This window comes from Pipistrellus hanaki, assembly GCF_964339955.1.
Source record: "Pipistrellus hanaki genome assembly, chromosome: 2".
Taxonomy (NCBI): Eukaryota; Metazoa; Chordata; class Mammalia; order Chiroptera; family Vespertilionidae; genus Pipistrellus; species Pipistrellus hanaki.
In genome coordinates, this window is record NC_140504.1 from 21,931 (window position 1) to 93,774 (window position 71,844).

General features: G+C 53.2%; 1 protein-coding gene, 1 long non-coding RNA gene and 2 pseudogenes across 5 annotated transcripts in view; 2 read left to right on the top strand and 2 right to left on the bottom strand.

Annotated features, from left to right (window-relative positions):
- The first annotated feature begins 6,189 nt into the window (after window positions 1-6,189).
- LOC311616447 lies at window positions 6,190-34,169 on the top strand. Of its 2 annotated transcripts, none has more exons than XR_014793897.1 (3): window positions 6,190-6,463; window positions 32,837-32,911; window positions 33,634-34,169. It is a non-coding gene; the product is annotated as an uncharacterized lncRNA (long non-coding RNA). The 2 variants fall into 2 exon arrangements; XR_014793898.1 differs by lacking the exon at window positions 6,190-6,463 and adding an exon at window positions 30,559-30,794 and having other exon boundaries at window positions 32,774-32,911.
- A 569-nt stretch (window positions 34,170-34,738) lies between these two features.
- On the top strand, window positions 34,739-40,683 carry LOC311617490 (tumor necrosis factor alpha-induced protein 2-like; annotated as a pseudogene). The gene is made up of 9 exons (XR_014797108.1): window positions 34,739-34,987; window positions 35,132-35,254; window positions 35,401-35,501; window positions 36,460-36,558; window positions 37,051-37,159; window positions 37,971-38,093; window positions 38,318-38,462; window positions 38,632-38,753; window positions 40,632-40,683. The product of XR_014797108.1 is annotated as a tumor necrosis factor alpha-induced protein 2-like (transcript).
- Window positions 35,771-36,382, bottom strand: LOC311616819 (large ribosomal subunit protein eL22-like; annotated as a pseudogene). The gene has a single exon. The product of its transcript is annotated as a large ribosomal subunit protein eL22-like (transcript).
- A 28,548-nt stretch (window positions 40,684-69,231) lies between the features above and the next one.
- LOC311616517 (uncharacterized protein) overlaps window positions 69,232-71,844 on the bottom strand; it is a gene marked incomplete at its 3' end in the record, with an annotated part of 7,728 nt that continues 5,115 nt past the window's right edge. Inside the window, exons 6-7 of the mRNA XM_084871935.1 lie at window positions 69,604-69,790; window positions 69,232-69,252 (exon numbers count right to left, since the gene is read on the bottom strand). Coding sequence (XP_084728061.1) covers window positions 69,232-69,252; window positions 69,604-69,790 — 208 coding nt within the window. The remainder of the gene's footprint in view (window positions 69,253-69,603; window positions 69,791-71,844) is intronic.

Genomic DNA, 71,844 nt, shown 5'->3' on the forward strand with positions numbered 1-71,844 from the left:
CACTGGGATTCCCAATGCAGGTAAAGGTGCCTCTGAGCTTACACATATGTGGACAAAAAAACAAAGACATTTGACGGGCTAAGCAACAATCCTTAAGGGAACAAACCCGGCTCCCGGTCTGAGGCCACCGCAACAGCTACCTAAAAGCAGCCAACTCACACGGTAGTGGTTGGAAGTAGGGAAGGCTGTCACAATCTGATGCTCAACATCTAACTCCAGATTCTGAAATAAACGGACTGTGCATAATCCATTTCCAAAAACATCCCCATGAAGGAAAGCAAGATATTAGTCAGACACCTTGGGATTCCAACACTAAGCACAACACCATCAAGAAAAGTAAGCTGAACTTAATCAACTACACCACAAAGACAAAAAATACTAAGACACTTGCACATACCTGAACGACTCACACAACCATGGGACTTCAAACATATGTTGTTTACATAATGGGGAGAGGGATTGGATCATGAGAATGGGGATAATGGCGAATCATTGAAATCACATGAAATTTAACATGACAAGCTGTGAAATGACCCTTTGTGGACCTGACCTTGCTCACACTGCAGGGAATGTCAGCACACTTCAGGACTCCACAATATCTGTTAGTCACCTCTCAGGTTGGGAGGAAACAACTACTAAGACCACACATATCACTGCAAATAACACTTCAAATCTTAAGATTTTTGGACAACTATACTCTGCGTAGGACTCTATCGAGAGCCACCCATTAAATAAAACATGTAAGAATACATACGGTATGTACAAGCAGTCAAAATAGGCCACTCAAAAAACAGGGACAGCAATAACAATTGAGGACTGACTAAACAGAGAGTGAGGGGGAAGTGTCTAGCACATCTATGAAGACAGATTGCTTAAGTATTCCAATTTCCCTACAGCTACACATAATGCAGCAGCACCTGTCAGAACTATGCCAGTGCCTGAGAGACTGACTCAAGTACATTGAAAGGGATAGGATGAAGGCTCATTGAAAAACAGGTGATTGGAAGCTGGGATAAAATGCTTCATAGAACATTTGATACACAGAAAATTTACACATCACTATTCAAGAATACTACACCCTTGCTTAGTGAAGATGGAGAAAGAATCTTCACCATCACATAAACACACACACACACACACACACACACACACACACACGATAGCTTCACATACTCTGTGACAGTTTTATGGTATAAATTTCCTACATTGTGTCACACCAATGAACAAACACAAACTGCAAATGCATTTCTTTCTGACACACTACAAACCAGATACACAGAGGAACACTAACACTGCTGTTTCAGTGAAATACTGTCCAAGAGGAAATGGACAGGGAAAAATCACAACCACCAAACAGAGAGGAACATGTGTGCAGTGGAACAATGACCCTGGGAGGTGCAACTCTAAAACAGCTAAAAATGGGACTTATGTGAACACACAGGCAGACAGGTAGGCATGCACGCATGCGCACACACACAGAGAGAGACAAGAATGGAGGCAAACACACAGTCACAAACACCAGAATGCACACAAACACACACACACATGTGCGCACACGCACACAAGGAGGGATGACTATCCAATCTATTGTAAATGTTGTAAATTGAAACCACAATAAAATGGAACTAACAATGACACATTGACAACAGATAGAGCACATGCAGTGTCATATCACTGTATTAATTAACTATTAACAAAAATGAATGACTAACACACTTATTAAAAATATATAACCAAACCATGACATTCCCACACCATGGACTTATAAAATAGACACAGTAAGTACAAACAGGAAAAGCACACAGGATGTATATGCACCATACACAGAAATCACACAGCAAGATCTCATACAATCACACACAAAAAAAAACGCTGACAGACGAATGATGTGAGCAGGTGATTCCAAGGATGCAGGATGGCGGTATCCAACGATGACTTTCTATCCTTCCTTCACAGACACCGACAAGCATGTTCACGTACCAAATGACCCCTTGTAACATCATGTGAGTGAACATTAATTACATTTCAAACCACGCCATTCACTCAAAAAACACATGGACTGTGCTCCGTTGGGCGGTTCAAACACCCAATCACACAGGCACCATCACCGAGACTCTGTGTGTCCAAAACACAGATGCACACCTGCCACAGACACGGCCCTTTGGGGGAAGCGTCATGGTGACGCGTGTCTGTGGCGCAAAACACAGATTCAAGACTTAGTCCGACACTGGCGAGGTCGCTACAAAGACACCGCTGAGGAGGGACTTCTTCCAGGCAAAAGGCACCATCCACGGTGAGGACGTAGAAGACGGAAACAAGCACCTGAAAAAGAAGAAAATAGGTTACTGCTGTGCATAAACAAGATAACAGGACCTTAAACACTATATACACGGGAATAAAGCAGACACGTGCCAACCGTGCAAACCACACACCCGTTCCTCAAAACACCAGACACATAGACGAAGTATAGAATGCTATAAAGTCAGATAACTATTGCACTAAAGGACTGAGCCAACTCTAAAATACTAACAGAACAGACAGGACACACAAGAAACATTCCCTGCAAGTAAACACCATTTTTGGACTACAGTGGTGCCTCGCATAAAGAACGCCTCGCACAGCGAACGCTGCACACAACGAACTTCATTTCATGATTCATACAACGAACTTCGTTTCACACAACGAAGTCGCCCGAGCTTCCACGACCGCTTTGCCCGAGCTTCCACGACTGCTTCCTCCGAGCTTCCACGATCGCTGCCGATGGTGAAGGACATCATCACAGTGGCCCAAAGGTTGGAATTAGAGGTAGAGGAAGAGGATGTAGAGGAGCTTATTGAGGAACACGAAGAAGAGCTGACAACTGAAGAGCTCCAAGCACTTCTGGTCCAGCAACAGGACAATGCTCAAAGGGAAGCGTCATCTGATAACGAGGAGCAACAATCAAACAATCAACCAATCCCAACTGCTGACATCAAGAACATCCTGGTCAAATGGAAAGCAGTTCAGGAGTTTACCAATGCCCACTATCCGGATTCAGCTGAAGCAAACAGGATCAACGATCTTTACTCAGATACTCTTGTCCGTTATTTCCGGCAGATGTTGGAGAAAAGAGAAAAACAAACGACTTTGGACAGGTTTTTCATGAAACCATCGGCCAAAAAGCAGAAAATGGATGAAGATGTGCAAGATTCGGTAGACTCTACTTAGTCTGTCTTAAAATTAAAAAAATGTGTGTTTTTTAAAAAAAAAAATATATATGTTTTTAGATGTATCTAAATAAAAATAATAACAAAAAAATTATCTTTTTTTATGTCATCTTAGCATATTTTATGCTACAGAACGAATTATTTTTTTTAACATGTTATGGGAAAACGCGTTTCACATAACGAACTTTTCGCATAACAAGCTTGCTCCTGGAACGAATTGAGTTCGTTGTGTGAGGCACCACTGTACTTCAGGATGATTGCAGAAATGACAACACAACATCATCCATTTGACCATGAATGCAGCTAACAGAATTTCATTAAACAACTCACAACTAAGCTGCCCTCCATACAAGCACAGAAGCCAGGGCCACAACAAGACACACAGCCCAGATCACGTGAAGAAGTATTGCACGCCCTGGAAATCCCAAGATAAGAGCGTAACAATAAATCACATGGCCAGACACATAAATACAAGAGTCAACAATCACAGATGACACACAATGGACCCAGAACAAACACACCATAAAAACTCCAAATCACCATATACCCAACCATATACCAAAGGCCAACACGAGAAATAAAGGAAAATCTGGGACAGGAGTCCTAGGCGCTACATCACAAAGCATACCTTCGCCGAGGACATGATGCCATACCTTCATGGAGAACCCGGACAGAAAAAAAGCAAAGAAACAAAAAATAACCAAACAAACAGACTAAAAGCAATCTAAACACATAAAACCGGGACAACACGCACACGTTGCAACCGAAACTCACATCTGCATCTGGGAACTGAGATAAATGAGCAGGCACTGGACAACAAACACCAGTCACCACATGGCAGACACAGGGGTGGAAACACGGGCCGTCACACTGACAACAGGGCACCGCCGACGAATCCCAGACAGCATACATAACCCTTGCCCTAACCTCACTCCCACCCTTAAAATAAAACATTGAATGCAAAGAAAAAAAATTTAAAAAAATAATAATAATTATACAGCATCATCAAACATAAGACAGACACAAAATGAAGGAGGATACTATCCCTAAAGCCCAGAACAGAACCATACAACAAGACTCTCATAAATCCAAGGAACGCATGCAAGATGACAACAACAGTTATGACAAGGAAAAGAGATAGTCAAAACACAAGGACCTCCCACCTGTCATTTTCAAACTGTGGCCTTTCAGCACATGCCAATCAATCAAACGCAAGAAACGGGACAACCAGAAAGGCACATACATCGGCACACAACTGGCAGACAAAAAAAGAAGCACAACAGCCAAAGCAGAAAAAACTGTACCAAAACGTAACAATCCCATCTCTTCAGGCGCTGCACAAACAAAGCTTGGCAGGCACAGGCGGAGCACGAATCCTTACTCCTCATATACACGCACAAAGGGATGGGATTGTCAAGTTCGCATGCCTGTCATCAACACAAGGACCTGCCCTATAACTACCACATGCAAATCTCAGGACCGGCCTAACAGATTGCCTTCTGTCAACACAGTTCACTGTGTTCAAATTTTCTACAAAAAGTGGCCACTTCCCTCCGTCACCAAAGTTCATTGAATTCGGAGACCTTCAACAAGGGGTAAATTCCCACTCTCAACAAACTACATTCAATTCAGATATATCACACAAGTGGTGACCTCCCTCTTTCACAAACTCTGAAGACAGAAAAATGTGCAGAACAAAAGGCGCAGGTAGCAGAAAACGGTTTGGTTCAGTGGTAGAGCGTTGGTCTACGGACTGAAAGGTCACAAGTTCAATTCCGGACAAGGGGAGTGTACATTGGTTGAGGGCACATATCTGGTAGGGGATTTGCAAGAGGCAGCTGGTCCATGTTTCTCTCTATAGCTCTCTGTCTCTCTCCCTTCCTCTCTGTAAAATATATATTTAAAAAGATTTTTAAAAAAATAAATAAATAAATAATAAAAGGAGGGGCGCAGGTGGAATCTTTCTTTGTTACGCCTATTAAGCCTAGATCAGGTGGGAAAAAATCACTCAGCACCCCGCCCAGCAACAGAAAAAAATACCCAGCAGTCACTGGGCCCTGCACCCAATGGCTGCCCTTCCCTACCAGAAACTCTGCACAAGCCCACGAATGCGGCAGCCAATGAACAGGCCCCTTCAACAGGAGGTATAAGAGAGGGGCGCGAAGTCTCCGCCCCCTTTCCCGTGCCGCGTTTATCCTCCTGAGGATTGCCTGCTGATGTGGAAACGCAACCTTGGAGAAACTCAGGAAACTGTACAAGGACCTGAAAGCACGCCCCGCTCACCTCCCTGCAGTTGAGGGAAGACTCCGAGCCGGCTCACCCGGCAGCACCGTGCGGACTGGGACTCGGTGCCAGGATCCACCATGGAGCCCACTGCGCTCCGCCCCTTGAGGCGAACCTGGGTGAGTTGCCTACTGGAGGCACTGCATTCCTTTTTCCTGTGCAATGCCAAAATTCACTGTCGAAAGCTTCAGAGTTAGATAATCGGGCAGAAAGCAAGGAATGGGGAAAAGCAGCCAGACAAATGTGTGCAGGCATGTGAGACAGCAGGATAGTCAGGCACGCAGGAATAAGACCTGAACTAGGCCTGCTCCCAGAAGGAACTTCCACATGCTCCCTCCTGGGGGACTCCTGGGTGCCATTAAGGGACCCGGAAGGTCTGGGAGAGCAGGGAGGGCATCCCCGAGCAACAGCATGCTCCCCCCATGGGGAAACTTCTCACGCGGCATAAGTGACGCTCTCGCTCGGAGCGCCCGTAAGGCCTCCGAGCGGGCCGGCTCTGCCAGAAGAGGCTGTTTCACACGGATGGGCGAGAAACCACGGCACGTAACGGGATTAAATCCCTCCCTCTGGGAGCTCGACCCTGAAGCGGCACGCCGGGGAAAGCATGCCACAAGATCCCTACAAAGTACATGCAGACTACAGTTACACCAACCTTAAAAAAAAGCAACAGTAATCTGAATACTGACAATGATGACATTATTAATATTGACAATGACATATAAAATACAGTGAAAATTAACTAATCCGTTATACTTAAAGGACAGGAAACATAGTGAACCCAAAGGACAGCAGCAAATGTGAACATGAGGCAGGGCTTGCTTGAGGAACACAAACTCGCGCCTTGGACACACCTGAAATGAGGAAGACAATCAAGTAATAAAGCGGAAAGGTAACGTGCACGTGAAACAAATGGAGACCCAGCATATGCAAACAACTTCCACTACAGCGTCAATGAAGGAGGGCTCCACAAACGGGTAAACTAAAAAGGCTCCATTACCAACCCTCTGCCTTCTGCTACACATCTGCACTATGCACTGTAGCCATGAAATCCATTCCGTGTTCACTTAACCCACCTGACTGCATGCTCCCTCTGCTAACATCACCTACGGGTGTGACGGGACATAGGGAGAAAGAAAAAAAATGTGACAAGTGTTACACGTGCCTTTTACTGGGCAAAATAAGGAAACAGCGCTTCTCACGGAGAGGGTATAAAGCACTGCCACATGTTCCCAACTTGGAAAATTAAATACAGTGCCAAACATACTTTGGAAAAAACTGCTTTCAATTTAAAACCTGCTAAATGCAATTTTCCTAGGCCTGGGACCGTACCCTTTGGAGATTAACCACTCAGTTCTGCTTCTGCAGGATAGACCCACATTCCAGTGTCCAGCAGGATGTCACTGGGAACGACCCTGCGGGATGACCACAGTTTTTGGAATATAATCCTTACGATTTGCAATTTACAACAACGGAAAATTCCTGTACTTTGAACTGTTGCAGTTCCCGAGCGGTAGGACGGTGCAGGGGGACGATTTGGAGACGCTTGCTTGATTAATCGCGTGATGGCTTTAGGGAGGATGAGTTCAAGTTCTGGGAAGGATTACAGGCAGAACTTTTTTTTTTTTAAGCCAGCCCTATGCACACTTAATAGTTATCTCTATGCTGGCCTCCAGAAAAAACAATGCTGTTCTACACAATTGAGAAGGTGCACCTGGCATGGTTTTGACATTGTGGGCATATCTGCTCTCTGCCATACAAGGTCAGACAGACAGCTAAGTTTATCTTATCGCTCCTCAAACGGGCTAAAGCAAACTAAAAAACAAAAGTTTATCTAGGAAGAGCAGTAGAAAAATTCCAAACAGTTTGTTGCAGAATAGGGGTTTTCCTTTTCACAAAATTTAAAAATAATTACCTGCCCCTAAAGCGGCGTAGTCGCCCTGGAGACCGCCTGCGTGTGGTGCTCTCGCATCTATCCTGGCCACATATTTCAATGCATTCTGGGGTTCGACCACACGACATAAACGTGAGTGCAGATAGCCAGCAAGTCATCACGGAGCTGTTAGCAGGTATGACCAAAAAATACTTCACACCACATAGCCACTAATGATGATGCATTTCTTTCCGAAAGGCATATATCTGAGAAGAAAAAGACATATCCAGGACTTATGGTGAATGACTTCCCTGGAGATGCACCCTACAGAGGAAGATGAAGCACGACGCGCCGCATGCTCGGAAAACAACACCTGCTGCCTGCACTGACAGGTGAGTGCCTGTGCCAGAACACAAAACACAACATGTGCCTACCTGCCACTGCACATGGGGGAGGTTACTCAACACTAAGGACAGCTAAAGCATGGCCTCCAGGCAGCAGACATAGAAAGACCTCTGAGATTGGGGAGAGGGCCATGATGCAGCATTGTACATGCAGTGATTTCATTAGGTGGAGTGATGGGATGGGGTTGGGACCCTAAGAGGGGAAAGGACAGGTGGACCAGAATGCATTCCACCCATACAGCAGAGAAAACACCCTTTCTCCCTGGACTCAAAGCAAACGACTGCACAGAGAAAGGCAAGGAATAAGGGTCAGGAGAAGGTGAACCATTCAGAGGAAACCTAAGTGCCAATAATGGGGAGTAATGACAAAATTGCAATACTTACTCACATAAAGACTATGGTGAGGGAGGGGGAGGAGGAGGAGGGCGAAGAAGAAAACCTCCCTGGAAAATTTCCTGGGCACAATGACTAGCGTGAAAGACGCCTGTAAATTGGTGGCTTGGCTGGTGGGGGATTGGACTGAAAATACAGAAGGGATTAAGGTCTCAGCATAAGACATAGCATTGGGAAACTATAGGTAAAGATGGTGCAATGAACTTCTCTCAAGCTTCCAACACATGCATTTCAAAGCTTGAGCACTGTGAGAAACATGCCGGGCACTCCAAGGAAGGCAAACCTCATTAACGCAACCCCTCAACAAAACACAGGAAAAACTAGTGCCGGAGACTATGTGTCACTGCTGCCACCGCCAGTCCTACTGCTGCAGGGGACTACTGAGAACTGCTGAGGACTGCTGTGGAGTACTGTGCACTGCTGGGTACTGTTGAGGACCTCTACGGACTGCTGCAGACTACTGCCGACTGCTGGAGACTAATGTGGACTGCTGGGGACTACTGAGGACTACTGTGGACTGCTGGGGACTACTTAGGACTACTGTGGACTACTGAGAACTGCTGGTGACTGCTGGGGACTCCTGTGGACTTCTGGGGACTACTTAGGACTACTGTGAACTACTGTGGACTGATGGGGACTGTTGGGGACTGCTGGGGACTGCTGGGGACTACTTAGGACTAATGTGGACTGCTGAGGACTACTGTGGACTGATGGGGACTACTGGGGACTGCTGGGGACTACTGAGGACTAATGTGGACTACTGTGGACTGATGGGGACTGTTGGGGACCGCTGAGGACTGCTGGGGACTACTGATTACTACTGTGGACTGCTGGGGACTACTTAGGACTAATGTGGACTGCTGAGGACTACTGTGGACTGATGAGGACTACTGTGGACTACTGGGGACTGATGGGGACTACTGTGGACTGATGGGGACTACTGTGGACTGCTGAGGACTGCTGGGGACTGCGGTGGACTGCTGGGGACTACTGTGGACTTCTGTGGACTGCTGGGGACTGATGGGGACTACTGTGGACTGATGGGGACTACTGTGGACTGCTGGGGACTGCTGAGGACTGCTGGGGACTACTGTGGACTGCTGGGGACTACTTAGGACTAATGTGGACTGCTGGGGACTGCTGAGGACTACTGTGGACTGATGGGGACTACTTAGGACTAATGTGGACTGCTGGGAACTACTGTGGACTGATGGGGACTGCTGAGGACTACTGTGGACTGCTGGGGACTGCTGCGGACTACTGCGGACTGCTGGGGACTGCTGAGGACTACTCTGGACTGCTGGGGACTACTTAGGACTACTGGGGACTGCTGGGGACTACTTAGGACTACTGTGTACTACTGAGGACTACTGTGGACTGCTGGGGGCTACTGGGGACTGCTGGGGACTACTTAGGACTACTGTGTACTACTGAGGACTACTGTGGACTGATGGGGACTACTTAGGACTAAAGTGGACTGCTGGGGACTGTTGGGGACTGCTAGGGACTGTTGGGGACTGCTAGGGACTCTTGGGGACTGCTGAGGACTACTGTGGACTACTGAGGACTACTTAGGACTACTGTGTACTACTGAGGACTACTGTGGACTAATGTGGACTACTGAGGACTACTGTGGACTACTGTGGCCTGATGGGGACTGCTGAGGACTGCTAGGGACTACTGATGACTACTGTGGACTGCTGGGGACTACTTAGGACTAATGTGGACTGCTGAGGACTACTGAGGACTGATGGGGACTGATGGATGACTGGAGAAAATTCCAAGTACTTGCGCCAAGTACTTGCGCCTTGCTCAGACCACACAGCAATCACTGCTGAACACACTAGCTGGTGGGTGCCATGTACAGGGAGGAAAGGACAGTACCATACTGCTTTGTAATGCCCATTCCCCAGGAGCTCAGGAAATGAGCCATACACCAAAAAAAACAGACCCCCTGCACGGCCCCTCAAAGGCTGACCTCCCCCCTACCCCCTTACCCTACATGGACCTCCCGTGACCCCATCGCATTTTGCGCCACAGCTACCCTTCTATCCCCATGCCCCCGACCCCCACCGCCCTGTCAGTGTCCATGATTTCTTCGTACGTGAGCGACTCCGAACGTGACACATGGGAGGGAACCACCGTGCATGGCAGGGTGGCCGCTGGAAGGGAAACGACAGAAAAACATATTGAATTTCAGACATTGGGGGCCGAGGGAGGTTGCAAAGGTGGGTGAGTGGGTGGGGTGGGGTAGGATGGGTGGGTGCGTGCCTGCCTGCCTGGCTGGCTGAATGACTAGGTATGGGTGGGTGGATACAGCCAACATATAATGAGCCGGCAAAGGTGCCAGACAGAAGCAGGCCTATTCAATGAGCTGGCAAAGGTGCCAGACAGTAGCAGAAATAATGAGCTGGCAAAGGTGCCAGACACTAGCAGTTCCACACAATGAGCTGGCATGCATGCCAGACGGTAGCAGTTCTACACAATGAGCTGGCATGCATGCCAGACGGTAGCAGGCAGAATCAATGAGCTGGCAAAGGTGCCAGACACTAGCAGGCAGAATCAATGAGCTGGCAAAGGTGCCAGACACTAGCAGGCAGAATCAATGAGCTGGCAAAGGTGCCAGACACTAGCAGGCAGAATCAATGAGCTGGCAAAGGTGCCAGACACTAGCAGGCAGAATCAATGAGCTGGCAAAGGTGCCAGACAGTAAGAGTTCCACACAATGAGCTGGCATGCGTGCCAGACAGTAGCAGGCCTAATCAATGAGCTGGCAAAGGTGCCAGACAGTAGCAGTTCCACACAATGAGCTGGCATGCGTGCCAGACGGTAGCAGTTCTACACAATGAGCTGGCATGCGTGCCAGACGGTAGCAGGCAGAATCAATGAGCTGGCAAAGGTGCCAGGCACTAGCAGGCAGAATCAATGAGCTGGCAAAGGTGCCAGACAGTAAGAGTTCCACACAATGAGCTGGCATGCGTGCCAGACAGTAGCAGGCCTAATCAATGAGCTGGCAAAGGTGCCAGACAGTAGCAGTTCCACACAATGAGCTGGCATGCATGCCAGACAGTAGCAGTTCTACACAATGAGCTGGCATGCGTGCCAGACGGTAGCAGTTCTACACAATGAGCTGGCATGCGTGCCAGACAGTAGCAGGCCTAATCAATGAGCTGGCAAAGGTGCCAGACAGTAGCAGTTCCACACAATGAGCTGGCATGCATGCCAGACGGTAGCAGTTCTACACAATGAGCTGGCATGCATGCCAGACAGTAGCAGGCCTAATCAATTAGCTGGCAAAGGTGCCAGACGGTAGCAGGCAGAATCAATGAGCTGGCAAAGGTGCCAGACGGAAGCAGACCTAATAAATGAGCTGGCAAAGGTGCCAGACGGTAGCAGGCAGAATCAATGAGCTGGCAAAGGTGCCAGACGGTAGCAGGCAAAATCAATGAGCTGGCATACATGCCAGACGGAAGCAGACCTAATCAATGAGCTGGCAAAGGTGCCAGACGGAAGCAGGTCTCATCTATGAGCTGGCATGCATGCCAGACGGAAGCAGGTCTACACAATGAGCTGGCATGCATGCCAGACAAAAGGAATATCTCGGACAACTGAGCTAAAAGGCATGGGGGTCCTCATATAAACAGGTGGGGTTGTGTATCTGCTGGACACACAAAACACTCATTAAAACAGAGCAAGCGGGAACACTATAATGAGAAAATACACAAGCACTGATGACACTCATATGTACCTGTCTCCATCCATGGGGTGGGAAGACTAAGGCATCCATGGGAAACACCATGATTGCAAACCAAGGGAAACATGATAAGAGTGGAACAAGGCTGACAGCGATAACAAAAACAATGGTGGGGAGGGCACCAGGGAACACAAACCAGGAACACTGGAAAGCGTACCTCTTAGCTACACAAACCTTCAGGACGACTGTGGGACAATGAGGGAAAACACAAAACTGGACGACAAAATCTAAATCCACACACCTTGTCCAACATTTAGTCCAGGCAAGGGTGCTCTTAAAATTGGGAAACAGGCATGTGGCCACACACACTGATGTGACATAAAAGTCCATAAGGTGGGTGCAGGCGGCAAGTGCACTAAGGGGAGGAGTGATGGCAGAAGCCTGAGGGGGACACTTTAGTGGAAAACATTGTCCCGGGGATGGGGACGATGAACCAAGGTGGGCACCCTGAACTTTGGCATTGCGACTCATGCCTTCAAATGACAAGAGTGCAAGTGTTATTTAAAGGGAGCACTGATTTTGAAAAGGACTACATGGGCAGGAATGCTGGGGTTGGGGGTGTATGTGATACCAATGCTGGACGTGAATGAGGAATCAAACAATAAAACCAGGATTCTGCAAGTGCTCAGACATGGTGGCCTTTCTGTGAGGGCAAAAACACAAGGGGTGGAAAGGGGCACTACTTTTGGAAAATTAACCTCTGACAGATTGGAACGGACGCAGACTCGTACATTGCTGGTCAAACAACATGCACTGTTCAACACACACTGATAGGCTGAAGTGAAAATGAAAAGTCATGCCATGATTCAAATACTGGATAGCTACAACAGCTATCGATCATGCCTAAGGAGGCACAGGACTTTGGTTCCCGCAATAGGTACCATGGCCAGGTCACAAAATACACTGACCCAAGGCCTGGCAGCTTCATGGCCTTGTGCACCTCCCCCCATGTGGATACAGGTCAGCCACCACCAGCTGTGCAACCCAAGCTGATGCGGGGGGTGGGGGTTGGGGGGAGTCTACTAAACTTGTGGAGTATACATTGTGGGGGGGGGGGGGGAAATAAGCATGACTAACTGCATACAATAAACAGCGTGACTACACAGCATACATACAATAAGCGAATAGGATGGAGGGGCTCCTGGGGTTACTGATGACAACCATGTTATCCCATTACAAATGATAATGAGCATCCACATTATACAGATATTTAACCCTATGAAATGCCATCCACAAGGGCACACACCATCTCTGATGTGATGAGTACACACTGCTCCCAAGAAAAATACCAAATAACTGGTACCTGATGGAGTCAATTAGGGAAAGGGGCAGTACAAATGCACGGATGGGGGGCTAACAGGACATCCACAGGTTTGAAGTATCAAATGAGCCCTTCTGCAAATACTCCACAGCACCACAAGAGCTTAAACACATGTGACCAAGGAATAGGGGGGGATTTGGCCATACATATTACAGAGATTGACTTCCCCCATGAGGATACAGATCAGCCACTGCCAGGCTCTGCTACCCACCCAGGATGATGCAGAAAGGGGGTGGGGTGGGGCCGCGAATACAATTCTGTAGATGCGCATTATGGGTAGAAGGTACCATGACTACATAGAATAAACAGGCTGCACGACCTTCTGGGGTTACTACAACATGGCCATGGTGGGAATATAACAATGGTAAATGCAGACACCTACAAGGGCACATACCGTCTTTCAGACAGTAAGTACTGACTGCTCCACAGCAAAACAAATAACCTGTTAGTGAGCAGGACAGACTTCCATGGACTCAATTAGGAAAAGGGGCACTAGATATGCAAGGGGTGCCTACCACCACATCCACTTGGCCCTCTCTCAACTAATCCACACCACATTTCAGCACCCCAAGAGGTCAGAGCAATATGACCAAAGAACAGGGAGTGATATGGGCACGCATGGCACAGGGATTCAATGGTTCGTCAGCTCATGCACATATACAAAAATATCTCAGACAAGTTTTGGCAGGCAAAGCAACAGCCCTTTAGGGACCTGGATTTGGCCAACAAGGGTACTGCTACCAGTAAACTCACACATGGTGACACAAGGTCATCTAAGTCCAAGTACTGGGATACATGGCCCATACGTAGTGCACGTCCCCATGAGAAAAAGTAAGACGGGACACCTCAGGATCAAATAATTGACAGCATAGACTGACAAGAGTGGTCTGCACTTACTTGGCTGCACCAACCAAAGGACTTACAATACCATAACAGCTGCATGGTTTCTAGGCTTGAAAATTCAGACATTGAAGGTGAAAGCCTCCATGAGTGAGTCACTATATTTAACACATCATGGGATTGGGTGGTAGGGAAGGATGGGTTCGTGACAGCAACAGGAATAATGCACCAATCACAGTAACCTATGTGTTCCACATGGGAAGGTTTACACAACCTGGACGCTCAATGTCAAATCCTTTCTCCTAAAATGCACTGAATGCATGATTACTGTCCCTTTAGCAGTTTCACAACGGGACATTTTGACAGGCACGCTAGAGCAGTAACCATGCATGAGTCAGCACACAACGGAAACGATTCTAGGATGGCTTTCACATGTGGGCCTTGCTATGAGGGCAGCACCACAAGAAGGTGAACAAAGGAGCGCTACTTTTTGGAAAAACAGGCCCTGGCAAATTGCGAGCAGGACAACGCACCTTTGTAAAAGTACACATATGGATGCTTGACCACACACTGATAGGCTGCACTGAAAACAATGGTAACGGGGATGGCATCATTCAGTTACTGGACAGAGACATCGGCTACCGGTCAGGGAGATGGAGGGCTTTGGTTACCAAGCTACACAGCACACCCACACAACCAAATACACATCCCAGGGCCGTTTTTGAGCATGCTCACTTGTCCAGGAAGATGAATGGCCATCCTTTATTGGGAGAAAGTGGCACTTCTGAGGGAGAAAACATAGGTGACATGAAATAATAACAACGAAGACATCAACAATATCACCATGCTTTCCTTCGATCATGGATGTACTACGCACATACACACAAACAGGGAAAACACACGGCTAGGGTTCACACTCCACACACAAACCTGGCACCTCATCCGCCGCTGGAGCCGTCACAGGGAAAAAATACTACATGGCTACCGATTCATACACCACACAAATGCTATAGGCATGCAACACTCTCAGCATGAATGTCTAAAAAAATAACAGGTGCTCTGCAAAAAATACACATTCACTTTCACAAAAGAGTTCAAAAAAATGGCCCAAAAACTTAATAAATCCATGACAAACTCAACTAATCACAAACTATGCAGACACCAGGGAAACCGCCAGGAACACTCATGATGCGATACACACTCAATACTTCTAAAAACATTGCATAGCAGCTAACAAGAGAAAAAATACATTGCCAACACGGGCAAAAAACATGGCCTAAAATACATTTCTGAAACGGGCAAGGAACATGTCCTGAAATCCAAACTATGGATCATGTGCACACAGGATAAAACAATCAACAGGTGGCCCTCACTTTATCACACGCATCTGCTCAAAAGGTTACATCTTCACACTTCCAGAACACAACACCCAGGACACACAAACACACTCCATGACAAAAAACTAATCAAATCCAAACACCTTATTTTCATACACCCGTGGACATCGCTCACTACTTCAACAGAAAAAAGCCATTCCACATCCTCCACAGTGCACGGTGACTATGTGCACACACACCACAATATCCACTTCCCCCTATCGCACTCCTAACACAAAGAAACCATACCAAAACCACTTGGAAGACTGCAACAAACAAGGAAAAGGACATTCTGCTTGGTTCCCTTTCCTAGATTAAAATAAATAAAAAAAATGCAATGAAATAACAGTCACCGACACACAACATTTCAGACTGACATGTTGCTAAAAAATAATGCTAACGACTACACCAATAGCTGCTAAACTATTACTCCGTTTATCCCATGCAGTTCATCCATGGGAAAAACTCTTTAAAAAAAACATGCCATTTCTCAAGAAATAAAACACTCAATAAGGAACGTCTGGCAGATTTCAGGTCGAAAACAACAAAATCAATTTTTATTTAAATGACAAACAAAACACGTTTTCTATAACTAACATTGACACTTATTGACACTGTGAATAAAGGACTACAAATAACACCTATGGCTACAATAAGTAAACAAGAAAGCAGCACACAGACACATTTCAAGCACACTCCACGACCATACAAGACGTCAATGAGACACTAGGGTACTGCACGACACACAATTCAAAATATACAAAAAAAGGAAGTTAACCATCCAGGGAACAGGGAACCACACGGGCAATGAACTATGACATAATCCCCCAGGCAAATGGGGGGCAGCAGTTAGGACGTGACTGCCATTTAGGACATAACTGGCATCGCCCACACACATCCCAAATACATTCAACCATCAATCAGCATATGCTGAATTGCCCTGGAACACGCCCACCACTTACTGTTCAACCCTAGGTCCAACCCTTTCCTCTATCTCCCCTCAAAGACACTCCCCACACCCGTCACGTGTCCATTCTCTCCATGTCCATTTGGGGAGATAGCCTGGTTGGCTACTTTCTCCTCTCCACAATCCTTCAATTCCAATTTCTCTACCTACTTAATGACCACGGGTCATCAATGGAGAATACACTTTACTTCAACATATCTTGGTGGTCACTCTCCTGTGCCTCACTACTAACGAAAAATCTATCAAAGCAAAACGAAATGGCATCTTATTTTAAAATTCGAACCATCTTGCCCATCTCATACAACAACAGGGGCACCACATAACAACCTTCAAACACTTGCAAAAATAACGTCTTTCACAATTAAGAAAACAACAAATGCAATGTCACTAAGGATGCATTCTTCTGCCTAGGCTACAAGATGTCTTAAAAAAATTATGGGGCAAATACCTAGTGGGGGAATAATCTACACGCTCTCTGAACCGTGACACACGCATTCCACCTCATGCCAAAAAATGACGCACACAATGCCAACGAAATAAACATGCTCTATACAAAAGACTGGCCAAACCTCTTCCTCTCCGCCGTACAAAATCGACACGGTCCTTCTTCATTCTTCTCACAGACACCAAAGCACGGAAGGACACAACTTGGCGATTATTCCTTGCAAACATACACATCCACAAAAACCAAAATTGGCATTGAACTCAACAAAAACGTTCAATACAACACCCTTTTGCTCAACAGAATCTAAACACATAAGCATGGCATCACCTTCCACTGTTTGACAGCATTCGGTGCCATTCTGGCTGGCTCAAACATTGGCACACTACACACTTCTCTCGACAGGACAATGCCAACTGAGCAAGGACGCATCAACTCCAATCATTACATGACTTTAACGCCGTCAGTAACACTATCTAACCATCAAGCTTGCTTACATGTGGAAAACAGGACAAAATGGGCACGGACTCACAATGGGTCCGCACGTGGGGAAGCCACAAACAAGGACACGCTCACATTACCTGACAGTAAATTCACTTACAAGTACCTCACTAGGATGCAAATACCAAACCACAATACCTAACAGACGACACTTCACCACACATGGCACAAACATTCAACACACAGCGCACAAAAGACACAAACAGACCCTCCCTCACCTACCTGCACAAAATAAACACCACGGGGCTGGACCCCCCTGCCCGCAACCACCTCCATTCACACACTGAAAAAGAAAAAAAAAACCTCAACAGCTCCTTCAAACACATGCACATAGCCCATTTCAATGAATAAGATGATGAGGAGGAGAATCTAATGTGGCAAAACTAGGAATGCACAGGGCCAAAGACTTCAAGGCTTAAGCATGGATTCCCCCAGCCACACACCGCACAGCTCAGCCTGGGTGACTCCGGCACCAAAAGACGGGAGTCAATGGCTTCATAAAGAACATTTGGCGGGAACTTTAGGGTGGAGACTGCTTCATCCATTTCCAGAAGGGGCGGAGACAAGGCAATGGACTCACCGCAGAGGACAACAACTCTTGATCAAAGGGACTAGTCACTATGAAATCACTGAAAAGGCCACTCTCTAGCCACACAATCAGCCAAACCGTTTGCACAATTTCTTATACTTTGGAGGAGTCCATAGGAAAAATCATAAATAGAGGAAAATGCACACACACTCTGATATTCAGGTGTTAATGAAAAAAAAAAAAAAAAACATTGAAACCTGTAAAGAATTTTTTAAAGAGTTTATTTGAGCCTTACTGTCGACAATTGCCGGGAAGAAGAATCTCAACGGATTGAGATAATGCTCCGAAGAATGGTGGGTTACATTTCTCAATTTATACATTGAAATCAAAGGAGGGACATAGGTGGGTTACATGAAATTCATTGATGATGGAGTAAGGAGGTGGGAGAAAGCAAAGTGGTGGGAAATTCCTGGGATTGGATAAAAAGTAAAATGATGGACATGTACTCAGGTGAGTGCAGGAACAATTAACATTATAAAGAAGGAATTTGAGGCATCAGTCCTGGTGCCCACCACATTTGGTTGTTCCCCAGGGGCTCCGGAAAAAGGGAAGTTACAAGTTACCCAGACATCTCACAGATATGTTACCTTAGAGGCAAAAAGGCAAATGGGCTCAGTAGAAAGATCAAAGTTGATCTTTGGGAAAATATCTGGGACATGACTACCTACTATAACCTGTTAGATATTTAATTTTCAAGCCATCTTTTGTGGTTATCTTAGGTCTCTGGGTTTGCAAGACTGCCATGCAGGCCTTCCCTGAGCTTGTCAGGTCAGCATGTGGCTTTTTTCTTTCACATGGGGATGTAGCCGTGCATCGGTGGTAAAATGACATACATATACACAGTTCAGTGCACACTGGCATTCTGCAAACAAAGCAATGGGGAGTTGTGCCATAAGTCAGCTGCTGGACAGCGAAAGCAGCTTTCAGTACCGCCTGCCTAGGAAGACAAGGCTTTTGTTGGGGAGGAGGGGGAGGGGGGGCTGGCAGGCACATGACAAAATACACTTACCCAAAACCTGGCAGCTTCACAGCCTTTGTGCTCCTCCCACATGTGTATACAGATCAGCCAACAACCAACATTGCAACCTATAGTGTGGGGGCCGGGGGGGGGGGGGGGGGGCATAACTAAACTCATGTGAATGTACATTGTGGGTGGGTGGGAGGCAGCATGAGTAAATGCATAGTACAAACAGGCTGAGAGCAACTCCTGGGGTTGCTGACACACAGAAATTATGTCCATGGAAATGATAAGGATACACAGAATGGGGGGCTGTGATCACAATATACAATGAAGGGCACACACTATGTCTGAGGTGATGAGTACTCAATGCTCCCTAGCAAAATAGCAAATAACCAGTTATTTAAAAATGAAGGACACACTGCAGTCAATTGTGACAGTGGAAATGGGAGAGAGGGGGGGCTAGGAGGAAATACACAGGACTCAGTGAAGTATGACAGTTAGCCCTTTCTCACAACACACTGTAGCACCCCAAGACATCAAAGGTATGTGAGTAATACGGTAATACTTTCCACAGAAATTCCCAGGGCAAATGAAGGTTCCTCACAACATGCAGACACATGGAGAAAATAACTGGCAAGGAAGTCTTGAAGCAACAGCCCTTTAGTGAGCAATCCACAACCAAAAAAGCTGATGCCAGCCAAATCAAATCGATTGCCATCCAAAGCACTATTGGGAGGCATCTATAAGTGCAGGTTTAAATCCAAGCTGTGTAATCAATGACATGCATATTACAGTTCCAGTAGGTGCCCATGAGTACAAGTGCAGAACATGGTGAGATCCTTCTGATCCCAACATTCAGCATTAGACTGCCTAGAATAGCCTACACAATTACTTGGCTGAAACATCCACTGAATCTTCCAATAGCATAATAGCTATTAAGTGTTCTACAGCTTAAAATTCAGATGATAAAGGTGCAACCATCCAGGCACACCTCACTATATATATCACATGGGATTTAACAGTATGGAAGGATTGAATCATCACAGAAATAATTAACCAATCACAGTGACCTATGTCTTCAACATGAGAAGATTTATACTACCTGGGAACTAGATATCAAGCCCATTTCTTCAAATACCCTCAGTGGATGATTTGGATCCCTTTGGCAGTATCACAATAGCACCCATTTGAAAAGGGACACTATAGCAATTAGCACTAACATCCAGAGGGAGGGTGGGTGCAGGTGGAGAACACAATCTGCAGGATTTCCCCAACACTAGTGCAGGACAAAGACATGCATTATCCAGTACACAAAAGAAATAATTCGATTATGTCTTTCACATGTGTGCCTTTGTATAGTAGCAGAACCACAAGGGGATAACTAAGGGAGCAATGCTTTTGGAAACACAGGACCTGGAAGATTGGGAAATAGATAGCAGACATTACTGTGAAAAGTACACATATGGACACTTGACCGCACACTGGCCAGCCTAACGGTGATTGCATATTTCAGTTGCTGGACAGGGACACCAGCTACCAGTCAGGCCCGGAGAGATGGAAGACTTTTCTTCCCGAGGTACACATCACGGGAGATGGGGGGGGGGGGGGGAATTTACACATCCAATAGCTTCTATACATGTTCAATGACCCCTCCCCATGACGATACAGGTCACTCATCATCAGGCTACAATGACCAGTATGATGCGGTCAGGGGAAGGGGGGCGTGGAGGACAGAACTCCTGTGAGTGCACATGCTGTGGGGGCAGTTAGCAAAAATAACTGCATGGCAAAAACCAGTTTTGCTCAATGAATAGAGAACCAGCTTGGGGACCGGAAGTGGGGGGTGCTCCCAGAATCAATTCCAGTCAAGGAGGGCATGTACCTTGGTTGTGGATACAACACCAGTACGGGGTGTACAAGAGGAAGCTGATCAATGACACTCTCTCATTCAGGTTTCTGACTACCTCTCTCCCTCTCTGTACAGAATGAAAACCATCTCTTTAAAAAAAAAAAATTTTTTTTAAACTGCATGGAATGAACATGACCTGGAGGGGCACCCAAGGTTGCTACTGCCACACAAACATACTAAAAATAAATGTGCATACAGGGAATGCAAATATAACACTAGGAAATGCCACCATATGAAGGACTTGCTTCTGCCCAACAACAACCAAACCGGAGAGGGTAATGACATAATTCAGCTGCTGCCCAGGAAGGTGGACGACTTTGGCGCCAATGCTAGGCGGCAGGTTGTGTGGCCCACAATGATGCACCAGAAAGGGGGGGTGGGCTGATAAAGTGCACATGTAACATGCATACAGCAAAACATAAGCACATTAAACAGTGAGGAGTGGCTCATGTGGTTGATGCTGCCAAACTACCATGAAGTCCACATTTACATAAAAACAGCATCCTTGGAATACACATATAAAACTGGGGAGTAAAAACATCTGCAAGGACACACCACCTTTGAGATGGTGATGGCTTAAAATGCAGACATTGCAAGACACCATCAGGAACAGTAAGCTGAACTTACTCAACTACAACACAGCGAGGACAAAAAATACTCAGACGCTTGCACATACCTGAACAACTCACACATTGAAAATACAACCATGGCACTTCAAGCATATGTTGTTTACATAATGGGGAGAGGGACTGGATCATGAGAACGGGGATAATGGCGAGTGATGGAAATCACATAAAATTTAACATGACATGCTGTGAAATGAACCTTTGTGGACCTGACCTTACTCACACTACAAGGAATGTCGGCGCAGTTCAGGACTCCCCAATATCTGGTAGTCCCCTCTCAGGTTGGGAGGAAACAGCTACTGCTACCACACATATCACTGCAAATAACACTTCAAATCTTAATCGAGATTTTTGGACAACTCTTCTCAGCGTAGGACTCTATCGGGAGCCACCCATTAAATAACAAAACCCGGAAGAATACATACGGTATGTAAAAGCAGTCAAAATAGGCCACTCACTAAACAGGGACAGCAATAACAACTGAGGACTGACTAAACAGAATGAGGGGGAAGTGTCTAGCACATCTATGAAGACAGACTGCTTAAGTATTCCAATTTCCCTACAGTTACACAAATGCAGCAGCACCTGTCGGAACTATGCCAGTGCCTGAGAGACTGACTCAAGTACATTGAAAGGAAAGATTGAAAAAATCCTTTCACTTTTGAGTACCAACAGAAAAATGTATCACATTGACTTGAATGGTGAAGCAACTGAACCGAGCAGGTGCTAAAACCTTGGACTTGTAAGAAGCTGCCCTGAATGCAGCGGTCCTACTTGAAAGAATGCAGGCGTCCATCGGCATGATACACAGGTCTCCAAGTACCATTTGTATTAGACTAAGTGGGAAACTACTGCCTTTTTTATTAATGCTGATACTTGCTTAACTGCAGAAATATTGCCTTATTCCATAGGTTAAACAATAGCCAACTGTTCTTTAACCTATGGAATGATAACAACATAGCATGGTTTCTGCAACTAAACTAAAACGTGGTAAGGTTAACAAACAGGGTGGGCTTTCAAACCCATTTTGCTTGCAATGCTTGCCTGAAGGAAACACTTCCTATTACAGAACTGTATAACAAGCCTTTGAGAAATAAACTCGGTGCTACATAACTCGTTCTTTGTCCTCCCAAGGACAACTGCTCTCGTCTGTCTTTTTTCTCATCAAAACCCCCTCGTTCGTATACTATTCCTTGCTAACAGGAACCGGAAGTAATTAAAAAACAAATAACCAGCATAACACATAACAATATGTTCACATTTCATAATCGGGGAGGGGGGATACAAACAAATCAGGACTACACACTGAGTGCGGCATCATGTTTAAAATCTGTAACGACCACATTTTACAATTATCTTGTCATTTGGCTAAGCCGTAACTACACATCACATTCAAAACACAGGGATTGCTGATGATTTTTCACTGACCATAACTTTAATCTATTTGAAAACTAACATGCTACAGGTTAAACAACAACAGATAAGAGACCTATCAATCACAACATAAACCGGTTATGGTGGGGGGTAAGAAGCTGGGAACTGCCTCAATGGCAACCTATACATTCTTGGTATGCAACGTGTGCTCATTCTGATGCCAATACACAGCAACTACACCTCCCCACGTGAGCAAGCATGGACAGTGAAGGGGATAACTAAGTTTAGAGGAACAATTTGAAAAAAAAAAGTTCAAAGACTTCTAATATAGTGACAGTAGCTCTTTAACATTAAAATACCAGCTATCCATACACATTCCCAGATAACACGACCTACCTGCATTATTCAAAATCAACAGCAACTACCCAGCAACACAGACCATTACCATGTAGCTCCTATGAATACACAGCCATCCAAACAGCAGTAGAAGAAATCCTAATTAGTGCTCGCTTCGGCAGCACGAAGAAAAATGTAGACAAATTGTGCGCTATGCTACACTACTGGTAGAATACACATGGACTCTGGCATAATTCTGACATGCATACAATAGTACCGATTCAAGATTAAAGACTGAAGATAGGTATGCATGACTAATGAAAAGCAATACAAATAAGAGGGTTCCTAGAATCAAAAGACAATCAATCGGTGATGGGAGCTTATGGCTGGGAAAAGGAGACAAGATGGGATGGGGACAGCACATGACCTTGACTCCAGCTACAAGAAACACAAGCTACAAACACAACCGGCTGCACTTCTTAATGACAGAAACTTCTTCTCGACCTAAACTGCGATACACAGCTGCTGGAGATGCAGCCCCTGTGGTGGGTAGGAAAGCACACAGGAGGCGTGAACATTGTCCGCTCATCTAAAATGCAAGAGAAAACTCAGGCAAAAAGGGGTGGAGCGCATGGGAAGGGGAGATATAAAACAATGACAAGATGCGGTATCAAACAAACAGCTACAGGGGAACACGGCAACTACGCTATTCCTATGCTGACACGAGGCTGCCTGATTACTTACATAATTGCTGCCACGCTCCGTCTTCACGATTATTCAGTTGGGCTAAAGGAAACCGTGAGCAGGGAATGAGAGTACAACAAAACCTGAGAACATACCAAGTGACAACTCCTATAGGACATGGCTGCAAAACCATAAAGATCCTTGCGGCATCAAAAAAGGAAGATTATACACAGGGAGATACACACTACAGAGAACTTATAGTGCCAGGATACTGTGAGACTGACATTGCCCGTGCTTTTACTCGCAATGCTCCAGATGTTCCGCAACAAACAAGTGTAAACATGACCTATGCCACACGAAAGAATCCATAGGAGTGGCAAAACACAACTCTGCCGGCCAACCGCCACGGTGGGGAATTGGGGAGTTGCAGGAAGGAAAGAAGCTACGGGTAACCAAAGGACTACAACACAACTGACGTGTCCAGCACATCCTCCCAATACCTAGGAGCGGGCGACACGAACAAGGAAAGACAACAAGAACGAAGAATACAAAGGCCATGGCAGCACTGATTATATTGGTGATGGTGAGTAAAGAAGACTAAACAGGCGACCATGCTTTTTGAACATCCCATATGCCCCACAGTTATTTAACCATATTAACGGGTGCACATTAACAGGAACACCATGGGGATGCAGACCCTTAAATGAGGAGGGAGGGGAGGGGAGGGGAGGGGAGGGGAGACAACTTGATCGCTTCAGGTGAGGACCAAAGACAAGGATGGGAATACTCGAGAACTATATGCAACTAAACTCTGCTAGAATACACTACCATAGAGAAATTAAAATACAACTGCATACATTTTTCAAACCTGACAGGCACAATGTCTTCATTAGGGTCTTCTTACAATAAACAGGAATACTGTGGTTTTCTTTTACAAAGCGGGATATAAGGAACAAAACAAGGACAATACATAACACCACTTGAAAAAAAAAAAAAACTATTACACACAAAAGGCTGCACTGAGAGCAAAAAAAAACTGTAGAAAACAGAGGGGAAAGTTGAGCAGACGGCACTCAGTGACTATGCAGTCGTGTGTATGACAGATTATATATATGCACATGGTGAACTATGAACTAAGAGTCTTTAAAAATAACTATATGCCTACTCAATGCAACGATGAAATCAACTCACCATGGGCCAATAGACCTCACTAAAACTAAAATGTCTTCATGGAATCTTTGCAGATATACCTGCTTCCCCTATTCCATGGACAACCAATAAATTACCATCTCCCTTCTCCATTAGGAGCGGCAATCACAATGAAAGATGGAAATGTAAATCTACACCCTACTTCTCACAAGTCATTTCTCACGAGCATCATGGGGGGGCGGTGGGGGCGGGGGGGACATGAACATGAGACTTCAGAAAGTGGAAAACAAAAAGTTTTACTAACAAACGCCTCAGCCAACCCTCACTAACACCAGTGGGGGGGAAAAGGTCAGTGAGTGACACTGTATATTTGCCAGCTGTGTGTAGTAGGGGTTGACTGGAACTTTGAACAAACCCAATCGCACTGAAAACTGCTGGCATGACACGAAGCGCTCCCTGTACTCTTTAAAAAACATAGAATCGACTTACTCCACCACATAACAATGCCTGATGCAGTTGATGGCAATTAATCTCATGGAAATCTGGTATAACTCACAAGGTCCTTACACTCAAACAGACTACAGAGTCCTCACACCCTACCCACACAACTTTCTCACACGTCTTTGGATGTATGGCAACTTAAAGGAAAATAAGAGCAACCTTTCATTGCTCGCCAATAACTCTATTTTATTTATTAAGAATGCTTTTACTGACAATGTTTCCTTCTGCTATCTCTCCCTCACACATTACGACAGAGAAAAATATATAGTCCTCTTTACACGCCTCCTCTTCAGTGTTTTCTTCATATAAAGCATGACAGTGAATAAACTTACTACAATCACTCGATGGCTAACTTTAAAGGTCCCAACCACGCTCTTCCTTTTTCTCAATTCCAAACTCCCTACCTCGGACTGCTTCAACTCCCTACCGGGGCCCTGGCATGGATATACGTTGGCACGGTTGGGTGCAACTCCAAAAATACATTTTACATGGCAACAGCTGAAATATTACCTACCTTTACCAAAACAATTAACACTATGGTCACTCATATCTGCTGCATGCATCATAGTAAGGAACACATAAAGATGATATTTCAACTGAAGAACAAAAGAAAATAAGGTAGATTTCCAAAAGAAAAATGAATGAATAAATGAAAGCATGAATGAAAGATGAGGTGAAATAGAGATAGAATGAAGGCTCATTGAGAAACAGGTGATTGGAAGCTGGGATAAAATGATTCATAGAACATTTGATACACAGAAAATTTACACATCACTATTCAAGAATACTACACCCTTGCTTAGTGAAGATGGACAAAGAAACTTCCCCATCACATAAACACACACACACACACACACACACACACACACACTAACACACACACAAGACAGCTTCACATACTCTGTGACAGTTTTATGGTATAAATATCCTACATTGTGTCACACCAATGAACAAACACAAACTGCAAATGCCTTTCTTTCAAACACACTACAAACCAGATACACAGAGGAACACTAACACTGCTGTTTCAGTGAAATATTGTCCCAAAGGAAATGGACAGGGAACAATCAAAACTACCAAACAGAGAGGAACATGTGTGCAGTGGAACGACAACAATCCTGGGAGGTGCAATACGGAAACAGCTAAAACCGGGACTTATGTGAACACACAGGTAGGCAGGCAGGCAGACAGGCACACACGAACGCATGCATGCACGCACAAACACACAGACAAGCATGCAGGCAAACAGTCAGTCACACACGCCAGAATGCATGCAAACACGCACGCACGTGCGCACATGCGAACAAGGAGGGATAACCATCCAATCTATTGTACATGTTGTAAATGGAAACCATGATAAAATGAAACTAACAATGACACATTGACAACAGATGTAGCACATGCAGTGTCATAGGACTGTATGAATTAACTATTACCAAAAATGCAATGACTAATCACACTTATTAAAAATGTATAGGGTAACCAAACCGTGACGTTCCCACACCATGCACCTATAAAATAAACACAGTAAATACAAACAGGAAAAGCACACAGGATGGATATACACCATACACAAAAATATCACAACAAGATCTCATCCAATTACAAAAAAAAAAAACGCTGACAGACGAATGCTGTGAACAGGTGATTCCAAGGATGCAGGATGGCGATCTCCAACGATGACTTTCTATCTTCTCTTCTTCACAGGCACCGACAAGCATTTTCACGTACCAAATAACCCCTTGTAACATCATGTGAGTGAACATTAATTACATTTCGAACCACGCCATTCGCTCAAAAAACAGATGGTCTGTGCTCCCTTAGGCAGTTCAAACATCCGGCAACCGCACAGGCACCATCACCAAGACTCTGTGTGGTCCAAAAACAGATGCACACCTGCCACAAACACGGCCCTTTGGAGGAAGCGTCACGGTGACGCGTGTCTGTGGCACAACACACAGATTCAAGACTGAGTCCGACGCTGGCGAGGTCACTACGAAGACACCGCTGAGGAGGGACTTCTCCTTCTGGGCAAAACGCACCATCCACGGTGAGGACGTAGAAGACGGAAACAGCAAGCAAGCACCTGAAAAATAAGAAAATATGTTACTGCCGTGCATAAACACACAACAAGATAACAGTACCTGAAACACTATATACACAGGAATAAAGCAGCCACATAACCAGCGTGCAAACCACACACCCATTCCTCAAAATATCACACACATAGATGGAGTACAGGATGCTATAAAGACAGATAACTATTGCACTAAAGGACCAAGCCAACTCTAAAACACTAACAGAATACAACATACAAGAAACATTCCCTGCAATTATATACCATTTTAGGACTACTTCAGGATGCTTGCAGAAATTACACCACAACATCATCCGATTGGACATGAATGCAGCTAACAGAATTTCATTAAATACCTCACAAGTAAGCTGCCCTCCATACAAGCATGGAAGCCAGGGCCACAACAAGACACACAGCCCAGATCACATGAAGAAAAATTGCACACCCTGGAAAACAATTACTTTACAGAATCCCAAAACCAGAGCATAACAATAAATCGCATGGGAAAACACATAAAGATGAGAGTCAACAATCAAAGACGCCACACAGTGGACCCAGAACAAACACACCATAAAAACTCAAACACACCATAAAAACTCCAAGTCAACATAAAAGCCCCACAGTGCCAAAACCGGACCATATACCAAAGGCCGACATGGGAAATAAAGGAAAATCTGGGAACAGGAGTCCTAGGCGATACATCACAAAGCATACCTTCACCAAGGACATGATGCCACACCTTCATGGAGAACACGCACAGGAAAAAAGCAAAGAAACAAAAAACAAAACAGGCAAAAAGAAATCTAAACACATAAAACCAGGACAACTCAGATCTGCATCTGGGAAATTAGATAAATGAGCAGGCACTGGACAACGAACACCAGTCACCACATGGCAGGCACATGGGGTGGAAACACGGCCGTCACACTGACAACAGGGCACCGCAGACGAATCCCAGACAGCATACATAACCCTTACCCTAACCTCACTCCCACCCTTCAAAAAAAAACATGGGATGCAAAGAAAAAGGAAAATTAAAAAATAAACAGAAAATAATAATTATGCCGCATCAAACATCACACAGACACAAAATGAAGGATACTATCCCTAGAGCCAAGAACACAACCACACAACAAGACTCTCATAACTCCAAAGAACGCGTGCAAGATGACAACAACAGTTATGACAATGAAAAAAAATGTCAAAACACAAGCACCTCCCACCTGTCATTTTCAAACTGTTGCCTTTCGGCACATGCCAATCAATCAAACGCAAGAAATGGGACAACCAAAAAGGCACGTACATCGGCACAGACTGGCAGACAAAAAAAGAAGCACGACAACAAAAGCAGAAAAAAAATTACCAAAACACTCACACGCATTATAAATGACACAGCACAACAAAACACCCTCCCCAGGCTCCCCGCGACGCTCGCCTCAGGAGCCGAGAATGCAAGCGACGTATTCTGCAAACATAACAATCCCATCTCTTCAGGCACTGCACAAACAAAGCATGGCAGGCACGGGCGGAGCACGAAGCCTTGCTCCTCATAAACACACACAAAGGGATGGGATCGTGAAGTTCGAGTGCCTGTCATCAACACAGGGACCTGCCCTGTAACTAACACATGCAAACCTCAGGACTAGGCTAACCGATTGCCTTCTGTCAACACTTCACAGCATTCAAATTTTCTAAAGAAAGTGGCGAATTCCCTCCGTCAACAAACTTCATTGAATTCAGAGAGACCTACAACAAGGGGTAAATTCCCACTCTCACCAAACTACATTCAATTCCAAGATATCACACAAGTGGTGACCTCCCTCTTTCAGAAACTCTGAGGACAGAAAAAGGTGCAGAACAAAAGGCACAGGTAGCAGAAACTGGTTTGGTTCAGTGGATAGAGCCTAGGTCTACGGACTGAAAGGTCTCAGGTTCAATTATGGACAAGGGGAATGTACATTGGTTGCGGACACATCCTTGGTAGGGGATGAGCAAGAGGCAGATGGTCAATGTTTCTCTCTATAGCTCTCTGTCTCTCTCCCTTCCTCTCTGTAAAACATATATATATATATATATATATATATATATATATATATATATATATATATATATATATATGTGTGTGTATATATATATATATATATATATATATATATATAGCCAAAGCCGGTTTGGCTCAGTGGTAGAGCGTCGGTCTGCAGACTGAAAGGTCCCAGATTCGATTCCCGGCAAGGGCATGTACGTTGGTTGCGGGCTCATCCCCGGTAGGGGGTGTACAAGAGGCACCTGGTCGATGTTTCTCTCTCATCGACATTTCTAGCTCTCTAGCTCTCTCCCTTCCTCTCTGTAAAAAAATCAATAAAATATATTTTTTTTAAAACATATATAGAGAGATTTTAAAAGATTAAAAAAAAAAAAAAAAGGAGGAGCGCAGGTGGAATCTTTCTTTGTTACAGCTATTAAGTCTAGATCAGTGTTTCCCAACCTTCTCTCATGATGAGAATCACCTGGTGGAGTTGTTAAAACACAGATTCCTGAATCCCAACTAAGAAGTGCTAAACTAGAATTTTTGAGAACATATAGGTAAAATTGCATACCTAACTTAGTACTCTGTATATAACATCTGTGTTAGAGCACTAGTTAAGTATACAATTTTACCTATATGTTCCCAAAAATTCTAGTTTAGCACTTCTTAGTTGGGATTCAGGAATCTGTGTTTTAACAACTCCACCAGGTGATTCTCATCATGAGAGAAGGTTGGGAAACACTGGTCTAGATCACACCATCAGGTGGGGAAATCACTCAGCACCACGCCCAGACAGAGAAAAAAATACCCAGCAATCACCGGGCCCTGCACCCAATGGCTGCCCTTCCCTACCGGAAACATTGCCCACGCACCCGAATGCGGCATCCAATGAACAGCAGGGAAGCCACCGACGCCCTTGCCCCCTGAACAGGGGGTATAAGAGAGGGGCGCGAAGTGTCCGCCCCCTTTCCCGTGCCGCCTTCCTCCTCGTGGGGATTGCCTGCTGCTGTGGAAAGGCCGCCTTGGAGAAACTCAGGAAAGTGGACAAGGACCGGAAAGCACGCCCCGCTCACCTCCCCGCAGTTGAGGGAAGACTCCGAGCTGGCTCACCCGGCAGCACCGTGCGGACTGGGACTCGGTGCCAGGATCCAGCTTGGAGCCCGCTGCGCTCCGACACTGCGCTCCGCCCCTTGAGGCGAACCTGGGTGAGTTGCCTACTCTGGAGGCACTGCATTCCTTTCTTCTGTGCAATGCCAAAATTCACTGTCGAAAGCTTCAGAGTTAGATAATCGGGCAGAAAGCAAGGAATGGGGAAAAGCAGCCAGACAAATGTGTGTGGGCATGTGAGACAGCAGGATAGCCAGGCACGCAGGAATAAGACCTGAACTAAGCCTGCTCCCAGGAGGAACTTCCACATGCTCCCTCCTGGGGGACTCCCGAGTGCCCTTAAGGGACCCGGAAAGTCTGGGAGAGCAGTGAGGGCATCCCTGAGGCACAGCATGCTCCCCCATGGGGAAACTTCTCACGCGGCATAAGTGACGCTCTCGCTCGGAGCGCCCTTAAGGCCTCCTTGCAGACCAGCTCCGCCAGACGGAGGCCGTTTCACAGGGCTGGGCGAGAAAACACGGCATGTAACGGGGTGAAATCCCTCCCTCCGGGAGCTCGACCCTGAAGCGGAACGCCGGGGAAAGCATGCCACAAGATCCCTACAAAGTACAGGCAAACTACAGTGACACACCCTTAAAAAAAATCAACAATAATCTGAATACTGACAATGATGGCATTATTAATATTGCCAATGACATATGAAATACAGTAAAAATTAATCCGTTATACTTAAAGGACAGGAAACATAGTGAACCCAAACTACAGCAGCGAATGTGAACATGAGGCAGGGCTTGCTTGAGGAACAAACACAAACTCGTGCCTTGTGCACACCTGAAACGAGGAAGACAAACAAGTAAGAAAGCGGAAAGATCATGAGCACGTGAAACAAATGGAGACCCAGCATAGACAAACAACGAGCGCCAACGAAGGAGGACTACACAAATGGGTGAACTAAAAAGGCTCCATTGCCAACCCTCCACCTTCTGCTCCACATCTGCACTATGCACTGTCGGCATGAAATCCGTTCTATGTTCACCTACCCCACCTAACTGCATGCTCCCTCTGCTAACATTCCCCACGGGACTGACGAGACAGAGGGAGAAAGAAAAAAATGTGCAAAGTGTTACACGTGCCTTTTACTGGGCGCAGTAAGGAAACAGCACTTCTCACAGAGAGGGAGTAAAGCACTGCCACATGTTCCTAGCTTGGAAACTGAAATATAGTGGCAAACATACTTTGGGAAAAACTGATGTTTTAATTTTAAACCTGCTAAGGCCGTTTTCCTATGCCTGGGACCATGCCCTTTGGAGATTAACCACTCAGTTCTGCATCTGCAAGATAGGGCCACATTACATGTCCAGCAGGATGTGACTGGGAACGACTCTGCGGGCTGCCCCCAGTTTTTAGAATGTAATCTTTGGGATTTAGAATTTTGAACAATGGAAAATTCCTGTGCTTTCAACTGTTGAAGAGTTCCCTAGAGCTAGGACAGTGCAGGGGGACAATTTCGAGACACTTGCTTTGTTCATCGCGTGATGGGTTTAGGGAGGATGAGTTCAAGTTCTGGGAAGGGTTACAGGCAAAAAAAAATTTTTTTTTTTAAGAGCCAGCCCTATGTACACTTACTAGTTATCTCGATGTTCTACCCAATTGAGAAGGTGCACCTGGCATGGTATTGAGATTGTGGGCATATCTAGTCTCTGGCTTACAAGGTCAGACAGCTAAGTTTATCTTCATCATTCTTCAAACGGGCTAAAGCAAAATAAAAAGAAACATTTTATCTACGAAGAAAAGCAGAAAAATTCCAAACAACAATTTGTTGCAGAATGGGGGTTTTCCTTTACAAATACTTTAAAAATAACTACCTGCCCCTAAAACGGCACAGTCGTGTGGAGACCGCCAGCGTGTGGTGCTATCGCATCTGTCATGGTCACATATTTCAATAAATTATGGAGTTCGACCACACGACAGAAACGCGAGTGCAGATGGCCAGGCCAGCCATCATGTAGCTGTTAGCAGGTATGACCAGAAATAGCTTCACACCACACAGCTGTTGATGATGATGCATTTCTTTCAGAAAGGCGTATATCTGAGAAGAAAAAGACATTACCGGGACTGATGTTGACTGACTTCCCTGTAGATGCACCCTAGACAATACGATGAAGCAAAACACACCACACAATCAGAAAACAAGACCTGCTGCCTGCACTAACAGGTGAGTCCCTGTGCCACAGCACAAATCACAGCACATGCCTACCTGCAGATGCTGGGAGGGGGCGGGGGGGGGCGGGGGAGTCAACACTAAGGAGAGCTAAAGCATACCCTTAAGTGAGGAGACATAGAAAGACCTCTGAGATTGGGAAGAGGGTCGTGAGGCAACATTGTAGGTGGAGTGATGTCATTAGGTGGAGTGATGTGATGGGGTTGGGACCCTAAGAGGGGAAACGACAGGTGGACGACAATGCATTCCACCCATCAAGCAGAGAAAAAACCCTTTCCCCCTGGGCTCAAAGCAAACGACTATGCACAGAGGAAGGTAAGGAATAAGGGTCAGGAGAAGGTGAACCATTCAGAGGAAACTTGAGTGGCATTACTGGGGAGTAATTACAAAGTTGCAATACTCACATAAAGAGTACAGTGAAGGAGAGGGAGGAGGAGGAGGGCGAAGAAGAAAACCTCCCTGGAACATTTCCTGGGAACAATTACTAGCATGAGAAACGCCACTAAATTGGTGCCTGTTGGGGGATTGGACTGAAATACAGGAGGGCTTAAGGTCTCAGCCAAAGGCATAGCATTGGGAAACTATAGGTGAAGGTTGTGCAATGAAGATCTCACAAGCTTTCAACAGACGCGTTTCAAAGCTTCAGCACTGTGAGGAACATACCGGGCACTCCATGGAAGGTAACCTCAGTAACGCAACCCCTCACCAAAACACAGGAAAAAGAAGTGCCAGAGACTGTATGTGTCGCCACCGCCACTGCTGCTGCTACAGGGGACTGCTGCGGACTACTGTGGACTGCAGGGGACTGCTGAGGAATGATGGGGACTGCTGAGGAATGATGGGGACTGCTGGGGACTACTGTGGACTGCTGCGGACTGCTGTGGTCTACTGGGGACTGACCTCTGCCAGGCAGGCAGCCTTCCTGTCCCGGTGACTGGGGCCTTTGGCCGGGCTCACGGAGTCGACAGCAGGAAACGGAGCCGGCTAGGCTGGAGCCCTGAGGAGGCGAGGAGGCTTTGTGGGCCTGTGTGGCAGGAGTGCAGGCAGCACAGGGACATGGCGTCCGGCTGTGAGGGGCAGAGAGGCCGCCCCTGAGCCTCCCGCAGACAAAGGCTGAGGAAGTGCCAGGTTGGGGCCGTCCCTGGGGGCACGGACCCCACAGAGCGCCGGGAGGGTGAGAGAGCCGCCTCCAAGGCCCTTTGAGCAGCCCTTCCTGCTTGGCGGCTGGCCTCTGCGGGCAGCACGGGTGGCCGGAGGGAGGGGGCCCAGGCTGGGGTGCAAGGGAGTGGGAGGGGTGGCAGGTCCAGGCTGCTGCTGGCGAGAGCGGGTAGCTGTGTCAGAGGGGAGATGGGGTTTGATTTGCAGGAGGCGGCCAGCAGGTTCTGCCTGCCGGTGGACAGGGCGGAAGCAGGAGCCTGGGAGGGGGCTGTGGCAGTGAGCTGGGGAGAGAAGGGGTGGCTGGGCTGGGTGGCTGGAGGCTGATGGAGGCAGGGCGGGGGGCAGGGGTGGCGATGTTTTGGAGCCTGAGTGGATGAGAGAGTAAAAGGCACGGTGATGCTGAAACCAGTTTGGCTCAGTGGTAGAGCGTCGGTCTGCGAACTGAAAGGTCCCGGGCTCAATTCCAGTCAGGGGCATGTACATTGGGTAGGGGGTGTGCAAGAGGCAGCTGGTCGATGTTTCTTTCTCATCGACATTTCTAGCTCTCTAGCTCTCTCCCTTCTTCTCTGTAAAAAATCAATAAAATATATTTAAAAGAAAGAAAAAAAAGGCACGGTGATGCCAAGGCTTTTTCCTGGAACAGAGAGAGGATCCGTCATCGGAGACGCAGAGGCCGGGATGGGTCATGGGGTCACACGGTGGTGCTCGGGGCAGTGGAGAGCAGGCGGGGAGGAGGCTCTCAGCTCAGGATGGAGCTGGGCGGGCTGTCTCCTCACGCCAGCCCCCTCTGCCCTCAGCGACATCATCAACAGCTCCTCGCTGGCAGGTGAGCTGCAGCAGCTCAACCTGGGCAGCCTCCTGCCCCCCAAGCAGATCCGGCTGCTGGAGGCCACGTTCCTGTCCAACGAGGTGGTGAGTCCGCGAGGGCGCCAGCGCCAGGCCGGGAGGGGCAGGAAGGAAGCGGGGCGGACGGGACACCGGGAACCCGACAGGGCTCCCCGGGGGCAGGGCTGATGGGTTCCTGGCGACCTTGACATGACTCACCCCTGCCCCCAGACCAGCGTGAAGGAGCTGATGACCCGAGCCCTGGACCTGGAGTCGCAGCGCTGGGCCCGGGATGTGGCTCCCCAGAGGCTGAACGGCCACTGCCACAGCGAGCTTGCCATTGACATCATCCAGGTGGCACAGCCCGCCCGCGCCCGCAGCCCACCGTCCGTCCCTGACGCGCACACGTGCCGCCTCCGAGCCCGCCCCGTTCCCAGCGTGCCCCCCCCCCCCCGCCCTGGTCCAGGTGGGCCCCTGCTCAGCTTACCCGCTCCCTGCAGATCATCTCCCAGGGCACGGCCAAGGCGGAGAGCATCACGCTGGACCTGGGCAAGCAGATCAAGAGCATGCTGCTGGCGGAGCTGGCTGCGTTTCTGAGGAGGTGGGTGTGTGCAGGCATGCCCAGAGGGCCTGCAGCCTCCGCCCTGTGCCAGGTTTGGGTGCAGGCTAGATTGGTGCCCCTAGGGTGTCTGTCCTTCTGGGCAGGAGCCCTCCCCCCTGCCCTGGGCCCCGAGGCCCCCATCCTACTGGCACAGCTCCCAGCAGAGCACCCTCAGCTGCAAGGGGGTGCCCCTGAGGGACGGAGACCCTGGGCTCCCCTTCAGTGACAGCCTAGTCTCCACCCCCAACTCCTGGCTGCCTCCCTCCCACTTTTTTTTTTTTTGGTTCCCAAGTTTTATTCAAGAACTCATACAAAATTTGCCAGATAAATGAGCTTTAATCCTCATCTTCCTCCTCCTCTTCATCCTGGTTTATCTGAAAGTAACGCAATTTGTAACTCTTTGCTGTTAGCAACTATGCACAACCAGTCCTATAGGTTATTCTTCTCCAGATATTTTTTGGTGAGATATTTCAAATACCTTTAGGAAAAAGGCACCTCAAACGTTATTAGTGATCTTACTCTTGCTTCTTTCAATGGTTACAACCCCTCCGCCGAGATTCTCAGCTTTTCTGTTCACTTTGATTCTCTCCTGAAGAAACTGCTCAAAGTTGGCTGTGTCCATGATTCCATCTTCTGCGGGGTGGGTACATCCAGCGTAAACTGCAGAACCTGCTTCCTTTTTTTTACCCCTTTGCCACAAGCTTTTTCACGGGAGCCATGGCGGCCACAGAGCAGAAACCTCCCCACTTCTGAGGACCCCTCCGTTTACCCACGGCCCCCTCCAGTCTCCCAGAGCTCGGCGGCCCCCTGCCCGGGAGCTGGGCAGGACCGCGGGATGCCGGGGGCCAGCCGCTGCCCTAAGCCGAGGGGCCACCCTGGGAGAGGCGCCGTGACCCCGGGCACTGCTCCTGTCCGGTGTTTGTGCTGGTCCCGCAAGCGCCCCTTCCTGTCTCATCAGCTACCAGCGGGCCTTTGATGACTTTCTGGAGAGGTGCAAACAGCTGAGAAATTACAGGGCCAATGTCATGGCCAACATCAACAATTGCCTGACCTTCCAGTGAGAGGGTGAGGCTGGGAGGCCAGGCAGGGGTGGGAGCAGAGCACCAGCCTGCCTGCTGGAGGGAAGGGCTGCTGGGAGGCAGAGGAGAGTGCGGAGGGGGAGTGAGGTGAGGGGGGCGGGAGAGCGAGGCCACAGCGGCTTAAGCACAGCCGCGGAGTAGGCGAGGAAGGCTGTGGACCTGAGCGGCCTGCCCCGCGGGAGCGCTCCGGGGGGGCTCGCCTCGGGCACAGGTCCGCGGTGATGGTGTCCTTGGAACACCGGGCAGCGATTCCGCCCATTGAGCAGCTCCCACACCTCAGTCAGGAAGAGGATGTGGGGCGGGGGCGGGGATGAGCAGACTGGGCCTGCCCGGGGTTATAATGGGGTGACTGGGACTGCGGGTTCCAGAGGGAGGAGGTGATTAGGAAGACTGGCCTCGGGCTCACCGGCTCTGGTTTGGGCCGTGGGCCAGCAGGGCCGGCGTGACCTCCCCACCCCATGTCCTCCCAGGATCTCCATAGAGAAGTGGCAGGCGCCCCAGGACCCCCTGCGCCCCCTGAATGAACTCAAGAGCCACGGCTTTGACACCCTGCTCCAGGGCCTGTTCTCGGACCTGAAGGTAGCTCGCCCGCCCGGGGCCACCGGGGGGTGGCCTGCCAGGGGGTGGGCGAGTGGCAGGGGCCAGGCTGCCATGTGGGAGGCACGGTGTGGGGCTGGGTGTGGAGAGGCTGGTGAGCCCGAGCCCGAGCCCGAGCCCTCACCCCCACCACCTTGGCTGGGGCTCGGCCTCAGAGGGGCCTCCCTGGGCTGGGAGGACACAGAAAAGCTTCAGCGGCCCCCTAGTCCCCAAGTTTGCGCACACTCCCCCCAACCCCCCCGCCCGTCCCCACCTGTCCCCATGCCGAACTCCAGCAGTGATGCTCAGAGCCTCTGGCAGCCGCCGCCACACCATGTCCGCCGGGCCAAGAAGCCCCCAGAAAGGCCTTGTTCCTTAGCAGAGGGCTCGGGTCCCCGGAGAGGAGCAGGAGGGGCCCCTGCCCGCCCGCCGTGTACCCAGCGACAGGGTGGGAGGCTATGGGTGGCCAGCTGGTGGTGAGGCCGCACTGTGACCCGGGTGACCAGTCAAGCGCGGCCTTGTTTACGCAGGAATTTATTTATTTAGGTCGGGGTGGCGGGGGGGAGGAGAAAAGGCCTCAGCAGGCAGACTGCGCTGCAGGAGCCCCAGCGGGGGCGTCCTGGGGGAAGGGTACACAGACCCCCTTCCACTCCCTGCCGGTGACCTGAGTCCCGCCCTGGGTCCCGCCAACTCTCGGGTCCCCTGGCCCCCGGGCCACCCTGCGTGTCAGTGAGCATGTGAGCGTGTGAGCGTGTGTGCGGCTGGCAGCCTTTCCTGCAGGGCGGGCAGACATCCTGCCTTCCTCCCGGTACAGCTGCTGTTCAAGAGGCTCACGCAGACCTGCTGGGCGGCCGTGGCGTAGACTCTGGAGGAAGTCGTGTCCATCGTGGAGGCCCGGCTGCCCGAGTTCTCGGAACTGTCGGAGTGTTTCCAGGAGGTGAGCTCCCGCGGGGCGGGAGGTGGGGGCTGGTCCGGCGGCCGCGCAGCCGGGCACGCAGCTAACAGGCCTGCGCGCCAAGTGGCACGCCCACAGGCATGCACGCACTCCTTGGCCCTGACATCCGTGCTCCCTGAACTCCGACCCGGGGCTGCTGGCTCTGCAGGGAGGGCGTGGCTCCATGGGGAGGGCTCACGGCCCTGCCTCTGCCCCTGGACGCCCAGGAGCTCATGGAGCTGGTCCACGTGCACCTGGTGAAGGAGTACATCGTGCGGCTCAACAAGCGGTGCCTGGTCCTCAAGACCGCGGAGCAGCAGCAGCAGCTGGCCGGGCAGGTCCTGGCCAACACCAACCATCTGCACTCAGCACGTAAGCACTGACCCCCCAAATCCCCCCTCCATCCCCCCTCATACCCCCCCCCAACGGGCTGCCCTTGCCCCCTGGGCCTCTCCAAGCTCAGTGCTCTGGCATGACCCCCGCTGGGCCCGGGGCCCTTCTGGAGCTGGACAGCTCCCTCCAACCAGGCCTGTGCCCGCAGGGCTCCCCGGCCACCTGGCTGCAGCCCGCCCTCTCGACGCTCGCCGAGATCATCCACTTGCAGGACCCCAGTGCCATCAAGATTGAGGTGGCCACTTACGCCACCCTGTACCCTGACTTCAGGTGAGACAGGGCTGCACAGGACCTGGGCAGTCAGTATGGCCCTGCCAGTCCCGGCTGCAGCCAAGCCCCTCTGGGGCGGGCCCTCCAGTACTGGCCACGCAACGCAGTCCTGGCTGTGGACCTCGCTGAGGCTGGGACTGTGCCGGCTCCCGGGCGAGGTCTTATAGCGGCTCATCCCTACCAGGCTGATGCTTTCCTTTTTGTCGTCGTTAAACATATATTTCTACTGACTTCAGAGAGGAAGGGAGAGGGAGAGAGAGAGAGAGACACAGAAGCATTACTGATGGGAGAGAATCACTGAGCAACTGCCTCCTGCATGCCCCCTCCTGGGGATCAAGCCCACAACCTGGGCACATGCCTCTGTTCCAGAGTGGAGGCTGCCTGAGGATCTTATGAGCAAGGAAATGGGATTTTGGGCTGAGTCCTCCGACATGGAAGAGGAAGTTTGAAGGGGCCCTGAGTTGGATTGCTGTCTCAGTCTAGTGCAGCCCCTGGCCGATCCACTGCACTCATCCACCTAGCCACCCGCCTACACATGCACCCATTTATTCACCCACTCACCCATCCAAGCAGCATCTCCCCATCTCATCTAACCACCCAGCTAGCTGTCCCGCTGTCTACTCACCCACCATCCACATCTAGCCTTCTAGCCATCCATTCATCTACATATCCACCATCTATCCATTCATGCATCCATATTATCCATCCAACTCTGCATCTCTCCATTCACTTACCCACCCATCTACCCCTCAGCCATCCACCCACTCACTTATTCATCCTTCCATCTATCCATCCATCTATCCATTCACTTACCCATCCATTCACTTACCCACCCATCCACCCCTCAGCCATCCACCCACTCACTCATCCATCCTTCCATCTATCCATCCATCTATCCATTCACTTACCCATCCATTCACTTACCCATCCATTCACTTACCCACCCATCCACCCCTCAGCCATCCACCCACTCACTCATCCATCCTTCCATCTATCCATCCATCTATCCATTCACTTACCCATCCATTCACTTACCCACCCATCCACCCCTCAGCCATCCACCCACTCACTCATTCATCCTTCCATCTATCCATCCATCTATCCATTCACTTACCCATCCACTCCTCACCCACTCACTCATCCATTCATCCTTCCATCCATCCATCCATCCATCCATTCATCCTTCCTTCCATCCATCCATTCACTTACCCATCCATCCACTCCTCAGCCATCCATCCACTCACTAATCCATCCTTCCTTCCTTCCATCCATCCATCCATCCATCCATTCATCAATCCATCAATCCATCTACCCATTCATTCATCCATTTATCCACTCTTTCATCCATACATTCACCCACCTATTTATCCATCCTTCCATCCACCCACCATCCCTCCCACAGTTACCAGTGGTCTTAGGTGCCAGGCTCTGCTCTAGGTACCAGGATGCAATGATGTGCAAGATGGAGCAGGCCTCAGCCCTCCCTCAGGTGGCTTACAGTCTGCTGAGGGCTCACAGTAATGAATGATCAGGCAGAGGAACACGCGTGCAAGTTGTACAGATGATGTGACCGGCAGGAGGTGCTGACTGGAGGGTGGGAAAGCCTCTTTGGGGAGGTGACATTGTAGCTGAGGCTTAAAGCTGAGAGGAGCTGTCACCTCAGAGCGGTGGAGGAGACTCCAGCAGGGACAGCCGGTGAAAGGCCTGAGGAGGCAGGAGCTGGGTGCCCGTGGGGGCTTGGCAGCCATGCTGTTGGGCTCAGTGGGAGGAAGAGGCGGAGCTGCTTGGCGCTGTGGCTCAGGCTGGGAGACTGGAGAGGGGAGGGTGTGAGCAGGGGCGTAGGTGACCTGCTGGACTGATGGGACTTCCTCCTGCCAGCAAAGACCACCTGAGCGCCATCCTGGCCATCAAGGAGAACCTGTCAAGCAGTCACGGGGGTCTACGAGTCGCCCAAGTCGCTGTTTTCACTAATAAAGGTTGGTTAGCTTTTCCTGTGGACGGACCTGCTATGAGCCCGCGAGCTTCGGACACACCCCACTTGGAGCCAGTCACCCACTTTGTTTCCAGCCCTACCCGGCCTCAGGCCTGCTGCTGCTGCTGCCCGTCCCTGGCCCTGGGCAGACCCAGGGCAGTTGGACCGCACGGGTCCCAGTTCCTTACCAGCCAGAGGCCACTCCTGAGAAGTGGCCGTTGATCGTCATGCACTAAAGGGGGCAGAGTGGCCAGGGGTAGGCGGCCTGGGTCACCTCCTCTCCAGGGGCCTCCCCGTTCGCCTCAGAGCTGCCCTCATGGCCGGGGCTAAGTGCCTAGGGCCGGGACCGAGCCTTACCTGCCTGCCCCTTCCCCCAGGGCTGCGCCCAGCTGCTCACAGGTCTGGAATGGAAGCAGCTGGGAGGGAAGGAGAGAAAGAGCTCTTACCGGCCTGGAAAGGGGTGGGCAGTCACTGACAGGCTGGGCAGAGTCCGCATCAGAGCCCCTCCAGGCTGCCCCCACCCCCACCCCCCACCACTGCAGCTCATACCGACCCCTCTCTGCTGGCATTGCTCGCAGGCACCCCCTGCCCAGAAGGGGCCTCCTGGGTCTTCTAGGGTTCAGCCTGCCCCCCAGCGGGCCCAGCCCCAGGGGTGCCTTCCTGGGTCCTCCACCTGGAAGTCCGGCTGAGGTCTGGGCTGGGAGAGCTTGACTTCTGACCCCTCTGCACCTATGCTAGTTTCTCACTGCGGCTATAACGAATTTCCAGAAACTTAGCTTAAGACGAGACTAGCTTCTCAGTTCTGGGGGTCAGAGTTCTGGTGCGGGTCTGGCGGGCCGAAGGCTTGGGCCGGTCCCAGGCCCTGCTGGCAGCTCCAGGGGAGGGTTCCCAGCCTCCTGCAGTGCTCAGAGGCCACCTTCCCCGAGGGCGCTCCAGGCTGGAGCCTTGCACCCAGGGTGCTTCCCTCCTGCCTCCCGCTTCCACTCGCTGGGAGCCGGCGGTTACCTGTGGCCCATCCGTTCTCTCCGAAGGCCAGCAGGTTGGCAACCTGATTTCATCCCCCCCGCCCCCCCCCCCCCAGCCTCACGTGGTCCCAGGTTCCAGAGGTTAGGGCATGGCCATCTTTGGGGGACCACGATTTTGCCCACCACAGCCTCCATTCATCCCCGGCCCTGGAGAGCACCTGGTCCTACCCAGGAAGTCAGGGGCTCAGAGGGGACAGACGGATGGCCTCCTGTCCCCGGGACCAACCTGAGGAGACGCATCCTGGACGGGCCCCGCTCGCCGGGAACGTGTGAGCCTGCGCACAGCGGAGCCAGCGGACACCCGGGCTTTGCAGCCACGAAGTGAGGCTTACTGGGGAGCTGGTGGTGCCTCACCCTGGGGCGCGGTGCTCATGCTGGGGGACCATGGGGATGGGTGGCCTCGAGGGCCAGAGGGGTGTCGGGGCCTATGTCGCCGGGCATCACGTGTTCTGGCTTCCCGGGAGGCAGTTGGTGGGTCATCCTGGAGCAGAAGCAAAACTGAGGCTGATGTCCTAAACGCTGCCTGTCACCAGCCCGAGGCTGGGCTACGAAGTCCAGAGCCTCCTGGCCCTGGGGTGTGACAATTAAGCAAGAGAGAGGGGGTGGGCACGTCAGGGAGGCCCGTGGGATCCAAGGAAGAAACATCAGAAGAGCGGGCAGGTTAAGAGCTCTCCCACCGGGCCAGGCCCCGGGCGAGGAAGGGGTGCCTGGCATCCGTTCCACAGAGAGGGGGCGAGGGCACCACCTTTGGGGTCTGGGACCAGCTGGGACGCCCTGGCTCAGGGTCAGGGAGCTGGAGGGGAGGGCGGCCTTTCCGGTGAGTTCCACCTGTGGGGACCGCAGGATGGGACAGAGTCCACAGCGCAGGGCGGGGGGAGGGGGGAGGGCCAGCAGCACCAGAAGACCCTCACGGGGGCTCCGAGGTGCGGGCCGGTCCGCGTGGCGCCTGTGCGTGGTCCTGGGCTGTCAGAGCCCCTGGGGTTGCAGTCCCTGCCCTCGGTCTTCCCCCGGAGTGGGGGCAGGGAGGGGGAGGCACACTGACCCTATGGTACCTCGGGCACAGATGGGGAGAGCCAGGACCAGGGGGACATTTTGTTTTTGAAATGAAACAGCCACATTTTTGTTAAAGTTTTTTTTCTGTTTTTTTTCTTAGTGTAAGAGTTTTATATTTAGAATTGGGCAGCTGGGATCATTTTAGATGATTCCAATTTTGTTGACAACCTCCAAAGCATCACAGTCAGGGGCCTGTCAAACATACGCCTGCTTCTCGCCATCAGGCCTGATCAGGGCGTTGGCCTTGGTCACATAACAAAAGTATTTTTATTGATGTCAGACAGGAAGGGAGAGGGAGAGGAGGAGAGAAAGATAGAAACATCAATGATGAGAAAGAATCATTGGTCAGCTGCCTCCTGCACACCCACTCTGGGGATCAAGCCCACAACCCAGGCATGTGCCTGGACTGGGAATCGAACCTGAGACTTCCTGGTTCATAGGACGATGCTCAACCACTGAGCCACGCCAGCCTGCCTCATTTTAATTGGGGACAAATGCGTAGGGTCTCTGAGGGTGAATTTAAGCCCGAAAGCGCCAGCTCCCCAGCCTTGCTGTCCCGGGGCCTGGGGGGCTGGGGGCCTGGAGCACTGGGCGGGGAGGCGCCACTCTCCGGGCCCACCCACCACGCTGGGGCATAGGCGGAGGTTCCTGTGGTTCCTGCTGCTCCTGCCAACAGGGTGGGCTGGGGGAAGGGCTGAGGTCCCACCCTAGTCACCGGTGTGGGCTACTCCCAGGTTCCCCTCAGGAAGCCTGCTCAGAGGAGGCCTGAGTCATGGGTGCAGGGAGCGGGGAGCCTGGGAGCTCTGGAAGGCAGCCAGCCCTCCTGCATGCAGGCAGACATTCCTGGAGCTCCCGCCCCAGAGGGAGTGAGTTGGGTCCAGTGCGTGGTGGTGGGTGTGGGGGCAGCGGAGTTAGGGGGGCAGCGTGGCCCGGAGTGTTCGCTGGGGAGGGGCCCGACTGGAGGGAGCAGTGCAGGGAGGACACCACCTGGGCGAAGGCCAGGGGACTGGGAAGGGCTCCTGTTTTAGGGGTGGCGGGGGGTGGGGGGGGTGGGGAGAGGGAGTGCTCAGGCGGGAGTGGGGGAAGGCAGGGAGCGAGCAGAGCCCACAGAAGCGGGCAGGGCTCCCGGGCCTTGGTTGGGGTTCATGTCAGCTGGTAAAGGAGGAAGCACGGGAGGGGTTCGAAGAGGCAGTCGGGGCTGACAAGACGTGTGGTCCTTGGAAAGACCCTCCTGGCCCGACCAGTGAGGCTCAGTGTTGAGCATTGACCTATGAACCAGGACGTCAGGGTTCGATCCCACTCAGGGCGCAGGCCGGGGTTGCAGGCTCAATCCCCAGTAGGGGGGCGTGCAGAAGGCAGCCAATCCATGGTTCTCTCTCATCACTGATGTTTCTCTCTCTCTCTCTCTCTCTCCTTCCTCTCTGAAATCAATAAACATAGATTTTAAAAAGAAAAGGAAGCACAATGGTGGCGGCCAGGGAAGGGGGCGGGGAGGACGGAGAGGGGAGGATGGGGGAGAGGGTAGATGTGGAGGGGAGGACGGGGGGGAGGACGGGTCCGGGAAGACGGGAGGAGAGGACCTGGGCTGGGGGGGGGACGGAGAGGGGAGGGGAGGACGGGGGGTGGGACGGAGAGGGGAGGGGAGGACGGGGGGGAGGACGGGGGGAGGACGGGGGGAAGACGGGGGGGGAGGACGGGGGGGGAGGACGGGGGGAGGATGGGGCAGGGAAGACGGGGAGGAGAGGACCTGGGCGGGGGGGGGAGGACGGGGGGGGAGGACGGGGAGGGGAGGACGGGGGGGGAGGACGGGGGGGGAGGACGGGGGGGGGGGCAGGGAGGACGCGGAGGGGAGGACGGGGGGAGGGGAGGACGGGGGGGAGGACGGGGGGAGGGAGGACGCGGAGGGGAGGACGGGGGAGGGAGGACGGGGGGGGGGAGGACGGAGAGGGGAGGACGGGGGGGAGGGGAGGACGGGGGGAGGGGAGGACGGGGGGGGGAGGACGGAGAGGGGAGGGGGGACGGGTGGGGAGGACGGGGGGCAGGGAGGACGGGCAGCCATTGAGTGGTTCCTTTGCGGGGGGGGGGGGCGCACTGCCGGGGGAAGTGGGTGGAAGCCAGCACGGCAACGCGAACGCACTCACAGCCTCTGAACCTGTTGTCCTCCAGGTATCGCTGAGCTACAACCGAGAACATCGCTAGAGGCACATTGTTCGCCTGTGTGCTCAGCTGCACAGACACAGAGCCTGCCCGCGGGCACAGCGGTGTCTCAGGCTGGCACTCAGCCGCACGCGTGGGGTACAGCACCAGCCCAGGGGCAGTCTGAGGCTGCCTGGCGGCCAGGGCGAGGCTCGCAGCCACTCAGCAGCAAAGCAGAAGAGGCCCAGCGTAAAGGCGAAGGGAAAGCGGCTCAATACCGCCACCAGCTGCCCGGGAGCCAGCAGTGCCGGCCTTCCGGTGAGGGGTGGGGCGGTCAGAGGGGCAGGCCAGGCCATGGCCTCAGGAATGCCCCCCCTGGGGAAGGGCCCGCCGCCCCTCTGCTGTGTGCACATGCCCCCCGCGTCTCCCTCAGAGAATTCCTGTGGAACAGAGCACTCCCCACTGTTCAGCGACACGGGCTCGCAGGGACTTTCCAATATTCCGCTGCCTGGCCGCGGGCTCGGTGGTTGAGGGCCGACCTATGAACCCGGAGGTCAGGGTTCGATTCCCCGTCAGGGCACAGGCCGGAGCTGCGGGCTCCATCCCATTGGGTGGGGGGTGCAGGAGGCAGCCGATCGGTGATTCTCCCCATCACTAATGTCCCTCCCTCCCTCTCTCTCTCTCTCTCTCTCTCTCTCTCTCTCCCTCTCTCTCCCCCTCCCTCTCTCTCTCTCTCTCTCTCTCTCTCTCTCTCTCTCTCTCTCTCTCTCTCTCCCTCCTTCTCCCCCTCCCTCTCTCTCTCTCTCTCTCTCTCTCTCTCTCTCTCTCTCTCTCTCTCTCCCTCTCTCCCTCTCTCCCTCTCTCCCTCTCTCTCTCTCTCTCTCCCCATCTCCCTTCCCCGCTGACATCAGTTTTAAAGGGTCAGCAGCCCGGCGCCTGCGTCCTTGTACCAGGATGTTGGGGCATCGCCCAGGCACCTGTGGGAGGGGAGGGAGGCGCCAGGTGTGCGGTTGGCGGAGGGCCTGCCCCGGGGCTGGGGTGAGAGCCCCGGTGGTCTCCAGCCTGGCCGTTACCCCTGGCACCTGACACCGCTGAGAGGCAGGTGGGGGAGGGAGTGCTGTGGGGGAGAGGGTGCTGGCTGGATGAGAGGGTGCTGGTGGAGGAGGGGGTGCTGGGTTGGTGGGAGGGTGTTGGGTGGGGGGAAGGGGTGCTGGGTTGGGGAGAGGGTGCGGGGTGTGGGGGAGGGGTGCTGGGTGGGAGGTTGCTGGGTGGGAGGGAGGGTGCTGGGTGGGGGGGAGGGTGCTGGGTGGGGGGAGGGTGGTGGGTGGGGGGGAGGGTGCTGGGTGGGGGGGAGGGTGCTGGGTGGGGGGGAGGGTGGTGGGTGGGGGGAGGGTGGTGGGTGGGGGGAGGTTGCTGGGTGGGGGGAGGGTGGTGGGTGGGGGGAGGGTGCTGGGTGGGGGGAGGGTGCTGGGGTGGGAGGTTGCTGGGTGGGGGGGAGGGTGCTGGGTGGGAGGGTGCTGGGTGGGGGGGAGGGTGCTGGGTGGGAGGGTGCTGGGTGGGGGGGAGGGTGCTGGGTGTGGGGGAGGGTGCTGGGTGGGGGGGAGGGTGCTGGGAGGGGAGGGTGCTGGGTGGGGGGGAGGGTGCTGGGTGGGGGGAGGGTGGCTGGGTGGGAGGGTGCTGGGTGGGGGGGAGGGTGCTGGGTGGGGGGGAGGGTGCTGGGTTGGGAGAGGGTGCTGGGTGGGGGGAGGGTGGTGGGTGGGGGAGGGTGCTGGGTGGGAGGTTGCTGGGTGGGGGGGAGGGTGCTGGGTGGGGGGGAGGGTGCTGGGTGGGAGGAGGGTGCTGGGTGGGGGGGAGGGTGCTGGGTGGGGGGAGGGTGCTGGGTGGGAGGGTGCTGGGTGGGGGGGAGGGTGCTGGGTGGGGGGAGGGTGCTGGGTTGGGGAGAGGGTGCTGGGTGGGAGGGTGGTGGGGGGGGAGGGTGCTGGGTGGGGGGGAGGGTGCTGGGTGGGGGGAGGGTGCTGGGTGGGAGGGTGCTGGGGTGGGGGGAGGGTGGTGGGTGGGAGGGTGCTGGGTGGGGGGGAGGGTGCTGGGTGGGGGGGAGGGTGCTGGGTGGGGGAGGGTGCTGGGTGGGGGGGAGGGTGCTGGGTGGGGGGAGGGTGCTGGGTGGGGGAGGGGTGCTGGGAGGGGAGGGTGCTGGGTGGGAGGGTGCTGGGTGGGGGGAGGGTGCTGGGTGGGGGGAGGGTGCTGGGTGGGAGGGTGCTGGGTGGGGAGGGTGCTGGGAGGGAGGGTGCTGGGTGGGGGAGGGGTGCTGGGAGGGGAGGGGTGCTGGGAGGGGGAGGGGTGCTGGGAGGGGAGGGTGCTGGGGGGGGACGGCCAGGCGGAATGGTTATGAGGGGCCACGCGGGAACGTGCGGTGGAGATGGTATGGTCACGGCCTGCGCCTGGGTTTCAGGAGCCTGTGCCCATGTGAACGTTCACCAAACTGTGTGTCAGACGCGTGCACTTCCTGCTCGGGCTCCACTCAGAGCGGCGGCTCTGACACAGCGGCGCCTGCTGCTCTGTCCCCGTGGGCGGGGCAGCCTGAGCAGCCAGGACCGACGCTCTATCCACTGAGCCAAACCGGCCTCGGCTAAATGTCTTGTTTGATACCAGAGGCTGGGGCGTGGCTGCGCCTCTCACAGTCCAGGACCCCAGGACATGTCGGAGAGCCGGTTTCGGCCCGACCCCCGCAGGCCAGGCCGAGGGCAGCCCCCACCCGGTGCAGGGCCCCGGCCTCTGACGTATATAAAGGGGCTGTCCCGCTGACATACCCCTGTGCCCGCTGTCCACACCACCCACCCGGACCCCTGGTCACCTGACTGGGGATGAGGGCATGGGGTCCAGACTGCCCAGCCCTCCCTGTGCGCTCTGGTGCTGGTGCAGCCCGGGTCCCCCAGAGGCCACCAGCTCCCACAGCCGGGGCGGGCGGCCAGCCTCAGGGCCGGACCGCCAAGGTGTGGCCACCCCCGGGGGCTCCGTGGCCCGGACTGCGCAGACGGTGGGGCGAAACAGCCTCACGGAGCGTCCCAGACACTATGGGGTGACAGGAGCCACGGCCACAGAGAAAGCTCTGGGAGGGGGTCCCCCCAAGGGTGGCTTCCGAGAGCCGCCCCGGGACCGGCCACCAGGCTTTGCCGCAGTCCTGTCTGCACACCTGCCTGGAAGGCGCCACCACCAGCCGCTCCTCTGCCCTGAGCCGCTCTGCCCCCTGGTGGGGGGACGGGTGTCTGCCCCGGGCCCGGTCCTTCCCCGCAGGCCTCCTGCAGCCGTGAGTCAGGAGCGGGTCCCTGCGGGGCCTGTGGGGCCGCTCAGCCTGGGACCCCAGGAGCCGCCGGGCCGCGGGGCCGAGACGCGGACTTCCTGCCCTAGCCCTGGCTGAGCATCCGGAAGCCTGTGACCGGCTCCACTTTCTTACCTGCACACACAGCGTCAACAGCCTTGGAAGAGAGAAGAGGCGAACTGCTGTGGCCAGAGGTGAGGCTCTGGGGGTGCGGGGCAGAGAGCTCACCCCGCGTCAGTGCGAGGCGGGAGGGGCTGCGCAGAGCGGGCCTGGCTCAGCTGCTCAGCAGGTGGCAGGCACCAGGCCCGGGACGCAGTCCAGTTACCGGGCCTCCAGCCCCGCAGGTGCAGGGAGGGAGGAAGGAGAGTTTGCCCGTTCCCCCCACCCCGGACAGAGCGGCTCCTCCCTGGAGGGGTTCTCCGGCCCACAGGTGCCGCCCACCTGCCCGCTGCGGAGCGGGCCCCTCCCCCGCGCCTGGGGCACTGGCTCTTCCAGCGGGGCCTGCAGAGGGCGAGATCTGTTGTAGACAGCGAGTCCTCTCCCTCCAGCCGCAGTCAAAGCCACGGACACACAGGAAAAACCCCTCAGATGAGAGCCGGGGCCCAGCAGGTCTGGCTCAGGGCCCAGCGGTGGGAGGGAGCGGGGGGCGGCGCCCTCCGCTGGGCACACGGGGCCGCCCTGAAGGAGGGCAGAGACCAGAGCAGGGCCAGGCGGAGTCACAGGGCCAGGGGGGCGGGGGGGGGTGGCGCCTCAGGTCCTGGCTCCGGGGCTGGCCAGGCCTCGCAGGGTCTCTGTGCTCCAGGAGCTGAGACCCCGGCCCCTCCTCCACCAACCCTCTGGGCCTGGCGCCCCGGTGCCCTGTGCAGCACAGACTGGGCGCATCAGGTATGGCCATGGCCGGGCACGGCCAGCACCCAGGAGCCTGGGCTCCCTACGTCCCCTCGGGGGCCGGAAGGGGGCGGGGTTTGCTTGGCCTGAGTGAGCCAGCTGTGTGGCCAGAGACCACAGGGGCAGCCAGCAGGGACTGCTGACTCCTGGGGAGAAGCAGGGGCCTCATCTCTCACAGTGCGGGACAGGCTGGCACCTCCCTCCTGCCCACAGGCCCAGGACCCCAGCGACTTCAGTCTGGGGGTCCCTGTGCTGCCCTGTCCACCTGAAGCTGCAGCGATCCCACAGCGCCTCCCACCCCCCCCCACCCCCCCCCCCCCCCCCGCTGCTGGGCGGTCTGCTCTGCCTCCGCCTGACTGCAGACCCAGGTCCTGCCCAGGAGGCTCTCCCGCAGGTGCCCGCTCTGGAGGGGCCCACAGGGTGCCTGGCCTGACATGATCCCAGTGATGTGGGCACCTCTGGGTTTTGTTCCTTCTTGTTCTTTTTTAAAAGTATTTTTATTGATTTCAGAGAGGAATGGAGAGGGAGAAGAACAGATAGAAACATCATTCATGAGAAAATAGCTGATTGGCTGACTCCTTCACCCCCCCACCCCCTGGGGATTGAGCCCCAACCTGGGCCTGTGGTGCAGGGGGGCCCCTCCTCTCTCCTCTTCCCACAGGTGGTAGCTCCCCTGAACTGGGAATGGGGTCTGAAATCTGCCGCCCTCTTAGCATTTAGGGTTGGCAGTGTCTTGGGACATCCAAGCTGGAACAGGTCTGGAGGCTCCCAGGGAGGCCTGGGCTAGAGGTGCTCCCAGCCTCGGGAAGATTGCAGAGAAAGCTGTGGGTGTGCACCAGCTGGTCTGGGGCTGGGGGAGGGGTGATAACAGATGGGGTGCACTCATTGGTGAGCCCCATGGAGCACCTAGTCCTCAGAGGGATGGGTGTAGCTAGTGTGGAGGCTGAGGGAGGGAAGTTCAAAGAGGAAGGTCACTGGGTGGATGCCCAGAGATGCCATGAGGCTGAGGAGCTGTGGGAGGCAGGCAGACCAGTTGGCAAGTCCCTGCCAAGACCCAGGGACAGGGGTGTCGGGGTCCTGGGATGAGAACAGTCAGCTAAGAGGGTGGCAGATTCCAGACCCATTTTCAGTTCAGGGGAGCTACCACCTGTGGGAAGCGGAGAGAGGAGGGACCCCCTGCACCACAGGCTTTGGGCTTCTGTGAAGGACAGCTGGTGCCTTGGGTAAGCAGGGAGCCCAGAGGAGGCAGGGGGAGAGGGGGAAGCCTGCAGCCCGGGCAGGGGGTCCAGGCAGCCGACCTCAGGCCTGAAGCTCAGGAGTGGTCAGTGCTAGGGGAGCAGGTGGTCAGCCCTGCAGAGGGGGCGGGGTGAGGGGGGACTGCCTGCACGGTGCAACCCGGGAGCCAGCACCCAGGAAGCTTTCAGTGAGTGTCTGTGGAGGGGATGTGGAGTGCCCCAGGGGCTGGCCAGTGGGAGCCCTGGAGAGCTGTCCCAGGCGGGAGAGAGTCAGGGACAGAGGCTGAGTGCTCCCAGGGGGGGCCTGGCCAGAGTCAAACCCTGCAGCAGCCCAAGGCCAGGGGAGGCGGCCTGCAGGGCCTGCGCTCAGTTTGGGTCCAGCACGGGGAGGGCGGCGCGCTGAGTGCGGCTCCCACAGGAGCTGGGCCACGGGAAAGAACGGGAAGGAGGGCGAGGAGGCACCTGCCAGCAGAGGCTGGTGAGGAAGGAAGGGTCACGCAGGTGGCAGCTGGACAGCCCGCCATGAGAGTGGGTCGGGGGATCTCAGGTGCCTCCCTCCCTCCTCTGCCTCTTCCCACTGGAGTAGCCTTGGAAAATCCAAAGGATGGTCTGGAGCTGAGCTCGCGCTGTGCTGTAAACCCCAAATCAAAATGGATTAAACTCACATGAGCTTACAACACACCCAGGACTGGGACGGCTGCGGCCTGGTGAACAGGAAGCCTCCTTCCTCATCCTCCCACCGCCTGGCCCTGGGAGGTCTGCATTCCAGGGCCCAGGAGCCTGGGGGCCGACTCGGGGAGCCCGGAGCCCCGACATCGCTGCCAGTGATGCGCAGAGAGGAAAACGAGGACTCAATTCTACACCAACTCACTTTATTAAAAACTCAGTTCTACTCCAACTCACTTTCGTACAAGCCATCCTAGATCCGCCCTACAGACTGCTCAGTACAATCTCCAAACACTCGGAAGAAAAGCCTGTCAGTGCTCAGCACATGAGCTCCAAAGGAAAACCTCCTTCAGAACCCCGTCACCAGGCCGACCCCATCCCAGGAAGAGCACCCCAGGAACAACAGGACCCGAACGTGCAGGCACCCGGTCAGACATACAGCAGGTGCGAGTCCCCATGGCAAAGATTGACGCCAATTGATGTAAATACAGGCTGTCCCCCAAAACACTATAAAGAGGTGAGGCTGCTGCAGGACAGTAAGTCTCCACTCCCTGTAAATACAGGCTGTCCCCCAAAACACTATTTAGAGGTTAGGCTCCTGCTGGACAATGTGTCCCCGCTGCATGCAAATACAGGCTGTCCCCCAAAACAGGTACAGAGGTCAGATGGAAACGGACACTCACAGGATGTAAATATAGGTGTCCCCCCAAAACGGTATACCAAGGTTAGACACATGGTGGAAACTGCACCCCACTGAGTGGAAATATAGTGTCCCCCCAAATGTACACACTTTAACAACCGCTAAAGCACTCAATTGTCACTCCTTTTCAGGTTTAACCGACTTGAAGAAATGGGGGAAGACAGACTAAGATTTGGTGAAGAACATTTCTCCGTGAGGCTTTCTACGGGGACACACACAAGTTAAAGTTTAGGGACCCACGCCCAGCAGGCGAGGAATCCAGGGCAGCTGCTGGAAGAGATGCGCACAAACCCCGAACCGAAGAGCGATTCTTGATGTTTGGACTCCATGGCCGCGGTAGTCTGGTCCAGCCACTGCTGCTAAGGAAGCAATGGAACCGCAAACACCGAGAATCGCTGTGTTCGTGTTTCTGCGCATCCTCTGTCCACAGCGGCCCTGGATGCCTGCACTGTGGCCCGGGCGGGACCAGACCCTTCACCCTGTATGTGTCCCCAAAAGAAAGTCCAAAGGATACATCTTTGTTCAAAGCTTAGTCTGGTGTCACCCATCCCGTCAAATCCGTTAACCTGAAAAGGAGTGAAAATGGAGGTATCAGCTGTTAAACTGTGTGTACATTTGGGGGGACATGCTGGGTGCATATAGTATTTGGGGGACACCCTGTAGTACCATACATTTGGGGAACAGCCTGTACTACATACATTTGGGGGGGGCACCTTAAAGCACAGTGGCTGAGGGGCAGGCGCGTGCTGCCATGGTGGGAGCGTGACCCTGGGGCTGGCACAGCGCTGTCTCTAACAGAGGGATGGAAGCAGCAGAAAGCCTTCCTCGTTCCGAAGGCGATCCCGGCCCCTCAGGTGGATGGGAGAGGGGGCCCAGGCGGTCAGAAGGCTGGCCGGGGTTCGTAAGGTTCAGGAGCTGCGGGGCCAGGAGACGAGTCACCACGGCCACGCTCCATCCTCAGACACCGTCTGCCGGGCCCACGCTGCTGTGGGGCTGCCGCCTGCTCGCTGCCGCCTGTTGTTCCCAGGACCCATGTCCTCAGGGGCCGTTGGCGGGGAGCCATGTCGGGATCCCTGTATGATCTAGTGGCAGGGAGCCCCCCTCTGTGCTCCTGCCCTGGACCCGTCCCCTCGGAGAGGCTGAGGTCCGCTGGGAAGGGGCCACGGGGCCACTTGCCCTGAGTGTCGGGGCTGGGGCTGGTCCTGGCAGCCGGGGCTGCCCGGTGCTGGGCTGGAGCCGCCGCCTCCTGTGGCCATGGCGGGCTGTGACGGTGGGCAGCAGAAGAACCAGCCTCTCTTCCTTTGGGGGAGCCAGTGAGAAGGACCTCCTGTCCAGGGGTCAGCAGTGGGGCCCAGGCCCTGAAGGAGCTGAAGGAGAGGCAGGGGGTGGCTGGCTGGTTGTCTGCCCCCCAAGGCCTCAGAACCTCCTGCAGGGAGACTCCTGTTTTCAGGCCTCTAGCCCGCGGGCCCCAAGCAGCCGGGCCGAGGCCAGGCTGAAGAACTTGTTCAAGGAAGCGCCCGCGGGCAGCTGTGCGGGCGGTCGGGCAGCCGCGTGGCGTCCGGCTCTGCCCAGAAACAGGCTCTGGGAGGCGGGCTGCCTCAGGTGCACTGGGTGGGCCTCGGCCTCAGCAGGTCTCAAGCTGGGCTTTACATCCTGCCCCCCTCCAGCAGCTCCCCGGAGGGGCTGGCAGTCCTCCTGCGGGCACAGAGCTGGAGGAGTCCTCCCTCCTCTCCTGGCAGCTGGGCCTGCTGGCCTCCGGTGGTCAGTGGTAGGGAGAGCGTGGTGGTTCTGACCAGGCACCTTGGAAGGTTATCAGGCAACTGGGAGTTTCCTAGAGAGAAGAGAACAGGACAGAAAGGCATGAGTGAGGACAGCAGGGTCCTCGGAGAGCCGCCCCCTCCCCCCCCCCCCCCCGGGCGGCCCCTGCGCAGGCCACATGGCCAGCCCCAAAGTCCCCGCTCCTGCTGGGCCTGCTCACAGCCCAGCGTGGCCCCAGCAAACACAGGCCTTGGCCAGGACGCCAGGGCTGGGGCTGGGTCAGCAGAGGCATGTGTGCAGACCAGGCTGACTCCCAGGGGTGCGGGAGGCTCCAGTCAGTATTAGGTGCCCAGGGCCTGGGGCAGAGAAGGACGGTGAGAAATGGGCTGCCACATCCCATGCCAAGGTGGGCGACCACACCGAGGCCTAGAGCAGAGGCACCAGGGCACACGGAGCCCGGGACAAAAGTGGGCCTGTGCCTCACGGCCGTGGTCTGAGCGGGAGGCCCTGGCCGCAGACCTGAGCCAAGGCCCCGGGAGGCCGGCCCTCACTTTAACCCTCACTCACAGCACGCGTCCCGAGCAACTGGGAGAACGTGAAGGATCAACTCACGAGGCTCCACCAAATGTCGGCACAAGGCCAGCACAGCAAGTCCTGGGCACAGCTGCTGTGTGACGCTGTGTCCTCAGATCCCTGACCCGTGTCCGCTCAGGACCACCGAGACCTGTGGGCCGGGCCCTCACGGGCCAGGACGGCACCCTGAGGACTTGACAACCAAGTCGGTGGCCACCACAACAGCCGTGGGCTTAAGAAGTCCTCATCTCCGCATGGTGCCTTTACTGCACAAGGAGCTCACCTTGTGTTTTGTGCTTTTCTGCAATCTGTGCATTTAGTCGTGAACAATACTCTTATCAAAGGCAAACAGAACCCTAATTTTAAGACACCATGAGGGAAAAACCCCTAAAAGGCCTCCAGCTACCTCGCACTGGGACAAGATGTGCTCTCCAAACACAAGTGGCCAATGCACGCGGCTGGAGGTCCAGGAGCAGGAGGACAAGGCTGTTTTGCACAGCGTCCGGTTCCAGGCAGCCCAGGGACTGTGGGCCCGGAACCCCCTCCCTGTCCGGAATGCAGGCCCTCTCCTCATTCTGCCAGGACCTGCCCCCTGCCCCTCAGCTCCTCAAGGTGTACACCCACCATGAGGCCGGAAGCACCTCGTGTTACCACTTGAAATCAGGCATCCAGTGCGTGAACTCACCATGGGGAGAGCGAGGTGGCGATGGACAGACAGCAGCCAAGCCAGAGTCACTTCTCGTTTCCCAGTGCGGCTACGGGAGCCCGGCGGAGGCAGGAGCAGGCCGTGGCAGCCCAGGAAGCAGGGCCAGTGCCAGAGTCCAAGTAGATGACACAGAAGTTAGTGGGACACACCGATGGCGGGTCCTTGGCTTTGATGTGGCCTTGTTGTCATGGCGATAGAGGTTTCCATTTGCTACGGGATCTTTTTTTTTTTTTTTTTCCATAAGTACTGATTTTCTTTGGGCTTGTTTCTTTGGTGTTTGTTGTTGATTTTGTCTTTTTTTTTTTTTTTTTTTTAAATTTTCAGAAATAAAGGGAATATGGTCAAGACAGGGATAAAGGGGAAGGATAATAAGTCTTCGGGGTCAGAAAAAGGGAGAGGCTACTTGGGGGGTTGGGGGGGGAAATTTAACAGTTGCAGCAACATATTAGGTTAGACAAAGTCGAGCTGGCCCTGGGAGGCTGGTCTTTGACTTTGTCCTTCTTCCTGCTCCAAAAGGCACTCCTTTGTTGCCCGGTTGCTAAATTGTTAAGCCAAGGGAGGAAAGATAAAAAACACAGAAAATAGCAAATGAATGAATTGACTAATGACCAATGACGCTACGTTCGCTAAATGTACTTGGGCAATCAGAATCCTGTCCGGCCCAGGAGAGATGCCACATTCCCCACGGCCCACCCCGAACCAGGACTCCGTGAGTCACTTGTGCTCTGACTCCACTGAGCCCCCGGAGTGGCGCCTGGAGCCGGTGCTCTGCGGAGCTCCAGAGGAGAACTCTGTGTTGCTGGAGGAGACGACGCGTTAGACCACTTTCCAATGTCACCGGGTGACGTTATTAAACAAGCTGTTTATCGATTTAGGGCTCGGCTTTTCTTACTCCTCCATGTTTTGGTCCAATGTGTTTTTACTGATTGTCAGAGAGGGGGAGGGAGAGGGAGATAGAAACATCAATGATGAGAAAGATGGATCGACTGTCTTCTGCACTCCCCGTACTGGGGATGGAGCCCGCATCCCGGGCCTGCACCCTGACCGGGAATCAGAGGGTGCTCTCCTGGTTCACGGGACGATGCTCAACCAACGCAGCCTCACCAGCTGGGCTTACTCATGCATTTTAGAGACAGGCTCCCTGACAACTTGGCTCACACACAACCAACTCCTGCTCCTCCGCAAAGACCTTGGGACACTTAGGGCATGTTTCCGGCCTGCTGCATGCAGTGATGTAGTCCACCCGAACTACTCAGTCATAATACTTCTTTTTAAAAAGTCCTCACGGGAGGGTATAGTTTTCATTGATCTTTAGAGAGAGAGTGGAAGGGAGGACATAGGTGGAGGGAGGGAGAGAGGGAAACATGGATGTGAGAGAGATACATCCACTGGTTGCCTCTCTCACAAACCCCAACCGTGGTTGTGGATCAATTCTGCAACCGAGGTATGTGCGCCAGACTGGAAAGCAAAGATGTGCCCCTTTGGTCCTGTGATGCTATCAGCACTGAGCCACACGGGCAGGGCTCACTCAGGATTCTTTTTATTTTTTTACAATTTTATTTTAAAAATATATTTTCCTGCTGTAACCGGTTTGGCTCAGTGGTAGAGCATTGGTCTGCAGACTGAAAGGTCCCGGCTTCGATTCCGGTCAAGGGCATGTATTATATGTACTTGGGTTGCAGGCACAGCCCCAGTGGGGGGTGTGCAGAAGGTGGCTGATCGGTGAGTCTCTCTCATCGATGTTTGTAACTCTCTATCCCTCTCTCGTCTTCTCTACAAAAAAATCAATAAAATATACTTTTAAAAAAGAAAAGAAAAAAGAAAATGTCTACCTCTATTTCATACCCAAACACCCTCAAAACCAAGGATCATCACAGTTTAGATCCTGACACATCCTCTCCTCTAGGTTTGCCCTTCACAACCTTCAAATCATAGTCTCATGAGAGCAGGCGAGTGGTCTGACTTCCTCAACTCGTCATGTACATGGATGAATAGAAGGGATTTCTCCCAGTTCTCACTGAGGATTCAAGTGCAGGGCTGCACCCCTGTTATTTCTGCCCCCACAGCACCACCTGCTGGCCACAGCTCACACCAATGGAGAAGGGACCCACTCTTCAGTGCTGGTGCCCCAAGATGGTGTAGCATCTTCAGGGACCAAAGCAGCTTGGAGTGCAGGCCCTGCTCACAGAGGTTAAGAGCTCGGGCCCGTAATCTGTCAGGCCCGGTTCGGAACCCAGCTCCAACACTTGTCCTCTGGGCCAGTCTTACCCTTGTCAAGCCTCACCTTCCCGGCTCTGAACAGGGGACAGGAAGCATGCCCAGCTCACCCTGCAGTTAGACTCAAGGAGACGGGTTAGGCGGGTCACCTACAGAAAGGCCGCTGAGCCCAGAAAGCACCATCGCGCGGCTGCGGTTACTAACATCAACCACAGACCTGCTCACTCATGGATCCAACCACAGCTGGATCTGTCAAGCAGTTCTTTCTCAGAAAGTGTTGCTAACTCAATTAGGCTGATTATAGCTCACTAATCAACTTAGCCAATCCCAGTTGTTGACATAGTACATGTCAAAGAGTTTGAAGGGCCAGTATGAAAACCTGAGGCTACAGAACCGTCTGGATAAAACAATGTCAATAAGTCAATAAGGTTCATGAAACCCTGCACGTGAGGGTTTCACCCAATTCGCCTCCTGAGAGGCTGGGAATGCAAGCACCAGTCCCCAGACAGTGGGTCTGGGAGCAAACACTTCATGGCTGCATCTCGAGCCACACAGCAGGACCTGAAGTGGTGACGGCCCCCCGGAACGGCTGGTGCGCCAGTCACGCTCACAGGGCAGCTTGTCCCAGGCCCTGGGTCCTGTTGGGTCCCGTAACGCCAGCCCCTGGGAGCGCACGAGTCTCAGGCCTGGCCCGTCTTCAGAAAGTCCTAGTGTCCTTCAGCAAATTGCACTTTCCCAGGGCGCACGTTTGGCGGGTTTACAGGTGAACGAGAGGCCCGGTGCAGAAAATTCGTGCACAGGGGGCAGGGTGTCCCCCAGCCCAGCCTGCACCCTCTCCAATCTGAAGATATTCGACTGCCTACCAAGATCAGGCCTAAATGGGCAGTCGGACATCCTTCTCACAATCCAGGATTGCTGGCTTCCAACTGCTTCTGCCTGCCAGCCTGATCACCCCCTAACCACTCCCCTTGAGCCGGATTGATGCCTAACGCTCACAACTGCTTTCCCCTGCAGGCTTAGGTCCCCGCCACCCAACTGCCCTTTCCTCCAGTCGCCCCACAATTTCCCTCCTCTGCTGCCTGGTCATGCCTAACTGCCCTCTCTTACAGTCTTCAATGCCCCCAGAGACCTGGTCCCTCCCAACTGCCCTCCCCTGCTGGCCATCTTGTTGTGGCCATCTTGTGTCCACATGAGGTCAGTCATCTTTGACCACAATGGGGAAGCCATTTTGAATGTTGGCGTGACAGTCAATTTTCATATTATTCATTTATTAGATAAGAGGATTAGATAGGATGGAGGGCTGGTGAATGGGTGGGGGCCGGCTGGTTTGCCCTGAAGGGTGCCTCGGACCAGGGTGGTGGTTCCCTTGAGGTGTGAGGTGGCCTGGGCCAGGGGCCTTTTGTGGTTTGCATGCAGGCCACGCCCCCTATCAACCCAAGAGGAGGTCCTGGTATCTGCGATTCATTTATCCTCTATAATTGAAACTTTGTAGCCTTGAGCAGAGCCAAGCCTCCTGCTCACTCTGTGGCTGCAACCATTTTTTACTGGGATTTATGCATCTTCTATAATTGAAACTTTGTAGGCATTAGCAGAAGCCAAGGCAGACCATGGCAGGCAGAAAGCTTGATTTCCTCCATTGCCAGAGAAACCCAAGCCTTCTGCTCTCTCTGTGGCCGCAGCCACCTTGGTTGGGTTAATTTGCATACTCGATCCTGATAGGATGGTGGGCATGGCTTGTTGGTGTGGCAGAGATATATCAATTTGCATATAACTCTTTAATTAGATAGAATAACCAATAAAATAATATTTCCAAGTGAATTTGAAAACTAAGCCACCACATTTAAGGCGATGGCTCTCTTCGGTCGGTTGTAAGATGAACAACACCACCCCCCCCCACCCCACCCCCACATACACACCACCACCACCACCACGCCTCACTTCTCTGAAACCAGGATGCAGTCGGGGCATCTCACAGTCACTGTCAGCAAGCTGGCAATGCTGACAAAACCGTCACTGCCACCACCCATTCATTTTCTTTTTATGAGCACGAAATGGGGCAGCTCACAGCTGCCAGCCTCTTAGGTCCCAGGAAACACAAGCAGGACATGCAGCTAGAAAACCCCTGGCACCTCTGGATCATGCCCGCCACAGTCCGAAATGCGTGCCCCCTGGTGGGAGGATTCAGGGCCGGGTCAGGAGGAAGGAGAACCCCACCTGCTTTTAGAGGCCGGGGAAGAGCAGAGCCTGAGCCTTGCTGAAGACCCGGCAAATGTCCATGACGTGTTACATGCGTGGGATCTCCCTACAGAAATGGCTAATCCGAGGCCAGGCACAGACCAGGAAGCCCACAAACATACTCTCCTGAGCTTGTCTCTGCGGTAACTGTCGGGAGATCCGCTCTGGATACTCGAGGACCCACCACAGTGTGCGTGATGGATGGGGAGGCTTCTCATGCTGAAGGTACTAAATGGTTCTGGGACGAAACCACCACAACAGAGACGGGGGTTCACATTCTCTACTTGGGTGTCCACACACCTAAGGGGCCCGACGTGGGTGGGTGTGTGCGGAGCACCCCTTTCAGACTCCAAGCACATGTGTGCACACCCAGCTGGCTCCTCGATGCTTCTGCCCTGCCCACGAGGGAGGCCTGCCATCCTCCCCTTCACTGCCCTCCTGCAGCCAGGCCAGCGCCTCCTACCTTTTGGCAGGGGCTCACTGCCGGTGTCTCTGTCTTCCAGCCGGCCCGTGCCGGGTGGGGTGGCCTCCGGGGACCCGGGAGCACTCTCTGCGGGTGACTTGGCTTGTCCTCTTGAGCCGTGTCTCTGGCGTTGGAAGAATCTGAGGAACGCTCTTAGTCGACTCCTGCGCTTTTTCCTATTAGAAGCAGAGGTTCAGGACATGCCAACCCTCGCTGCCCCTTCAACCGGGAACGTGGCCGTTAACTGGGGCTTCAGCACCAGGTTCCCACGAACGTGTCACCAGCACCATGACCATCGCATGTGGCCTCAGGGCATGGGACACATTTGCAGTTCATTGGCACAGACCCAGGGAGGGGAGAAGCGTTCCCGGTGGCAGGAACCACACTAGCCTCTCTCTCGGGAACCAGAACTTCACATGCGGCCTCCACTCTGGGTCCCTGGGAGGCACCGGAACAGGTGCCGTGCTCATCTAGGTGTGCTGGCAATTGTGCATCCAAGGGCCATTTCCATAAGAGCAGGACCTCCTCATTTCCGGCCAGAGCTAATAGTACGTGGGACAGGCGGGCAGACTTTGCCCCTTTCCGGCAGTGAGGAATTGGGGCGAGGGGGCAAGAGGGCAGGCCCAGTGGGCCATTTGGATGAAAAGGAGTGAACACTGACCGGCGTGCCGCAGGGATTAGAGCACTGGCCCGAGCACCCAAGGGTCAAGGGTTTGATTCTGGGCCAAGGGCATGTACCTGGGTTACAGATTTATCCCTGGGCCCAGTCGGGGTGTGTGGGCTAACAACCATTCAATGTGTCTCTCTCATATTGAGGTCTCTCTCTCCCTCTTTCCCACCCCCAGGTGGTGCTTAAAAAAAACTTAAAATAGCCCTAGCCAGTGGGCTCAGTGGATAGAGTGATGGTCTCTGGACTGAAGGGTACTGGGTTCCATTCTGGTCAAGGGCACGTGCCCGGGTTTCGGGCTTAATTCCACAGGTGGAACGTGCAGGAGGCAGCCAATTAATGATTCGCTCTCATCATTGGTGTTTCTCTCTCTCCCTTCCTCTCTGAAAACAATAAAAATGGTTTTCCAAATATATAGACTAGAGGCTCAGTGCACCAATTGGTGCATGGGTGGGGTTTGGCGGGCCCAATCCGATACCGGGCCCCATCTGGCCTGGCCTGCATGGAGGAGGGACCGCAGCCTGTTGGCTGGCTGTCCCCGTTCCCTGGTCAAACTCCCAGTGAGGGCACAAGTTGCATATTAGCCTGTTATTATAGAGAATAAATAAAATGAAATAAAAATAAATAAATGGAAGCAGTGAACTTAAAGGGTAATCATTGCAGCTAACTTCAAATGGCATTCTCATGTCACAAGAAGAACCGCATCTGGTTCAATCCCGGCTCTGCAGCGGAGCAGCACTGTGCTTCCTCAGCTCCCTCCCTTTCCCCACTGATGCCTTGATGTGCTATCCACTCCAGGGCCGGGCAGAGGCTGGGAAATACTGAGCTTCTGGGATGTCCACAGGAGGCCTTGCGGGATTCATGGTGATTTGACCCCAAGGCTGGGCTGGGACAGGACAACCTTAAGGCCCAGCTCTTGGGGCTCAGGCTCGGGCCCAGCTGCATTCGCCATGCCCCCGATGGCGGGACAGAAAGAAACTCCATTCTTTCAGAGCTGGGAGGGACGTTCGCACAGGGGACCTGCCACGGAAGGGAAGGTGTAGGCCCACCAAACAGACCCCTGCTCCAGGTGGCTTTCCCCACTCCTGACAGAGCAGCTCTCTGTTCTGGGTTTAAGTTACCACCGCTGAGAACAACTCACATCCCAGCAGCAGCTTGCTGGGCATCTTTATCTTCTGTCAAGTCTTCGTCCTCTTCCTCCTCCGCATTTCCTGTAGGGACTGGTTTCAGTGAGCCTCTGTAAACAGCGGAGAAAGAGAAAACAATTTGATTTATTTTTATTTATTTTTTCAAAATATATTTATTGATTTTTTTACAGAGAGGAAGAGAGGGATGGAGAGTTAGAGACATCGATGAGAGAATCATCGATCAGCCTTGTCTTGCACACCACTACAGGAGATGTGCCTGCAACCGAAGTATATGCCCTTGACAGTAATCAAACCAGGGACCTTTCAGTCCACAGGCCCAGGCTCTATCCACTGAGCCAAATCGGTTTCGGCAACATTTTGATGTTAAATAAAATGTGTATATTAACTAATGAGCACAGGCTGGGCACTGGCCCAGAATGGCCGGCATTTCCCTGGGACTCAGACATCACGGAGCTCATGACTGTCATGCTCGCCACGTTTAAATACGGGGATGGAAGCAAGTGGCGTGGGCCCACCGACATGGCCCCTGCTCCAGGTGGCTTTCCCCACTCGTGACAGGACAGCCCTCTGTTCTGAGTTTAAGTTACCGCCGCTGAGAACAACTCACATCTCGGCAGCAGTTTCCTTGGCCTCTTTTGTTTCTTTCATTAAGTCTTTGTCCTCCTCCTCCTCCGCATTTCCTGGAGGCACTGGTTTCAGTGAGCCTCTATAAACAGTGGAGAAAGAGAAAACAATTTGATTTATTTTTATTTATTTTTTCAAAATATATTTATTGATTTTTTTTTACAGAGAGGAAGAAAGGGATAGAGAGTTAGAGTCATCGATGAGTCATCGATCAGTCTCCTCTTGCACACCCACTACTGGAGATGTGTTTGCAACAGAGGTACATGCCCTTGACCGTAATCAAACCAGGGACATTTCAGTCCAAAGGCCCAGGCTCTATCCACTGAGCCAAATCGGTTTCGGCAACATTTTGATGTTAAATAAAATGTGTATATTGACTAATGAGCACAGGCTGGGCACTGGCCCAGAATGGCCGGCATTTCCCTGGGACTCAGACATCACGGAGCTCATGACTGTCATGCTCGCCACGTTTAAATACGGGGATGGAAGCAAGTGGCGTGGGCCCACTGACCTGGCCCCTGCTCCAGGTGGCTTTCCCCAGTGACAGGGCAGCTCTCTGTTCTGAGTTTAAGTTACCTCCGCTGAGAACAACTCACATCTCTGCAGCAGGTTCCTTGGCCTCTTTTCCTTCTTTCATTAAGTCTTCGTCCTCCGCCTCCTCCGCATTTCCTGGAGGCACTGGTTTCAGTGAGCCTCTGTAAACAGCGGAGAAAGAGAAAACAATTTGATTTATTTTGATTTATTTTTTCAAATTATATTTATTGATTATTTACAGAGAGGAAGAGAGGGATAGAGAGTTAGAGTCATCGATGAGAGAGTCTTCAATCAGCCTCGTCTTGTACACCCACTACTGGAGATGTGCCTGCAACCGAGGTACATGCCCTTGACAGTAATCAAACCAAGGACCTTTCAGTCCACAGGCCCAGGCTCTATCCACTGAGCCAAATCGGTTTCGGCAACATTTTGATGTTAAATGTGTATATTGACTAATGAGCACAGGCTGGGCACTGGCCCAGAATGGCCGGCATTTCCCTGGGACTCAGACATCACGGAGCTCATGACTGTCATGCTCGCCACGTTTAAATATGGGGATGGAAGCAAGTGGCGTGGGCCCACCGACCTGGCCCGTGCTCCAGGTGGCTTTCCCCACTCGTGACAGGGCAGCCCAATGTTCTGAGTTTAAGTTACCGCCACTGAGAACAACTCACATCTCGGCAGCAGGTTCCTTGGCCTCTTCTGCTTCTTTCATTAAGTCTTCGTCCTCCTCTTCCTCCGCATTTCCTGGAGACACTGGTTTCAGTGAGCCTCTGTAAACAGCGGAGAAAGAGAAAACGATCTGGTTTTACATAAAATGTGTAAACTGACTTATCGGCCCGGGCTGGGACCTGGCCCACAAGGGCCGGCATTTCCCTGGGACTTAGACATCACTGAGCTCATGACGGTCATACTCGCCACGTGGGGATACGGGGATGGAGGCAAGTGGCGGGGGCCCACCGCCCTGGCCCCTGCTCCAGGTGGCTTTCCCCACTCGTGACAGAGCACCTTTATGTTCCGTGTCTACCTTACTGCCACTCAGAACAACTCACGTCCCGGACAGTCATGCTGGCCACGTGGGGATATGGAGATGGAAGCATGTGGCGTGGGCCTGGGAACCTAACACGCGAGGAGACCTGCTAAAGCCCCAAGGATCAAGCTGGACCTCATCTCAAGAGAGCAAGGCTCGAACCATGTGAAACTCAGGATCACAAATCCGTGGGCTTTGAGAACTCACACCCTGGTTTCCTTGCTGGAATATGAGTCCCCCGGATTGAGGCAGCAGCTCAGGCTCCTTTGGACAAAAGGCTGCTCAGGTCCCTCCTAATCGAGGGCTTTTCTGAGAGCTCCCCATAAAGTAGGCAGAGTGAAAAGTGATGACTCACAAACCGCTGCCTAGGCCCACCGAACCCGCTGGGTTCCCGGCGCCCTTGGCTCAGCATCTGCTCTTCCAGTCTGTGTTCTTCTCCTCCCACAGTCGTGCCCCTCGGCCTTATGCTAGAGCGCTTCCCTGTCTGCTTTGACCGACCCCCACCACTAGGCATAAAATCTCACGGAGCACAGGGCCCACAACCCTCCTTGGGCTGAAGGACTCCCCTCGGAGCAGCTCAGGAAGCCAGCCAACTCCCTGGCCTCCTGAAGACACTGTCTAATGCAAACCATCACCACATCATCCCCTGGGTACCAAAGCCCGATGCTTCCAGTTGGCACCTGCCCAACCTCCGCTGGTCATTTGTACCCACTGCGTTACAGAGAGCCAACTCAGGCCACAGTCATTTCTGCCCCAAACTACAATGTGGCTTTCCAGGTAAGCCATCCTAGTGGGTGGCTAGCAGGCTGGAGCTGAGCAGAAGGATCCGGGAGAACGGTGAAGCAGCACCCTGACCCCGGGGTGCTGGGACAGGACCCTGTGGTCACTGTGACCTTGTCCCTGTCCCTCAGGGCCAGCCATACCCCACCACAAGGAAGGACAGTCCAGCAGCACTAGGACCGAGGGGTGAAGGCCACCCTGGGCCCACCAGATGCCTCTCGGGTTACTTGACTTCCAACCACAAGGTTTCCAGCACCAAGCCGCTCCCTCCTGCCTCATTTCAGGCAGCTCCCTTGGCCTCTAGAACAGCCTCCCATAAACACTCACTCCTAGTGAATCCCACTCCTTAGCGAGGCATGGACGCCTTCCACACCTCAGTGCCCCCGGCTCCGGCTTTCCCTGCTGCCACTGCGTGCGCCTTCCCTGCACCCAGACCACCCCTGAGCCATCTTCACGCCCCCCCACGTCCCGCCCCACTGGCTGGCCCTGGCTCCATCCGGGTCAGCAGCAGAACCCCGATGCTCACCACCACGCTTCCTTCTACACCTCCATGGAGCTCCTCACCATGAGTCTGCTGTGCACACACTGCTCACATCCCATCACCCCTGCTGGTGCGTGGCCACAGGGTCACAGGTCCTGTGCCCCTCGTAGTGTCTATGCCACAGTCAGGTCCGTGTTATGTCCGCAGAGGGAGGACAATCACGGAGCACCCACAACCCCCCCTCCAGATCATTGGGGGGAAGTCAGACACAGAAAGGGCTCATCCCGTGATCCTGGATCTCTCCCCTAGGTACCTCTCTTCACCTCTCATATTTTTTAAACGGAGCTTAACTCAAAAGCAGAGGAAGAAGGGGCTGGCAGTGGGCCATGTCTTGGAAGCCAGCAAAATGCAACCACCCCTCCTTGCAGAAATCTAGACCATTCCTGGGAAAGGAGAGGCGAGGGCTCTGGGAAGATAGTCTGTCCCCTTGCCCTGCCCTGGGGACCCCAGTGCGCCAGGGGGCTCTCTGTCCTGAATGTGGAGGCTGGGCGTGGAGCGGGAAGTCCGGAGCCGAGGGGACAGGCGTCGGTCACCCCACCCCCTTACTTATTCTGAGGCCAGGTCCCCGCATGCTCTTCCAGGAGAGTCTTGCTCAGCTGTTTCACCGCATCAATTTCGTCCCACAATTGCCTTCTTCCCTCTTCCAAATCCTTAGTCAAGTGGGTGAGCGACTGAAACAGAGATCAACAATGTGTCCCCCACCACGGCCCCTGTGGCTCCACTGCTGGGAAACTGCTCCCAGAGAAGAAAGGCCAGGTTCATAAGAGGGCCCTTTTGGTAGGAGCCACACCCGTCGGCAGGACCAACACAGCCAATGACCTGGAGAGGACAAGTGCACCGGCCAATCGGGCGGCCACTGCCCACGTGTGGCCGCTGAGCACTGTAACGCAGCCAGTCTGAGCTGAGAGGCGCCTAAATGCAAAATGTACAGCAGGTTCTGGCGACCTCACAGCCATTTTCAAAAGAAACGTAAACTATCTCATTAATGAGCTGCCCGGCAGGTGTGGGTCAGTGGGTGTAGGGGCCTCCCAGGCACCAGGAGTTCACTGGTGAGATGCCTATTCAAGCAACACGCCCAGGAGGAGCTGTCGATCCCCAGGAGGGGGCGTGCAGAGGAAGCCATCACAGAAATTCTCTCATCACTGAGAATCCAAGATGGCTGTTCGGGTAGACACCTAACCGCAGCAGCACACAACAATTTCAATGGAATACAACTAAAATGTAGAGTGGACATCGCCCAGAGCTACAGGTAGTCGACTGACTGAAAATTCTACTACAAGGAAAGAGAAAACCAGAAGGAAAATCAGAGGAGCTGAAAAAAAGCCTAAGGTACGGAGACATGCTGCGCCCTCGCATGCACGCGCGCGGAGAGGTCGCAGCCGGAAAGGAGGAGAGGGCTGGGTGCTGCCCAGCGTTCCCTAGCAGGAAGGAAATAAAACCCCCAGCCTGGGCTGAACCCTGGAACCGGCAGCGCTGAGCCCCAAGTTATGGGCCAGAACCTGGGGACCCAGGCTCTGGCAGGGGGAGACGGGGCTGTGAGGTGGAGTCCTGGGAGAGTGGCGAAAGGCTGAGCCCCCGGAGTCGAGCACGTTGCTTGCAAGGGAAGGAATGTTGACTCTGATGCGGGATTGCCCTGGAGGGAAGGAAACGGGAGCCCCGGCTGTGTTGGGCCCCAGTTTCGACTGCACTGAACCCTAGTCCTGGACCAGACCCTGGGGACCCAGGCTCGAGCAGGGGGAGATGGGGCTGTGAGGCGGAATCCCAGGGGAGTGGCGAAAAGCGGAGCCCCCAGAGTCGTGCGTACTGCGCGCAGAGGACAGTCTGTTGACTCTGATCCTAGACTCCCCTAGTGGGAAAGAGAAAAAAAAGCTCCAGACTGGAGGAATGCAACAGGGAGCAGGAGCCCCTCCCTGACACCGGCCAGCCAGGCGCTGGCAGGGAGCTGGGAAACGGGCCCCCGGGGGGGGGGGGGGTGCCCCTGAGCCTTCGACCTCTGAGCACGGGCAATGGAGCCAAGGCCTTGGGCTGCTTCCTGGGCGGCGCCAACCCACGCAACAGGCTGGAGCAGCGCGGGAGCCCGCAGAGAACAAAGGGGTGCCACAGGCCAACCTGCTGAGCTCCCAGGACAAGGAGGAAGAAACCAAAGAAGTTCTCAATGTGAAGAAATCAAGTAAGAGCAAAAGATAGTAAAATTACTTAAGAAAGAATACAAAGAAGATCTTGAAAAATCAAAGACTAAGTCAGAACTCAACTCACCAGCCAACATTGCAATATATATGCGTTAAAAAAAAAAAAAAAAAAAAAAAAAAAAAAAGGACAGAATGTTGGAACAGCAGCGGCCAGGCCTAGAGTGCCCAGGCACAAGGCAGTGGCAACCGGGCCTGGAGCAGCAATGGCCAGGCCCCAGAGCAGCAGCAGCCAGAACCAGAGCAACAACAGCCAGCACTGGAGCAGCCAGACCTGGGGCAGTGGCAGCCAGGCCTGAGGCGGAGGCAACCAAGCCCAGGGTGGCCAGTCCAGGAACACCCAGACCCGGAATGGCCGGGCCAGGAGAAGCCGGGCCCAGAGCAGCCGGGCTGGGAGCGGCCAAACTCGGAGCGGCTGAGCCCGGGGAAGCCGGGCCCAGAGCAGCCGGGTCGGGTGCGGCCAGGCCCGGAGCAGCAGCTGCCAGGCTGGGAGCGGCTAGGCCCGGAGAAGCCGGGTCTGGTGGGGCCAGGCCCGGAGCAGCGGTTGTTAGGCTGGGAGCGGCCAGGCCCGGAGCAGCCGGGTCTGGTGTGGCCAGGCCCGGAGCAGCAGCTGCCAGGCTGGGAGCAGCCAGGCCCGGAGCAGCCGGGACTGGTGCAGCCAGGCCTGAAGCAGCAGCTGCCAGGCTGGGAGCAGCCAGGCCTGGAGGAGCCGGGTCTTGTGTGGCCAGGCCCAGAGCAGCAGCTGCCAGGCTGGAAGCTGCCAGGCCCGGAGCAGCCGGGTCGGGTGTGGCCAGGCCTGAAGCAGCGGCTGCCAGGCTGGGAGCAGCCAGGCCTGGAGCAGCCGGGTCTGGTGTGGTCAGGCCCGAAGCAGCGGTTGCCAGGCTGGGAGCGGCCAGGCCCGGAGCAGCCGGGTCTGGAGTGGTCATGCCCGGAGCAGCAGCTGCCAGGCTGGGAGCGACCAGGCCCGGAGCAGCCGGGTAGGGTGCGGCCAGGCCCGGAGCGGCCGGGTCGGGTGCTGCCAGGCCCGGAGCAGCAGCAGCCAAGTCCAGAGCAACTGGGTCAGGAGCGGCAGTGACCAGACCCGGAGCTGCTGGTTGTGGAACGAACCAGAGCAACAGAGGCCAGGCCCTGAGCAGCCAGGTCCGGAACAGCTCGCTCCTCACCTGCCCCTGCCCACGGCTGCCTCTCAGACATGGCTGGAAACTTTTGTGGGAACTTGAGGGTCTGCTGAATCAAGTGATGAAGGCTTAGATCTGGATGTGTTGAGTAAGTATAGGGCTGGGGTGTTGATCTGTGAGTGCCTTGGGTGGGGCCTGGATGAGGCTGGTTGACCTATTTGGAAATGTCTTTTGTGTGAAATGTATCATTGGGCAAGTGGAGGTATTATTGATATGAGAAAATGCTAAGTAACTGATTTACTATCTGAAAAGGGATTTACTATCGAGGAAAGGGAGGGAGGAAGAGACTGAACATAAACTGCACCTATGGATGAGGACAATGTGGGATGGGGAGGGGGCGTAGGGTGGGGTGGGAACCTGGTGAAGGGGGGAAGAAATGAGGAAACTTTGTAATAATATGAACAATAAAGATTAATTTAAATAAAAAAAAAGAGAAGAAAAGAAATTCTCTCATCACTGATGTTTCCATCCTCTCGCCCTCTCCCTTCCTCTCTCTGACATCAATAAAACAAATGACGGGGTGGATAGGAATTTCGGCCTGAGGTGGGAGGGGCAGGAAAGCCAAAGCTCTGGCTTCAATCAAACGGAGTCCAGACCCTCTGCCTCAGAGGTCTGAGGACGTGCCCCCCAGCTCATAAACGCATCGCGAGAATTCAATGCGATGACACGGGAGCACAGAGCACAGAGTTCAGCCCAGAGGACAGAGAAAACGGCACTTGGCTATTTCCATGCACCGCCCCGACCCTGCAAAAGCAAAGGTCAGGCCCTAACCAGTTTAGTGCAGTGGATAGAGCATCGGACCTCGTACTAAAGGGCCCTGGGTTCCTTTCCGGTCAAGGGCATATGCCTAGGTTGTGGGCAGTATCCCCTGCGGGGGTGGTGTAGAAGGCAGCTGAATGATGCTTCCCTGTCATCATTGATGTTTCTATCTCTTTCTTCCTCTCCCTTGTTCTCTATCAAATTAAAAAAATATATATATATGTGCTTAAAAAAAGAAAACAGCAAAGGTCCGCTGAAAAGTCTTTTCTGACACATCCCCACCAGCCAAGGTGCTTGTGCCCGTAAAACGCCTCTGGCTGCCTCCCGGCCTCTGGGTGACATTCACACACAGTGTTTGGGCACAGACGCCAATGAGGACCCATGCGGACCTGGCTGGCCCCCGGCTGTTAGCGCAGGGCTCAGGCCCGGTGTCCTGAGGCCCACCAGCCCCAGTTCTCACCTCGCACTGGGCACTGAGCTGTGGCAGACTGATTTCCTTAGAGCGCTGCTCCTCCATCATCTTGTAGTACATGTTCTGAAAGATCTGAAAATTCTCCCGCTCGTTCTCTATGGAGGCCTGCAGATCCTCGATCTTGGTAAGCAGCTCCTCCTGCCCCGCCTGCAGCTGCTCGGTCCAGGAGGTCAGTCTGCGGGTGGAGAGCCACAAGGCCCAGGGCTGAGGAGCACTCTCAGCCTCCATCCCAGGTGTGTGCCTCCATCACACCCACCACCCCTCTGGGCCGCAGGGTGTCCCCTGTAAATGAGGGCTGAGCACAGTCAGTGCTTCTCCAACTGTGTCCGCTGGGGTTCGATGTGGCCACCCAGTTGCCTCCTGTGGGCTGGGGACACAGGACAGGCAGGCTCGGACACTTCAACACAGCAGCCTGTGACAGCCCTTCCCATGGAAGGCTCTGCAGAGCCGCCTCCTTGGAAAACGATTCATACACTGAAACACTTTTGGAAAACATGGAATCAGAACATCTTTGCTCTGAAACTGTCTTTGCCAAGCTCTTCTCCCCAGGCCAAGTCCCTTTCTGATTTCAACTCCTGACACAAATAAACTGTGAGATTCTGGAGCATTATGTAAAGCCACTGACATCAGCATCATCATCATCATTGTCATAATTACCCGACTGGCTTTCCGGGGCAAAGGGTTATACCTGAAATCTCAATGCCCAGAGGCTCACAGACTCAATGTGAACACAGAGGGCCCCTGTTTGGCCCACACAGCTTTATTATTTAATTTAAGTCAGTTAGTTATTTAATATTTTAAAATGTCAAGTTTCACATCAACTCTCAGCTATCACCCTTCTCGGAGGGTGGGAGAAAGCATAGAGCAAAGGCCCCGGCAGGTGTGGCTCCGCAGAGACAGCGTCCGCCTGTGTACGGAACCGCCTCGGGCAGGATTCCCAGTCAGGGCCATGCACCTGGCGGTGGGATTGCTCTGTGGCATAGAGGGGTGTGTGCTGTAGGCATCCAGGAGAAGTGGCTCTCGCATCGCTGTTTCTCTCTAGCCCGCTCCCTGCCTTCCTTTCACTCTCTCTGAAGGGCAGTGCAAAAATTATCCTGAGATGAGGATTAACTTTTTGTTAAAAAGCAGAAACAAAAGGATGACCCGGCAGCGCAGGCCTGCCTCTAGCTGACAGCCTTCAGAGGGTGTGCATTCTCCAGGAGGCCTGGCCTCCGGCTGACACTCCTCCCCCACCTGCAGGACCTGCCTGCCCCCGCAGGCACCCAAGTTTGTAGCCCCAACATCTACTCAAACAAGGCTGCGCAAAGGAAGGCTTCCTGTGGTCACGCCTCTGGGATGAGACAAGACCTGGATTTGAATCCTGACTGGCCACTACCCCCAGGATTGACCCAAACATCTTAGTTACTCTCTCAGAGCCCCTTTCCTCATCCTTATGGGGGGGGAAAAGGATAATAGCACAGTCAATTCTCACGATTCACAGGATAATGTCCTACGAAGCCACTGTGAGCACTGAGTCAGTGTAACTGCAACTGTCCCAACTGTTCCTGGAGTCTCTGGCCACAATTTTTGTCAACCAATCAAGACCTAAAGATGCTTTGGTTACTATGCTCACAGCCAACAGCACCAAACCTCGGGCTGAAGGACCCTCAGGTGCCACTCCGATATTTTCCCCAAGGCGCAGCGCAGCTTGCACTTGGGGACACTAGACAGCCGAGCAGCACTCCATTCGGGGCCATTTCACACAGCGACATCGCCACCGAAAACCACGAAAATAGAACCCACGGTCCTCAATGGAGCGCGGAAGGGACGCTCGTTTGCAGTGTGAGAGCTGAAACAGGCAGGAGTCAGAGGCCTGTTCAACCGCAGCTGCAAATGGGCACATCAGGCGACCCCCGTGTCTCCCCCACTGGACAGGCCCCTGAGAGGCCACGGGGGCTGATGTGGGGGCGACAATGCATGTCAGCCAGCAGGTAAATTCACCCTCAGGGAACGCGAGAATGACACGGAGCGAGCACACGTCCTTCCCGGGATCGCAGGTGTGAGAGGATGAAGGTGCTTGTGCCCGACACCGTCATCACCATCGTCATGTGGGATGGGCGGCCCTCCAACCCTGGACCGCGCTCCATCCCAGTTGTCACTAGTCCTTCCATCCCAGCCACCAGCTGGAGGCCCTTCCCCCGAGACCATCAGCTGTGACACTAACGGGAAAGGGGGGTGGTGCGGCTGGCC